Source organism: Azolla caroliniana, unplaced genomic scaffold (assembly GCF_043228905.1).
Source record: "Azolla caroliniana isolate FFs.n. ecotype wild unplaced genomic scaffold, voAzoCaro1.0.p SCAF_4, whole genome shotgun sequence".
Lineage (NCBI taxonomy): Eukaryota > Viridiplantae > Streptophyta > Polypodiopsida > Salviniales > Salviniaceae > Azolla > Azolla caroliniana.
This window is the reverse complement of record NW_028230439.1, coordinates 6401685-6462841: the sequence shown is the minus strand read 5'-3', so window position 1 is coordinate 6462841 and position 61157 is coordinate 6401685. Positions and strand designations below refer to the sequence as shown.

Below are 61157 nucleotides of genomic sequence, written 5' to 3'. Positions count from 1 at the left end.
AGGCCAATAGGCTGAGGTCGAAACCGAAATCGTGTAGATAGCCAACTCGGAAGACTATACTTGTAAATAGTCTAAATATGCCCTTATGGGCTACACTTGTAAATAACCCAAAAGGTGTACTAGTATAAGTACTTAGGGCAATCATAATGTTAGGATGATGAGTTATTGTTAAAAAGTTACTTAGAAGGTCGTTGCCTCTGTAACTGTGTAACAATAAGTGAGTGAGTGAGAGCATGTGTAACTCTGTAGCCGTCTATTGACGAAGTAAAATCTCGAGGTTGCTGCCTCGAAGATTCTAGTTGTACTCCTCCTTTTAGCATAGTGATTCTGTTTCTCGGGGTTTGTGAACCCCCGTAGTTTTTCCCATTTCAGGTTTCTATGTTAAAATCGTGTGTTTCTGTCTCTTGTGCTATTTTTGTTTTCGTACTCTGTCTGAGTGCATTCTACTTTACGTTCCCTGCACCCGAACATCCGAACGAGAAGCCGGTTGTGGTCGGTCACAATTCTTGACAAAGTGGTATCAGAGCAATGGAAGACTCATTCGACGACATGTTTAAGTTAACCGGCTCCAACTATTCAGTGTGGGAGTTGAAGATGAGAGACATGCTCATGTGCAAAGATCTATGGTTGTTGGTGTAGTTCGAAGATAAAAGGCCAGACAAGATTGATGCAACGGTTTGGGAAGCGTTGCAGTTAAAAGCTACCGCATACATAAGATGTTTTATAGACATGAGTCTATACAACAACTTCAGCGAAGAAACAGAAGCAAATGTCCTGTGGAAGAAGATCGGCATCATGTTTGAAAACAAGAACGTCGTGAACAAAGTCTCAGTCTTCAGAAAAATCATGAGACTTCAGTTTCAGGATGGCTCCAGCCTGGCGGAGCACATCAATACCTTCCAAGGACTAATGAACCAAACCACCTCCCTAGAAGTACCTCTTGCCGATGAGGTGTTTGCACTATTCTTGCTTGGATCCCTTTCGGACAGTTGGGAAACACTGGTTGTCACTTTGGGCAATGCAGGATCGAAAGGGAAACATCTATCCCTAGAGCAGGTGAAGTCGAGCTTGTTGAATGAAGAAGCTCGCCGGAAGAACGGAGAGTCCAATATAGACCAGAAGGCTCTCATCACACAAGGTGATATGGATAGAGGAAGGAGCCAAAATCGAAGTCCCTAGAACCAAGACAAGTCAGGGATAAGGTCGAAGTCGAGAGGAAGGCCCACATGCTTCTATTGCGGGAAGTCAGGGCACTTTCAAAAGAATTGCCGACATTTCCGAAAGGAAAAAGGGGGAGCTGATGGTGTGCAACCGAAAAAGATTTCGGAAAGCAAGAACACCTCGGCGATCACGACAAGTGAGGCGGAGTTGCTGCTCATTAGCGAGCAGAATGAAGTGAACCTTGTCGGCGATGAATCGACATGGGTGGTCGATTCAGGTGCGTCGTTTCACCTAACCCTTGACCGGAAATGCTTCTCATCGTACAGGGCCGATGATCTCGGATCCGTAAAGATGGGAAATGGGGGGAAATGAAGGAGCATGCCGAATTGTCGGTATTGGAGATGTGTGTTTGGTGACATCAACTGGTTGCAGACTCGTGTTGAGCGATGTTCAACATGTTCCGGAGGTTCGATTGAACCTGATATTAACCGGTCGGTTGGATGGCTGAAATAAGTGGGTATACAAGTTGAAACCGGGAGATGGCCGAAATCCACCCAGATACAAAGCACGAATTGTCATAAGAGGGCTTCAACAGAAGAAGGGCTTGGATTTCGATGAAATATTTTCCCCGATAGTGAAGATGACATCCATTCGAACCATGTTGAGCATTGCGGCCAGCTTGGATCTCGAAGTCAAACAATTGGATGTCAAGATGACGTTTCTGCGCGGAGATCTCGAAGAGGAGATATATATGCAGTAGCCGGAAGGATTCGTAATGAAAGGTAAAGAAAACCTGGTATGCCGATTGAGGAAAGCATGTGCGGGTTGAAGCAGGCTCCACGGCAATGGTACCGAAAATTTGAATCCTTCATGACCGAAAATGGGTACCACAAAACGCAGTTCGATCACTTCGTATTTGTGAAGAAGTTCGATGGATGAGATTTCCTCATCCTTTTGTTGTACGTGGACGAAATGCTAATTGTCGGACAGGACCATATGAAGATCCGAGCACTGAAGAAGGCCTTGAACGGGTCATTCTCGATGAAGGATATGGGTCCCGCAAAGCAAATCCTGGGTATGCATATTGTTCGAGACAAAACAAAGAAATTGTTATGGCTGTCATAGGAGAAATATGTGACAAAGGTGCTCCAGAGATTCAGCATGGAAGGCGCGAAACCCGTCAGCTCGACACTGCCAACGAACTGCAAGTTGAGCAAAGATCAATGTCTAAAATCAAAAACCGAAAGGGCCGAGATGTCAAAAGTCCCCTATGCCTCAGCAGTTGGAAGCCTGATGTACGCAATGGTGTGTACCAGGCCGGACATTGGATACGTCGTCGAAGTGGTTAGCCGATATATGAGCAATGCCGAGAAAGAGCATTGGGCTGCCGTGAAATGGATATTTCGGTACCTAAGACGCACCTCGAGCGCGTGTCTTCATTTCGGCTCAAGTAACCCCACATTGGAAGGTTACACGGATTCCGCCATGTCGGCTGATGCAAATACCATCCGATCCACATCCGGATACGTAATGACGTATGCAGGGGGAGTTGTCTCGTGGCAATCGAGGTTGCAGAAGGCCACGGTGGCATTGTCGACCACGGAAGCTGAGTACATAGCTACAACGGAAGTCGGCAAGGAAACCGTATGGATGAAGGAGTTTATCAATGAGCAAGGAATTCGACAGGAAGAATTTTGACTCTATTGCGATAATCAGAGTGCCATCCACCTTACAAAAAATGCCGCCTACCACTCGAGGACAAAGCACATCCAACGGAGGTATCATTGGCTCCGAGAGAGGGTAGAAGAAAGGGAGTTCGCTCTAGTGAAGGTTCACACGGCCGAAAATGGATCAGATATGTTGACTAAAGTGTTACTAGCCGAAAAGTTGAGCACGTTGTCGTGAAGAAAACCGTCCATAGGCGGAATCGGCGCACCAAGGCGTGGGAACCGGTTCTTCACGCGCGCACGCTCCGAGTTGTACATAGAAGCGAATTAGGAGGATAATCAGCGGGAACGGGCCCTAACACGAGTGGAGACAAAGACCGCGCGAACAGTCTTTTCGGTGGCGCGCGCGAGCGAAGGGACTGTACGAGTCGGCGGCGTAACTACGCGGATGCGTGAAGGACGAAGGGAATCCCTGTCCAAAAGGGACAGGGAATAGAGCTGACATGACGGCCTGCTCGTCGGCCTATATAAGGAGCAAGAAAGAGCTATTGCAGGGATCTCGCGCAGAGAGGACGAAGTGCTGTCGGACCGTTTCTGGACGCTTCTCTCTCGCTCTGTTTCCTTCCTTCTTGAGCTCCAGAGCTTTCTGTGCAGGGTTCCGAGGAGGCTTGCGCTGTTTCGAGGAACGCCCGAGTGCTTCCGGCAGCACCTCCGACCGGCTACCCCTTTGTGCGTCGAAGCGAACAGGCATCGGCATCTGTTCGCCGGCCTGTTCGGTTGTAACCAACCTGTGCCCCATCGAGGGTTGTAGTCGTGTTAGCCATAATATTCTTAATATATATATTTAGTCATTCGCATCTGTCTGTGTCGGTGTTCGTTCGCGTTCTCCGTGCTGAAGGGCCGTGTCCCTGTGTATCCCCGGTCCTGCGTAGCCGGTTCTCTCTCTTTCTCCTCCCTCGCTTGCTCTTTGGTTCGAGACCCCCGCGGTCCCGCCTCGTTTCCTCACGCACTTGCGTAAAAACTCGACATCTTGGTGAACCCGACGTGAAAGAGGCGGCAGAAGAGCAGAAGATGAGGGGGTCGGATCTTGCAGAGGCCATGGCTTCGGCCGTGGATCGGATTGTAAACGCGCGCGAGGGCACCGGTGCCCTCGACAGAGCTATTGAGGCGGTCGTCGGCACAATCGGCCGGTTCGATGGGAAGGATGCCACGAGGTATTTGGCGTCCTACGGTGCAGAGATGCTGATGCGGGACATTCCGGAAGAAAGGCGTCTTGCCAGATTTCCCCGAGTGGCGATGCCGAGCATCCATGCGGAGGTGCTCGAGGTGCGGACGGAGAGCCGTACCTGGGAGGAGTTCGAAGGTCGGCTCCTAGAGAAATACGGGCTGGACGACGCGCTCCGGCTTTCGAAGCGAAGGTTCATGGAATGGGTGGAGTCCCCGGGGAAGGGAAGAAACGCGTCGGCACTCCTCCGGGAGTTCGAGGAAAACTTTGCGCGCCTTTCGGCGCTCGACCGAACCATCCTGGACACGAGCCGGGTCTTGCTGTTCGTCAAGTCGGTCGACGAGCGGGATCGGGAGCAAGTGGGCCTCTTGCTGGAAACCGAAGACGGGCTCACTACCGACTGGGCGGCTGTCAGGAAGGTCTGTGGCCGTTTCGACAAACGGCGAGAATGGGCGGATAACGGGGCAACCGGGTCGGGCTCGGTCGCAGCGAGGAAGCTCGAACCAGCGCCACAGGTGCGAAAGGAAGAGACCCGAGAGTGGTTGGAAACTGGTTCGGCTTCGGCCGGCGTAGTCAGAGGCTCAACCGGAGGAGCGGCGCTGGAGGAATTGACGAAGGCGATAAAGGACCTCCAAATCGCGCAGGCCCGAAGGGAAGGAGGCGAACCGGCTCGTGACCGACGGCCGGCGGCAGGAAACAGGTGCATGTGGTGCGATGAAGTCGGCCACATTCGGAAGGACTGCGGCGATTTCGCGGAGGCGCTGAGGAACAGGGTGGTGTACCTGTGGGAAGGACGGGTGCATGACAGCGACACCCGAAGGGCCCTGAGCCGAAACGACGGGCGAGGTGGTATGAAAAGGGTGATGGAAGAGGCGGCGGCCCGACACGCGGAAACCGTCCACTACTCGGCGTCGGCCGGCATTCGGGTCGGGGGCGGCGAGGCCCGAAAGGAAAGCAAAGCCGGATTCTGGCCGACGATGCTAGAAGGCCTTGCCGGTGCAGGGCTTAAAAGGGAGGAATCGGACCGTGCGGAGAAACGGGTACGGGAGATGACCGGGTGGAGCGACCCGGTCGAGGAAAAGACGGGCTTCGTGGAAGCCGCTTGCCGGAACTACGAGGCTCTGGTAGAAGAGAAGCGGGTGGGGAAACCCGGGACGACCGGGCCCTCACAACGATACGAGACCCGGTCCGGGCCACGACGGGACGAAGCCGGCGGGGCCGGTACGCAAGATAAACCCCAGAAGGGCGGGTACCGTCTGGGGACGGAGATAGAAAGGACCACGGACTTACGAAAGGTCCTGGAGGAACGGATCCTCGACAGCAAGGTGGAGCTGTCGTTACGAGAGGTGCTGGGAATCGCCAAGATGGAGTTCCACGACTCCATCGTGGACTTGGTAAAACGGAAGAGGCTGTCAACGGGGACAGAACCGGAAAGACCGGTGGAAGTGCGGACAACGCACCTAGACGACATGGCGCTGGGAGACGAGTGGGCGGAAAGCCACTATTCGAGACCACACTGGGCCCGAGCGACCACGGAAACCCCGGTGAAGATCGGCGATGTCCAGGAACCGGTGATAGCTTTGGTGGACCACGGATCGGAGATCAATTTGATGTCCATGGACTTCTATAAGAAGGGCAAATGGCCGATCAACACCAAGCACGGGTGGAAAATAAGGGCAGCAACGCGCGCCACCGAGGAACTGCACGGGGCCTGTCCGAATGTGCGAGTCAAGATCGGCGACGTCGAGATTGACCAGCACTTCTTCGTGCAGGAGACGTCTTCGCATCCGGTCATACTGGGAGAGCCGTACATCACGGCGGCGCGAATGGAGACCAAGGTGCTGGACAATGGTTCGGCCTACGCGAGGGTCAAAAGCCAAGACGGGCGCCATTCGGTCCAGTTTCTGACGGTACGGCCGAACCACGAACGTAACCGCGACTCCCTCGGTTCCGAAAGCCGAGAGGATTTTTAGAGAGGACTGCCAAGGCGTGGGGCCGCGACAGTCCGGATGCTCCGGAAAAACCCCACATCTGTACGATAAAACCGTGTACAATAGGTAGGAAATTTTGCTTCTCCGGCAGCGGAGCATGTGCGATGGTCGGCATCGCCGGCCGAGAGAAAACAAAGACGGAGGGGAGACTTCGAGCGTGCGGAGTTCTCGGCCCTGACGAAGGAATCAACGGAGCCGTGGAGGCAGTCTCCTTCGACGACACCTTGGGAATGCTGGGGAAGGTAGTCGAAGAAGACCTTATCGAAGACCGGACAATACCGGTATGTTCCGAAGAAATGTACGAAGTCATCGCGGACTTCGGTCGAGGGCTCGAGTCGGAACGGACGGCCCAAGTTAGCACCAAGTACAAGACTGTGGACCGGAAGGTGAGGCCAGTTGCGGCGCCCTTACCGGAGGGCAGCGAATCCCGAATCAAAGGGGTTGCATCGGACCCCAGCTTACGAGATCCGGCCTGCATAGGACACACCTTCACCAACGAGACGCTCCGCGAGCTGAAGATCGGTGGGGGCGGGTTCCTACTACCGGCGGAGGAAGACCGGTTTCGGAGGATGCTCGGAAGGCACGGGAAAGCCTTCGCATTCTCACCGGAGGAAATCGGGTGCGTAGACCCGACGATCGTAGAGCCGATGGTGATATTCACGGTACCGCATGTACCGTGGAATCTCAAGCCAATTCCGGTTCCGAGAGCTCACATCCCGAAGTTGATGGAGCTGTTGAAGCAGAAAGTCGATATGGGCATTCTCGAGCCGTCGAGCGCCCCGTACTCGAACCGGTGGTTTACGGTACCGAAGAAAAACGGATCATTGCGCTTCATTCAGGACTTGCAACCGGTCAATAGGGTGACCATTCGGAACGCAGGGATCGGACCGACCATAGACGAGTTCGCGGAGGCCTTCGCCGGAAGGTCGATTTACTCGGTCGGTGATCTATACTCAGGGTACGACCAGTTCCAGCTAGCCGTGGAGAGCAAAGACATTACGACGATGCGAACTCCCCTCGGCCTAGTGCGGATGTGTACGCTGCCGCAAGGAGGGACCAACTCGGTGGCCCACATGGTGAATGCAATGAACAAGGTGCTGAGGGACTGCATCCCGGACATCACCATGCCGTTTCTAGACGACATCCCGATCAAGGGATGCCCGGTAGAAGAGAAGGACGAGACGATCGGGCCGGACGGATGCCGGCGATTCGTGGTGACGCACATCGACGACTGCGAGAAGGTGCTGCAAAGGCTAGAGGATGCGAGGCTCACCTTCTCGGGGGAGAAGTCAGCGTTCGGGCAGTCGGAAATCATGGTGGTCGGACATTTATGTGGACCGTACGGCCGGAGACCGTCTCCGGCAAAGGTAGAAGCCATCTCCGCGATGAAGCCTGATTGCAGCTCGGTCACGGAAGTACGAAGATTCTTGGGGGCATGCGCCTTCTACCACATATGGATCCCGCATTACGCGCACGTCGCGGAGCCGCTGTACGGATTATTGAAAAAAGGGCGAAGATTCGAATGGCTAGACAAGCACACGGAGTCGGTCCGGAAGCTGAAGGAGGCTCTTTCGGCAGCACCGGCGCTCCGAAAGGCCGTCTACAGGAAGGGCACCCCAGTGTACATAACGGTTGACACGAGTCCGACCGGAATCGGATGGGTCGTCAACCAAGAAGACGGGGACGGCGATCGGTTTCCGATCCGATTCGGCGCGAAGGTCCTCAGCGAACGGCAGCGAGGATACGCCCAGGTTAAACGCGAACTCTGGGGTATCATTTCGGCGGTGAAGGCCGACAAGGACTATCTGATCGGGACAGAGGTAATCATAGAGACGGATTGCATGCCGATTCTCGGCATGGTTTCCGGATGCGCGACGCCGGACCTGGCAATGCTCAGGTGGATAGCGTACATCAAGTCCCTGGACCCGGAAATACGACACATTTCCGGGAAAGACAACGCCATGGCCGACATGCTTTCAAGGGCGAGATTCGATGACGAGGGCGGCATGGTTTCGGAGGACGAAGAGGTCGGCGTGGACTTCTTCGAGACTGCGTATGTAACAACCGACGGGACAAGCACTCCGGCGCTTAACGACTTCGACGCGAGCAAGTACGACGGGGAGTGGCTGCAGATCGGTGGGTTTTTGAAGACAATGACGCCCGATGCGTCATGGACGAAGGACGAGGCCAACCGGATCCGGAAGAAAGCGTACCGGTTCTTTCTCCGGGACGGCTATCTATGGAAACACCCGAAGAAGAGGGACGGCGCTCCGCCCCGGGTGGTGGCGATGAAGGAAGAACAGGAGGAGCTGTTGACGGCCTACCACGACAGCCCTTGGGCCGGACACCGTGGAACTTGGGCCACGTTCGAGAAGATAAAGGAGAAGTACTGGTGGCCGGGACTGTACCAGGACGTGCACCGATTAGTGACAACTTGCGAGAGCTGTCAGATGCACTCCGTGGTCCGACACCGGGACGAGCTTCACCCTACGTACCCTCCGACCATCCACTTCAAATGGATGGTAGATCTGGTGACGATGCCAATGGGGGTAGGACAGATGCGGTACCTGGTCCTAGCACGGGAGGATCTGACGAACCAGGTGGAAGGCCGGGCCCTTCCGAACAAAACGACCGCGGCCGTATGTCGGTTCCTAATCGAGGACGTGATGTGCCGGTACGGGTGCGTCGGGAAGATTGTGGCTGACCGAGGGGAGTTGGACGCCGAAGAAGCCGCGGAGCTGTTCGACCGGCTGGGAGTCAAGCTCTCGCTCACCACTGCGTACAATCCGGAGGCGAATGGAAAGGTGGAGCGCGGACACGGACCGATCGTCAAGGCGCTGGTTCGAGCATGCAGAGGCCAAGTCGGAAACTGGCCGCGGCTGCTACCTTATGCTTTGTGGGCAGACCGGACCACGCACAGCTCGGTAACCGGGTACATGCCGACGGAGCTCATGTTCGGCCAGAAGCCGATCATGCCGATAGAACGGACGATCTCCTCGTGGGCAACGGTCGACTGGAGGGACGAAATGAGCCGAGAGGAGTTGTTGGCCGCACGTATACGACAGCTCGAGCGGAGACCGGAGGACGTGGCACTGGCTGCGGAGAAGCTCCGGGTGGCGAGGACAAAGAACAAAGCCCGGTTCGACCGAACGCACCGGCTCCGACCGAAGAAAATCGACGAAGGTGACTGGGTGCTCGTCTACGACAGCAGCCTCGACAACCAGCACCGAGCTACACGGAAGTTCGCACGAAGGTGGTTCGGGCCTTACGTGGTACGGAGCGCCAATGACAACGGGACATATCACCTGGCGGAACTCGACGGCACGAGAATGGCGATACCGGTTGCAGGGAAGCGGATCAAAGCGTTCAAGAAGCGGCACGACGACGAGCCCGACCCAGCTCTCCTAGTCAGCAGTGACGAAAGATCCGAAAACGAGGAAGAACCGACGGGCGAGAAATGAAGACGGGCCGGTTTTCTCCGTCCCAACTCTCTTGGTGCATACCGGAGGATGCACGGTTAGGTGGGGGCGGATGTCGTGAAGAAAACCGTCCATAGGCGGAATCGGCGCACCAAGGCGTGGGAACCGGTTCTTCACGCGCGCACGCTCCGAGTTGTACATAGAAGCGAATTAGGAGGATAATCGGCGGGAACGGGCCCTAACACGAGTGGAGACAAAGACCGCGCGAACAGTCTTTTCGGTGGCGCGCGCGAGCGAAGGGACTGTACGAGTCGGCGGCGTAACTACGCGGATGCGTGAAGGACGAAGGGAATCCCTGTCCAAAAGGGACAGGGAATAGAGCTGACATGACGGCCTGCTCGTCGGCCTATATAAGGAGCAGGAAAGAGCTATTGCAGGGATCTCGCGCAGAGAGGACGAAGTGCTATCGGACCATTTCTGGACGCTTCTCTCTCGCTCTGTTTCCTTCCTTCTTGAGCTCCAGAGCTTTCTGTGCAGGGTTCCGAGGAGGCTTGCGCTGTTTCGAGGAACGCCCGAGTGCTTCCGGCAGCACCTCCGACCGGCTACCCCTTTGTGCGTCGAAGCGAACAGGCATCGGCATCTGTTCGCCGGCCTGTTCGGTTGTAACCAACCTGTGCCCCATTGAGGGTTGTAGTCGTGTTAGCCATAATATTCTTAATATATATATTTAGTCATTCGCATCTGTCTGTGTCGGTGTTCGTTCGCGTTCTCCGTGCTGAAGGGCCGTGTCCCTGTGTATCCCCGGTCCTGCGTAGCCGGTTCTCTCTCTTTCTCCTCCCTCGCTTGCTCTTTGGTTCGAGACCCCCGCGGTCCCGCCTCGTTTCCTCACGCACTTGCGTAAAAACTCGACAACGTGTCGACGAAAGATCAGATTGGTGTAGTACCCCATGCCGAAGTGAAGGGGGAGTTTGTTACAGGTCCCTCTGGATGGGAAGAGAAGAGTCGAGTTGATGAGGAACTCGGCCGAGGTTGAAACCGAAATCGTGTAGACAACCAACTCGGAAGACTATACTTGTAAATAATCTAAATATGCCCTTATGGGCTACACTTGTAAATAACCCAAAAGGTGTATTAGTATAAGTACTTAGGGCAATCATAATGTTAGGATGGTGAGTTATTGTTAAAAAGTTACTTAGAAGGTCGTTGCCTCTATAATTGTGTAACAGTAAGTGAGTGAGAGTGAGAACGTGTGTAACTTTGTAGCCATCTGTTGACGAAGTAGAATCTCGAGGCCGTTGCCTCGGAGCTTCTAGTTGTACTCCTCCTTTTAGCATAGTGATTCTGTTTCTCGGGATTTGTGGACCCCCGTGGTTTTTCCCATTTCGGGTTTCCACGTTAAAATCGTGTGTTTCTGTCTCTTGTGCTATTTCTGTTTTCGTACTCTCAATCTGAGTGCGTTCTACTTTACATTCCCTGCACCCGAACATCCGAACGAGAAGCCGGTTGTGGCCGGTCACGATTCTTGACAATAAATATGTCAAACCAATAGACAAATGGTATCATTATGATCGTTTTACCCCACTGTCGTATATTCTCGATTGAAAGATAGTTCACTTCTTTGCAATTTGTTGATCGAGTGTTGTTATTCTTGTCATTTCTTTTCCTTGGTGTTAAGCAAGAATGCCAAATCTAACCAACACTATTTGGTCTATGTATTGATTAATTAGAACAAATGGTTGCCAGATTTGTAAAGGGAGAAGTTGTTGAAGACATTGTCATTTGGAATGTAATATCATGTTTTTTGTTGTATGTAGATGGTACTTTAGGAGATGCACAAAAGCTTATGAGGGCATTGAAAGAATTTTGCATGCATACTTAATTAACTATCAATAACTCTAAAAACAAATATTATACTTGCGAAGAGCCAAAAAAAGATAAACCATGCATTATGTATAATAATGAGCCACTTGAATGCATTGAAAGCTTTGAATAACTTGGCCTTAAATTTCCTTCAAATAATCGATGTGTTAGTACTACTTAGAGGTGGGAAAAAGAGCATATTATAGAATGACGTAAGAAGAGAAACGTCCCATTGTAGTGAGGCAAGATCCCTATTGCATATCTTTGCCAATTCCAACCCTCATAGCAAAAAAAACAACATATCCTTAAATATGTACACTCAAGGTTCTTTTTTCCATCAAGACTACCATTATCCTCAATGAGATGCACTATATGGGACTCTATTGCCCGCTCCTTTTTTAGGGATTGCAAATATCCATCCTTCCTAAGAAGGTTCGTCGAATATGAAAAATGAGCCTACAAATAGGTAAACCCCCCCTAAGTGCATCATTTGTGTTTTTGATACAATTTGGTTGGATCACACCAAGACCATCTAATGAATAAAGTCATTATGTTGTACATGTAATTCCTTGCTCTATAACTTTCAAAATACAAGATATTACAAATGTTAATTGACCTAGATGCAACACCTATCCTAAATTTGTCATCAACCAAACAAGTAAAGAGTTTAACCGAAGGAGACACCACATATTTGGATAATATATGACAACAAAGTTCCTATCATCACCTTTCGATATTGTGACAATATTATGAGCAATATAGTTATTAGTAGATGAGTGATGGGAATCAAACGAAGGTCATTTCAAGTCCTTACTTCATGTGCAAGAATAATGTGTAATATTTTAATGGTGAAAACTGATCCATGACATCAAAGCTCAAAATTTGTGCAACATTATAAGTAGTAAACAATGGCGCATGTTTATCGTGTTGAGTGTCTCTTTTTCATGCGATTTATCATCAAACACTTAAATGATTTGAATAGGAATATGGATTTCATTCAAGAACATTATAACGAACCCCTCCCAAGTCCCCCCCCCCCCCTTCTCTTGCTTGGTTCCTTAGACACTAATGTGACTTTGTTTATTTCATCATTGATATTATAACGAGACCCCCCCCCCCCCCCCCCGGCCCGGATATGTGTGAGTTTAGTTAATAGTACACATGTTCACTTAATTGTAAGCATATAATGTCCCTATAGTGCGTGTGTAAACTTTGTAAACATCAATTGCAATACAACTAAAATAATACTCTAGTATATAATACATATACATATAAATGTTTCACACATAAATAAAGCATGATTCTATAGATTTATGTCGTCGTATAATTTTATCCACCTCAGATATCACTCTAATATTTCTCATTCATCATACAACACGATCGATGTTGTGTAGCACAAATCTCGTGAAATATTCATAAAATTATGTTCAACTCACACACATTATGCCATGAATGATGGTCTAAAACATATTTATATTTGCTTGAATTGTACCAATTCCATACTAAAGTTATTTTTGGAAGAGTCAAATTTATTCATACGTTTTGTTATGAATACCTAACTTGTTACTCTTGAGATGGGTAGAAGGAACCTTTTGTATCACAACCACGACATCACTTGCGTGTACTGAGAGAGCATAGAGATGTCCACATCTTGCAGGTATAAAGAAGTAGACACTACTACAATATATCTTTAAATATATGGTTTGATGTTGCTCTTTATTGGTTGCAACTTGCACTATTGTACATTTTACTCGATGTTACATGAATGCTTTTAATCCACTTTACATAAAGCAACAAAATTGCATATCAACCCCATTGTGAAAGTTTGAACAATTGCAATTCGATTTTAAAGGTTGGGTTTTCCTAACTTTGATTGACAAAATATACATATGTGATGGGCATTGGGCATTAAAACTTGCTAAATGCCAAACTTTGTGAAGTGCATAAAAGGCGAGTTGAGTTTTGCTCAACTTAAGCTTACTATGATCTTACAATTTTCTAGTTGAATGCCATCGACCTTATCCAAATTTTGAATATGCAAGGATGTATAGCCATTATATGCTCACAAATTTGTTACATGGTTAAGATCCAACAACGAAGACAATATATTCATAATTATTGTTCATGAAATTCTCAAGGCATACTTCATAGAATATTGTAAATTAACAAATTACAAGTTACCTCTCCTCCCATTGTTAGATTGCTCTCTCACTTGTCCAACTCCCAAAATTCTACTTCCGACAAATCTCCCACATCCCTCCTTCCAAATCACCCAAACATTCCCTCCCTCTCTAAATATATTTGGAGAAAAAGTAAGAGAAAGACAAACATTGTGGGGATTGGAAAAGTAAAATGGAACGAGGACTCGGTGAGGTTTTAAAAGTTTGGAGGAAAATGAAAGAGTGAGCTCTCTTTTCAAGAATTATTTTGAGAATTTTGCAAACTAGTAGAGGTATTGCGGCAAATTTTCTCTTAAGAAAATAAAGTAAGAATCAAACTTAAAGCATTTCAAATGTTTTTATCTCCCTACTTTATGCTCGCTTTAGTCTAAATATAGACAAATTTTGCATGTTCAAACTTTACTTTGAACCATTATATGGACAATTCCATACGACACTTAGACCAAGAAGTTCTTCTCATGCTTTACATGGCTTTTAGACATATTTATATTATGTTCTTCTCTTGATTTAGGAAATGTCTAGACTTATGTAAATGCTTAGAAATTTGTTTTACGTATATCATGAATATTCCAACATTTTATAGAAGCTAAGTTAAGAGGCTCTTTGTTTTAACCTCTAATTTGAACAAATATGTGTATCTCCAAGGAGAACAACAAAGCGTGGGTTTTTAATAGGTTATCATTTGACAGGTTTTTGAGCCCCACATCATCACTAACCCTCTCCAATGTGACAATAGAATTTATTGGTTAAAAAGTGTGTAGACATGGTGCTATGTCAATCCTAGCACCAATGTGTCATTCATTCTAGAAAAGAAAAACAATAGATTCAATAAATGACTCCCCAAGACAACATACAAATGTCTCTTTGTCAATTGGATTAGCGAATATCTATGCAATAATAGTCATATGATCAATTAGTCGAAATGTTATTAATGGGGGTTAAATGTTCCTTTATGACAATTATATCTAATAGGGTTGGAGGGCCTAAGTCAAGCATGTGTAATTTATTGGATTAATCTCGAGATTAATATTTATCTATTGCTCCAATGCTCAATGACATGCAAACAAGTTAGTGTCCTCACAATACTTTGTATGAATTTATAATTATGTAAGAATAGGCCATTTGATAGTTTATCCTCATTGTCCAGTGTATTTGATGATGTTCATGTTTTATATTTATTGTAAAAAGGGTGAGGGGGAAAAGACATGGAAAATATCACAACTTCTGCACCTAATAGGGTGATTGATCAAAGTGCATATAAAAGAACAAAAGAACCTATGGTGTTCTTTCGAGAATAATGCGAGTTTCTCCACATTTCCCAAAAACATTATTGGAAATTTGGTTGCCAAAACACTAACTGACCCCCCCCCCCCCCCCCCCAATATTAACCTTAAAACATAACATTAGAAAATAAGCATCTGGTTCAACTTTCAAAACATGGACATTTGATGGGCCATGTCAATTAAATTAATCTCCTAATGAGTAGGTTTTTTATACACCTTGAATGTTTGCTTTAGGCTTAACATGATTGGTGCTGACCATTACATGAATGCTTTGGTGGAAGTGATATGTACATATTCGACACTTGATTTTCTTTTACGCCTTCAACATATTACATGGCGGGCCATCATTTAACAAAGCCATGGCATGAGCCGTAAATGCATCAACAATCTTACAACCGAAGCATGAACAAATTATTTTTTATTAAAAAAAAAACACATTACAAAAAGGTTGGAATCTAAATGGAAATCGGTCCAATACAGGCGAAAACCTCGTGAAAAACACTTTTATTAAATCAGAAGAGGAGGTCCCATCCAGAGTTGCACTCGAAGGCGTGATACGTTATTGGTGGGGCATAAATACACGAGGAAAGGAGGGCGAGAAGGATCCAAGCAGGGGGGGGGGGGGATAATATGCATGCCGATCCGCTCAGTGGGCCAAAAGAAAACCACCAATTCAAGCAAATGTTTATATATATATATATATATATTATATAGATAGATAGATAGATCGATATAGATAGATATAATGACCAAAATGGAGCAAGAGGGCGAACAAAGAGTGCACATATTTCGGGTAGGGCATGATAGCGGACATTGAGTGGCCCGATGACCACCACCGTGGTCCATGGTCTCGGGTCGGTTCTTCGTGGCCAGCCGGCTGGCCCAGCTATGTGTGTGTTTTTTTGTACTTTTTATTGAATGAGAAGGAAGAGAGAAGGCTTTTAAGAGGAGAGGAGAGGTCAAGGGTTCGATTCTCAGTGCCCACTGCATTTTCTTTTCTTGGCCCTCTCTCTCTCTCTCTCTCTCTCTCTCTCTCTCCTACTGCAGTCTGCTATTACTACTACTACTACTACTACCGTAAACGAAGGCTTATAATCTCTCTCTCTCTGCGCTTCCTTCTCCTTTCGCCATCGCCATCGCCATCGCCATCGCCATCGCCTTCCCTCCTGCACCAGGTATGTCTTGCCTCCCTCCTCCCCCCCCCTCTTAACACATTCTCTAATCAATTCTACTAACAATCGGTGCCTTCACTGATCTGATCTCTACTCCTCTTCTTCTTCCTCCTCCTCCTCCTCCTCTCTCTATTCTTTCCTTCCTTCCTTCCTTCCTTTCTCTATGTGCGCGCGATGAGGTGGTTGCGCTGTTAATCTATACTGGTCTCTCTTCTTTCTCCTTAGTTTCTATGTGTGTTTTTGTTTTTTTCGTTTTTCTTGTTCATCGCGTGGTTGGTCGGCCCTGGTTTTTGCGATCTTTGCTTTTTACCATATGTTTGCCTGCTCTGATCACCATCGCGTTCTCATCCTCGAGCTTCAGAGCTCACGCGATCACCTGAATGAGTATATCATCATCTTCGTGAATCCATCTAAATGGAAGTATTTCCGTTCTGGTTTTTGTGATCTTTGCTATCACTACATGTTTGTCGCCTCCGATTACCATCACTTTTCATTATCGAGCTTCATAGCCCAATCGATCATCATTCTTACGAGTTTCTCTGAAAGAAAAACAGCCGTTCTATTTTTGCGATCTTCTCATTATCGTATATGTTCTGCTCTGATTACCGTGCCTGTCTCATTCTTGAGCTTCAGAGCTCAAGCGATCATGTGACAGAGTAGATCGTCATCCTTGCGAGTTTCTCCGAAAAAGATTCAACAGCCGTGCTTTTTTTTTGTGATATTTCCTTTACCGTATTTTTTCTGATCGGATTACCATAACTATCTCATATCATCCTTGAGCTTCAGAGATCAAACGATCATCTGAAAGGGAGTACACTGCCATCCTTAAGCGTTTCTGAAAAAGGAATTCCGTCATTCTGTTTTTTTTATTATCTTTCCTCCACTGCGTTTTGTCTGCTCTCATTACCATTATTGTCTCATTCTTGGGCTTCAGAGCTCAAGCGATCGCCTGAAAAAAATATGTCAACATCTTTGCGAGTCTCTCCAAAAGGGAAAAAAACTATTTTTAGTAAAATAAAATATTATAGATCTACTTATAAATACCGCATCTTAGGGACATTTACACAATCATTTCTACAGAGGTAGTCACCTTCTGCTCATATGCAAGAATGGGCTGTTCATTTCTCATCCTTCAAATTTCTTGTCAAGATAATAGAAGAAAATTGTTGTAAGAGAACCTGCGAAACACTGACTTGGAATATTTATCAGGATATCTATCATGGATTCAGAGAATGAAGTAACAGCTGGAAGCGTAGATCGTGTGGCTAAAGAAGCTGATGAGGTATTGTTTCTGAGAACTTTGCGTGTCTTCAGTGATTAGCGTGCAGTGTGTCTTTATCAGCGTTTCGCCTAAACATATTCCTTAGAAGCATGCGTTTGTTAAAAAATTTCTTTTACCCATTGATTGGAAGCATGTTCCTTCCTCTGATTTTGTTTTGAACATATGGGGTTTATATTAACTTCACATATTTGGTCTACACAGATGCCAAATACGGAATTAAAGCACCCAGAAAAATTCCAGGCCGATCTTCCACCAATGAAAGAAAATGGTCATGTAAACATTGATAATGGCAATAAAGACTTTCCCTCAAGTGACGCACACAAGAAACTCAAAATCTTGGAGGAGGAAATACACATAACAAAGGATGCAATGGAAAATTGTAAAAAAGAATCCCTTGAAGAGATCACCCATCTCCGCCATGAATTGCAGAAGTCTAAATCTGAGCTAGAAGGTGCGTCTGTTGATCAAGAGAAACTCAAAGCTTTAGAAAGTGAAGCTTCTCAACTTGCTGTAGAGCTCGCTATTTTTAAAGATGAAGCAACAAATGCAAAGATTGAATTGCAGAAGACGAAGGAAGATTGTGAGAATTTGAAAGAGAAAGTGACAATGCTAGATCAACATCTTTCCAATGCAGATAATAAAATAAGAGAAGCTGAGGAAAGCCTTTCGGCACTGGTAAAAGCTCATCAAGAAGAGTTATCTAGAAGGGGTGATGAAGAACAAACTATTATGAAGTCTCTTAATGATGCAAAGATAGAGTTAGAATCTGTTCAAGGAAAGGTCAAGGCATTGGAAACCTCTTTGTCTGCTGCTTCCAATGAAGCTGAAGAATACCAGAAAGAATTGAAGAATCAGGTAACTATTGCTAACAAATATTTGGAAGAATGTAACAAATTCAAAGGTGATGCAGAGGCCGCAGAATCTAAACATTATGAGGTGCTTGAGAGAGTGAAAGCCTTGCAAGATGAACTTGACGAAATGAAAGATCAGGTTCTTGAGGGAGTTCGAGTAGCAAATATTTTGGAAGAGACAAAGGTTCATATGGCCAAAGTTCAGGAAGAATTTGACCAAGCAAAATTGAAACTCGTCCAACTTGAGAAGGAAAATTCTGATGAGAAAGACCGAACTAAAGAACTAGAGTTGAGAATAAACACCAAAGAAGAAGAGCTGAAAACACAACTCAGCAGTTTGGAAGATATGCTAAAAAAGTCTGAACTTACTTTGATGACCAGGGATGAGACTATTGCTGATCTCCATAAAGAACTAGATAACTTGAGATCAAAATCTGTGGAACTTCAACAAAAAGCTGAAGATAATGCAAAGCAGCTTGATATCAAGTATCAGGAGCAACTTGTGGCATCAGAAGAGAAGTATGAGAATGTTTACAAGTCTATGTCTGAATTGAATCAAAAAATTATTGAGTTGCAAGACTTTTTAGCTACTTCTAAATTAGATGGTGAAACAGCAAGGAAGAAGGTTAGTGAGCTAGAAAATGAGCTGGAAACTGTGTTGGAGAACAAAGTTAAACTTGAAAAAGGGGCTTCAGAGCTACAAGGGAAGCTAACAATTAGAGAAGAAGCACTAAGCAATCTGGAAGACTGTCTCAGAGAATCTGACGGGAGAGCTGATAAAGCTAATCAACGTGTTTTAGAACTAGAAAATGTATTGACGATCACTGAGGAAAAACTGAAGGTGCGTGAAGAATCTGTGGAGTTTTTGCAGTTGCAGTTAACTGAATTGAAAGCTAGTGAAAAAACACAAATAAAATGCCTTGAAGAAGCCAAGCAAAAGATAGAACTTGAACTTCATGAGAAGCTGAGCTGGGAAAAGAAGGCAGAAGAGCTCCAGGAGTCATTCGCCATAGTTCAACATGAGGCTGAAAATTTAAAGCAGAAAGTGAATGATTTAGAGGTTGAAATGAAGGGTCTTGAAAATGAGAAGTTTCAACTTGAAGAAAGACTACGAGACCAAGACGAAAAATATTCACAATATGAGAACAATGTGCAAGGTTCAAAGGCCAGGAATATGGAATTGGAGAATCTCATCATTGAACATAAAGCTATAGCTGATGATTCAGTAACTAAAATTGCAACATTGGAAGCTACATTGGTAGGCACAAGAAATGAAAATGCTGAACTACAAACAAAGCTCAATGAAGCTCAAGAGACCATTCTCACACTTGAGAATGTCTTAAAAGAGGTACAAACTTATGTAGCTGAGCTAGAGAAATCTGGAAAAGCCTCTGCTGCAAAAGCTATAGATCTAGAGACAGTTTGTGCAGGTGCAAGGAAAAAAGAGGAAGAACTCTTGGAAAGTCTAAAATGCACAGAAAATTTGTTGACTGAAAGTCAAACTAAGATAGATGTTGCAGTTAAAAGAATCAAAGAGCTTGAGCTATCTGCTGCGAATATGGAGAATGAGCTAAAGGTAACATTGGAAAGAGAACAGACTCTTGTTGAGGAAAAAATTCTCCTGGAAGAAAAGATAGCAAAGCTTGAATCAAACACAACTAATTTAGATGCACAGAGGCAAATTCAAGTAGAGGCTGCGACGAATAAAATCAATGAGCTGGAATCATCCATAGCAGCCTTTGAGAATAATTTGAAGTGTGCTGTGGATAAGGAGAATCGTGTTAGAGAGGAAAAAGACCTCTTAGAAATTAACATTGTAAAATTGGAAGCACAGGTAAGGAAACTTGAAGCAACTGTTGTGGAAGTTAATTCAATGGTTGCTACTCTTGAATCATCCATAGAGAAGTACAAATCCGATCTACAAGATTCACAAACCCACAATGTCGATATGGAGACCAAATTGAAGGAAGTTGAGGATAAATATTTAGTTATGGAAAAGAAAGCTCATGCTCTATCTGATGAGCGTGAGTGTTTGGCCGAGGAGATCTCTGCAAAGATCTCTGAATTAAAAGAGTCTGGCGTAAGCTTGAGGCAAAAGGAGGAAGATGAAAAACAACTTATCAAGGAGAAAACATTGCTTGAAGAGAAAATAATGAAATTAGAAGCACACATTTCAAGCCTCGAGGCAGATGTTACTGAGGCTAAATCAAGGATCACCGTGCTTGAACCTTCAGTTGAGAAATTAAAAATAGACCTACAAATGGCTGCCGACAACGAAGAAAAACTAAAGGAAGAGATTTTGTCTCAGCAATCGTTGAACCGCATGTTAGCAGAGCAACTATTCCAACTTCAGAGTGAAAAAGATAGTAATGTAGATCAGCTTGAGAAGTCACGGAAACAGTTTGTGGAGCTAAACGAAAAGCTTAGTGAACAGCACAACTTGCTGCAGTCGCAGGTTCTCTGCACTTGCATTAAAAACTCACTTGAAATTTTTCTTTAAACAAACCCTCCCTGAAATGAGGTGGAATTTATTCCTTGGTTGCTATCAGGAAATTCATTCTTGATGAAAGTTGGCTGATCTTCATTTCTTCCCTAAACTATGTCCCATGTCTTAACACCTTTTTCTGTTTGATCAGATCAGAACACTTACGCAAGAAAAAGATGGTTTAACAGAGGAGTTGGAAAAGAAAGAAAAGGAGTTACAAACTACACTTGAGGAGATGGATGCATCGGTTAAACAACTGCAACAAAGCTTATCGAAGGAGGCTTCCTTAGCTGCTGAAACTGCAGATCTCAAGCTCCAACTGGAGGGAGCTCTTTGCAAACAACAAAAGTATGTTGAAGAGTTGGAGCAAAAAGTAAAGGACTCTATAAGCACTGATGAGCACAAGGTAATGCCATCACAAAGGAAGTATGTATACATTGATGGTACCCTTAAATTATTATGAGATATTCAATTCGCCTTTGGATTTTTGTTTTGTTAGGCTCAAGTTGAGCAATTACTAGCCACCTCATTGCAATATGTGAACAAGCTTGAGAAAGCAGAGAAACAGCTGACAGATACAAAGCTAGAGATCTCTAAGGTCCAGAAAGCTTACAGTGAGCAGGAAATACAATACAAAGAACTGGTAAAAACATAGACGACTTTGACAACTCAAATAATATTCTTTAATTTCAGAATCTTACTGCTCTAAAGAAAACTGGTGTTACATTCAGTTAACATTAGACTGTCCAAATGATTAATATAACGTCAGTTACATTAAGTGCTAAATTTGTAACAAATTTACGCAGGAAGCAAAGAGTGAGAAGTCAGAAGTTGTGGATCATCAATCTTCGGGAACTATGAAGTCAAGAGAGATAGATGTAGACTTGCAGCACCAAAGCCCAGGCAAGGTTAGGCAGAGGAAGAAAAAAGGGGTCAGTTGGGAAGCAGAAATAAGTGATGTGGCTTCAAAGACAAAGGGTGATAATGGGAAGCCGACCCATGTTGCAACTCAAAACTCGAACCAGTTCCTTTTCCATGTTCTCTTAGCTATGGTATCACTTACAACTGGATTCTGGCTTGCAAGAAAAATCTACTTATAGTTCTCTCCAGTAAAGGTATAAGAAGTAAGATGAGTTAACATCTCCTTATTTTTGCACTTTTTAAAATCCATACAAGCTTCTCTTTTCGTATTTTTGCTATGGACAGCAGTAATATGTAGTCTTTCCATCATATTGGAGGCTCTTGGAGCACTAAATCATCATCCATTATCTATTTGTATATCTATGTCTTACTGGCTATGAAAGCAATAGTTTTTTTGTATTGTCTATATAATATCTGCACCATTGACGATCATTGGCTATATCTGTTTTTCATGGAAAAAAGGCAATGTAGTGTTGGAAACAGAGGATACAAGATAGTGATATGTAATACAGCCAACTAGTGGTTTATGTTGGATAGTATTTGACATGCTCGAGTATAGTATGCCATGGCAGAAAGATGTGAAGCCTTGACTGAGTCAAACATCAAGATAAATAGAGGTAAGAAAGCCCCATATGATTGTGTAATGGTGCCTAAAAAAACTGAAGTGTTTGATTATGGGATAATGTTTAATGCATTTCAGAATTTGATATATATGTATTTGGATAATACCTATTAATTGGAATATATGAATGACATCCAATACATTTCAGGATTGGATATTACCTAAGGATTGTGGATTATATTAGATTGTATCCGACACATTGAGCCTTGTCAACTGTATTGTACTAGTCCAACCTTGTTAACTATATTGTATTCATAGCTGTTCCTAGACTACTGAGTTTGAAATGTTACCGAGCATGGCTAATGTGTATATGCTTTGCTCTTTTATGTAAATTGTGTACATTGTTTAACACTAAAAAATCACGTCATTCTTCTATTTATGTCATTGACTTGCCTGCCCTACTACATATCAAGCAGTAATATTACAAATACATAAAAATAATTAACAAAATTCTAAATAGGAATCTTAAAATTTTCCTTTAATTGGTTAAGGTACACAAGTATTATGTGTGAACTTTAAAAAGCAAGTAGTCTGACAACTTCTCTGAGCAGTAAGTTTTAATCCAAAACATAAATATTATGTGAACTTTAAAAAGTGAGTAGCTTGACAAGGTCTCTGAGTAGTAAGTTTATTCCAAAGCATAAATTTGTTCTGTGATAATAAATAGTCAAATATTTCATCCCCCAAGCTTTTCCTTGCCTACAGGATTTTGCTCCACTATTGCAAAAGTATCTTCACACTAATTGGAAATAAAAGGATTTGTGCACAGGTTTTGTGGTCAAGACTATAACGACAATTTACAAAGCATACATACCACCAGAAATTTCTTGAGGATTAATGAATAATACAATTTTAGCTTTATCAAGATTCAGAAGGTTTTCGAAGGATAGATACATATATATATATATCAAATTGTCAATTATACCTAGATAATTTTCTTATATGAGGTTTTGAAATGTTCGATATTTAACAGTCGTATCCGATCTATATCTCCCAAGGATCCTCTACTAGTTACAAGTTAACAGTCCAAAACAAAACACATCAATAAAAAGCATTTTCGTTAAGACTTTTGTAGTTTAACCAGTGTACTCAACTAGTTATAACTAATAATTGCATGGAAAAGGCTTTCAGATCTAGTTCCAAACCAACACACATTACTTATTGTTCACTGAACTCTTTGTAGTAGCTTTTGAACCATCAACTTCTGTTGTGCTGCACTTAGATGTTCTGCATTCTGAATTGCATTCGAAACAAGAATAACTGTGGATACAGAGGCTGAATTCACCTGAAGTAAGAAAAAGGAGATATATATTATCAACATACAGGATCTACTTGTATAACTAACATCTATGCAAATCAAAAGCATCTAATTTTAACATACCCAAACTCTTCCATTCAGTCCAACAGCTATCTCAAATGATAAGCCTTTCCCAAGTGCTTCAAGCACTGGACATGTTGGCCTGCTCAAGAGTCTATTAATAGACAAGGCAAAAAGAAAGAAAAGAACGACATTATTAATGCCTATCTGAACAAGAAAAGAAATGACCTCTTGAGGATCGATTGAGAGATTACATCTGAACAAGTTGGAGCTTTCACAAACATTGATTGAATTCAAACAGTGTTAAAAACTTACGCTCGTGCAAGTCCTGTTGAGCATTGAAACACTAATCCATCCTTCAGCTGACCGAAACCTGATGCTTTACCAGTTGCTGAAAGAAGCAAAAGGGATCATAAAAGTGAGATGAAAACATACAACAAAAACACCAAGACATCCAGGGGGTAAAAGTAAATGTTATTTAGTTGTGTCAAGCCTCATGCATTTGTAAAAGAGAATCTTTAGACACAGAAGCGGACAAACATTGAATTTCATATACATGTTATTTGTGCACTAAGTTGATAAGAGAAAAGAACAGTATGAGAGAGACAAAATGGAAGGTAATGAGAAGTTATATTCATAGATTCGTGCATTAAGTTGATAAGAGAAAAGAACAGTATGAGAGAGACAAAATGGAAGATAATGAGAAATTATATTCACAGAAAGCTGAAGGGCTGGGTAAAATGATGGTTCGAGTGATAAGAAGTCATGGAGATGCTCTTTATGCCGTGGCTGTGTGTGGAGCTACTATATGATATCGATGTACAGGTAAGATGTGCATATCTATCTATTCTAAATTGAGCCATAATAATATGCATGAAGTGGATGACGGTAGTGGGTGTGAACAGATTATGGGGTTAAGTTGATCGTGATGAAGCAAGATGCTAGTAGTTATAGCTGCTTATCATAAAAGCTTTAGAAGCCAATTGATAATGACAACCATCCAGAAAACTAAACCTAATTATAACTTCCTTTTCACATGCAGTTCATGATCACATACCATCAACACATGAGACTTCAGGAGTAATGTCTCGGAGTGCTTTCAAAACACGCATGTACAATACTGAACCTGCATAGTCATAGAAACTGAAGCCAAATAAGAAGACAAAAAATGATGATATAACAAAATTCGTCAATGCCCCAACTTTGCACATACAAACCTGGAAAACATTGAAGCCAAAAAGTGGCCTATCCCTATTGCAATCAGTTGTAAAAAGCATGACATTTTAAAATACACCATTATATAACCAACACAATCTGGGCATAAAAGTTAAGTGCAATCAGAAGAGATGTAGAGATGAAAGAAGCTTTCAATCTAAAAATATGTTTCGTAGACACCTACAATCTAATGAGAAGCCGCAACAAGTATAGCTACTTCATATGCATAGCATTAAATGTGAATCTAGAATATCTAAATAATTTAGATTCCAGGACCCTGTATGTGAAGAAAGAGTTAGGATGCAAAGTGTAAAGAGGAGATATGTGAAGAAAGAATACAGATATAAACTGGAATTAGAATTTCTTTCTGCTGAATAAAAGTGAAATGGTATAAATATCCGCTGTCAGAATATCTAATATGATATTTTCAAGAAAGAATTGGAGTCAACTGAAGCAACACCATTGTCATCTAAGAAAAAATTGACTCAGCAAAATACACACGATGCTAGCATAACTTGCATGATTTTGTATCTTCAAACCATGAACAGGATCTGCCTTCATCATCGAGAAACAACCTGATTTTTCCACATTCAATTTTAAAAACCTCAAACAAACTTCAAAACCATAGCATAAAATTCTTGCATTTGTTGAAAATGTTAGATAAAAACCAACACACAACTTGAGAAATCTCGAGAGGCAAATTTACAGAAAAAATCAGCACCATGAATTTGAATTCTAGGATGTTGTTTGACAGTGCACAATAACTCAAAGAAAAAACCAGAAACAATACCTGCCTGAAGGTTTGGAACATTCCGTCTGGTTGCACCTTCAAAAGCAAATATAGAAAGAGATGCCAATGTTGGAGCTCCAATATCAACTATAAAACACTGGTGTAAAAAATCATAAAACATCAACTTCTCCATTAATTTGAGGTGCAAACATTTTATTTTTTAGATAAAGAATAGCCTTCCATAAAATTTTGTTGCTTTACCTCAGAGCGTCTATCCACCACAATGCCAATAACAATATCTTCTCCATATGGTATATACTGCACCGGGACGATTCCAAAGATTATTAAGCAAGGAAAAATACCCAAAGCCCATACATCACTTTCCTCGCAAGGCCTAGGCCCCTTGAAACAAAATGGTGACAATTATTAATGTGTTAATAATCTTAATTCATCAGCACCTTTGAACTGAAAATTTTGGCTGCTTTACACAATGGATACCAAGCTTAAATACAAGTTTAATAAAAGCAAAAAACTACATGAATAAAATCGTACACGCTTTTGAGACCCTTCAACCCATAACTTGTTTGGCTTTGTAAATTTTAACCTTCCTGCCTTTGTGACTAGTATATGATCTTGATCCTGACAAACAAAAATCAATCAACCTTGTAAACAAAAGCAGTGGAGAAAAAAAATAGCATTTCTTAAGTAAAATAAATCAGGCTAGCTAAGCAGCAATTAGTGAGATGATCATTCGCAATATAAACACTTGTTTTAATATACAACCTTACTTTAAAGTTTCCTTATTCTTTGTATTTTGTTATGAGATTCATATATTTAGATGTTTATGTCACCCGTAAGAGATGTACGGGGAGGGTTAAGGGTGAAAGACGATAGAGTGGTTGTTGTGTATGTGTAATATATTCGAGTACGAGTGTGAGTATAACAGTATGAACACATGCACATTTGTGTGCATGTGTACAAATATGAGAGAGAGTGGGTAAGTGGTGTAACTACCTTACTTGTCTCTTTGTACAATCTTGGTTGTAACGGTCACATTATGTACTATATAAACCCCACCCATGGGGCATGAAATGAAACAGTAATGAAGAGTTAACCCCTCAAGCTGTGTTCCTCTCATTTTTCCTCTCATTCTCTCTCTAAACAAGTTTAAGAGTCTGAGTATCACACTTTGATACAATGCTCTGCCTTTGATCATATTCGACCATGCTTTCCACATATCTTCACCCGAGCCCAATCCTTGCACGAATTTCTCTCACAAACACAACGTACACTCTCGATTGTAGCATTCATTAGTAAAGTTCTTGAATATCGAGAGTCGCTACTCACTTTCACACGTATCACGTGAAGACGATAATAGAATCTATCTATCTATCTATCTTCTCACGCTCAAATAAGTTTATATGTTGTTCTACACAAAAGTAGATTATGTTAAATCTTATATGCATTCGACGCAAGGTTCATATTTACCACAAAGACCTAGACAAGAAGGTAATTTAATTTTTTGGAAAAGAACGAAATTTTTGCAATATCCCTGAAGCCGAAATTTTCGTGTTTTCTGTTTTGTTCATATGATAAGAAGAGACTTGAAGAAACAAACAAAAACTTTGCGAAGGGAAGAAGAAGGATACGATTGATTTCATGCTTCCTGCTGTATGAATGTAAGTGTAGATTGCATGTGTATGTGTTACTGCATTAAAAGTAGATACTTTAAACAAACATTTTTGGCAAAAGAAAAAGAAGATGCACCGACCTGTCTGAGTCCAGCACCCAAGCGCAGAGTGGGAAAGCTTAGCTGCTTCAAGTCTAGCACCACATCACCTGGGGCCTGGCATTGTGTGAATTGTTCTCTTCTTTGTATCAGTCCGTTTACACACACACACACACACACATACATACATATATATATATATATATATATATATATATATATATATACATTGAGGAATTGGGGGTAGGAAAAAGAGAGACAGACAGGCAGAGAGAGAGAGAGAGAGAGAGAGAGAGAGAGAGAGAGAGAGAGAGAACAAACCACGATCTGGTTGACGAATGGCGAAGATGCAATCCCTAATGCAGACGAAGATGCGGATGATGGTGGTGGTGCCTGCTGCAATTCCATTGATTCCTCTAAACAAGAGAGAGAGAGAGAGAGAGAGAGAAGACCTAGCAAAGCTCCACTGGTATGGTTACTAGTATGTACAAAATGTAGTATGTGTAGTATGTAGTATGCACCGCACAATAAGTCTTATTAGTGTCCTCTGGTGGTACCACAACTCTTCTTGTTGGTGTCCCCGCGGCCCCTGCCTAGAAGCCATGGCGAGGGCACTCTCTACATTGGAACCCACATCAATACCCTTTGACCCCCCACTTCTTTTCGCGAGGCTTGGGTGGAAATAAAATTAGGCTTAGTGTATAGTCACTTTCGAGTATACTACATATTGTACACTACTAGAACTCTTTTAGTTTAAGTTCTATTTTTTTACTTAATTTTATTTTAGTTATGATGACTGGATAAATACTCTATTGTTGTAAACCAATTGTCTCATGGGCCAAATTTGGCCTTAGAAGACGTTAATACATCTTTCTTTCTTTCTTTCTTTCTCTCTCATGGGGGTGGGTTTAGGAGCAGTGGGACGTGCTTAATTGCCCACAGATATAGGCCTTCTTGAACCCTCTTCTTGACAAGGAAAAGAATCGCGCCTCGGATGGCAATTGTACACTTGTATGTAATGACGAGTACTATCTTCCCAACTTGAACAGTGCAAAAAAGGAGCAAAACTGCATGTCGCTAGTCCACATATCGTTCCCGCCTCAACTACATCTCCCACCTCTTTGACCCCCAAACCAAAACAAGCGATTGAATTGAGAACTTGATCCCTCCTCTCCTTTCCATGTTCTTCACTTTTCGTTTTCAACTTGAATCTTAGTCTTTTATTTCTCTATCCCTCACTATCACAAAGCCTTCACACTCATCTTAAGCTAGAAGATCAAATCCTAAGTTACTAAATTATGTATTCAAGCTTCATTTTATAGTAAGAGCAATTGGTTTTTACCTAGTTGTTGTTGGCATATCAATTCCTTGTGTTTTCATTTGTAATCAAGAAATTGTCTAATATTGGGAGCTTAGGTTTAGTCATTTTACTATCAAAATTACTTAGTTATTTCAAGTGTTAGAGCGAGTGTGAGAAGACAACTCGTTGGACGAATATTCACTCCATTAGTATGCTAGAGCACATTTGACACTTTGTTTACCGCTTAGTGGATGCAAACTAGTTTGAAGGCTATCGTGTATACAAGTGTATAAAATATTGAAATTGTATATACAACGCATTTGGGGCAATTTAGGATTATAGTGATAGTCAAGAAGACATGAGTAACTTTTTTGTAAGGAAACACGATCTTCTCTACTAGATGATGGTGCCCATACAAAGAAAAAGTGATTTGTGTCGTGAGACATCCAAAGTTGCAAAATAGAATGTAATGCATTTCTTGACCTATGGTAGCAATGACCAAAAATATAGTATCATGTGTTCCATAATATAATTTAACAAATCTAAAGCATAAATGAAATGGACAAGATTAGGATTTCCAATACATGAAATTATCCCTCGACATTCTAGTCATGGATTCAATTAGTTCGGCCTTCATATCATTCACTCCTAATGGATACCCCAAATGTCAAGAAATAGAACCTTTTCCAACCACAAATCCCTCTTGGTACAAAATATGAGGTGAGGTTTCCTCCACATAAAATGCAATTCACACACATTTGCAAATTAATCTCACATGCACATCCACTTCTCAAGATTCTCAAGTGAGACTTGTAGAAACATGAAAAAAACATCAGGCAGAACTTGCACTACATCTATCGTCCACATGGAATATGTAGACCCACAATATCACCATTAGTTGCAAGCTTTGGTAACATCACCAAGAAGGGAGGAATAACTATATGAAACAAGGGGCAAAGTCGGCATCCTTGATGAACAAATATTGTGAGGGCAATACTTGATATAACTCCACCATTAAGCATTACTCAAGACATGTCATATTGCCTTAATAAAATATAAGGTCGGACATACATGGTCCAACGCCATTGTACGCATTAGTCGTAAAACAAATGACCAATTGCCATATAATCTGAGATTTCTCTAAATCTAACTAATTATGGGCCTGGTTTCACCTCAAACTGAACTGAACCATTAAGTCATGGTTTAACGACTTATCGGTTCCAAAATAATAAAATGGTTTGGTTTGGCAAATTGGCTTGTATTATTAATAAACGATTCAATTTTAGTTCAGTTTGGTTTTAAAACTCGTGTCTTGAAAAGAATCGGGAGTTGTAAAGAATCGATGGTGATCCTTGTGCAGCGGAATAGGTTAGAGATTTGCGTTATGTGTGTGTGTGAGAGAGAGAGAGAGAGAGAGAGAGAGAGCAGAGAGAAACAAAAGATAGATTAGAGAGACAATAGAATACTCAAGAAGAAGTATATTTCAAAGGAGATTAATCAACCTAATTACAAAGTAGGAGGAGAGTACTTTATATAGTCACTCTCTCTCTTCATTAACTACCGAAGCTCATGGGTCATGGGGAATGTGAAAACTCATTAGTTATGTGTCATAGAATATTATTCTATGACACATAGTTAATGCGTAGATAAGAGTGGTGACTTTTGACCTTTGAGTGCACACTCTCAAGGGTGTGTTCACACACTAGACTAGGTTGAGCTTGATTCTCAACAGGCCCCCTCAAGCTCAACTTTGGTCGGCTACTTTGGTTGATGTCCACTTCGGCTTGTATCTGGTTCGGACGGTATCCAGTTTTCGCTTGTACTCCCCCTCAAGCTTGGTAAGTAAGGGACCATCAATCCAAGGTCTGACAGGAATTGCCGAAGCTTGTCGGCTCCTAGGGCTTTGGTGAAGATGTTGGATGTTTGAAGATTCGTAGTGATATGTTGAAGGTCGACATCGCCAACTTGAATGCGCTCTCGAATGAAGTGATAGTGCACTTCAATATGCTTCGTGCGTGCGTGGAACACCGGGTTCCGAGCCAGATAAATATTGCTCATGTTGTCGTAGTAAAGGGGAATTGGATCTTTGATGGGAACGCCCATATCCTTCAAGATCCTCTTAAGCCATACGGCTTCACATGCAGCCACCATTGCGCCCCTGTATTCGGCCTTTGTGCTCGAAAGAGCGACGGTTGGTTGCTTCTTGCTACTCCAGGAGATGGCTCCACTTCCGAGGGAGAAGACGAAACCAGAGGTTGATCATTGGTCGGCTTTGTAGTCTGCCCAGTCGGCATCTGTGTACCCCTTGAGTTGAATTGGCGTGGCCGACTTATAGAGAATGCCATAGTCCATCGTTCCGCGCACGTATCGTAGCACTCCTTTAGCACAATCAAAATGGATATCTCATGGCGTTTGCATGAATTGGCTAAGAAGGCCGACCGGATAGCTCAAGTCTAGTCAAGTGATCGTGAGGTAGATAAGACTACAGATCAGTTGTCGATACTGAGTCGGCTCACACTCAGTGGTGCCAGAATTGGCATCTAGTTTGAGGTTTCGGTTGAGAGGTGTTGCCACAGACTTGCAATCAGTCATCTTTAACTTGTACAACAAGTTGAGAATGTAGTGTCGTTGGGAGATCATAATCCCGGCTGGAGTCCGAATTACCTCGATGCCAAGGAAGTAGTGGAGCTCTTTCATGTCCGTCATCTCGAATTTGTTGGAAAGGAGGGATTTGACCTTGTTGCTGTCAACTAGATGCTCACCTCCAATGACTAGATCATCCACGCGTAGGATGATGACGATTGGACTTTCAGAATCGCTTCTTACATACAGAGAATTGTCAGATTTTGACATTCGGAAACCGATTCGATGAAGATATTGTGTTATCTTCGAGTGCCAAGCACATGGTGCTTGCTTAAGGCCGTAGAGAGGCTTCTTGAGTTGGCATACGTCTTTCGGATGAATGCTGGATTCGAAGTCGAGTGGTTGTACCATGTACTCCTCCTCTTCTAATTCGCCTCGAAGAAAAGCGTTCTTGACATCCATCTGGTGGAGGTGCCACCCTTTCACTGTTGCAAGCGCTATCACAGTTCACATGGTTGTCATCTTTGCCACCGGGGCAAAGGTCTCTTTATAGTCGACGTCCTGTGTTTATGCGTAGCCCTTTGCTACAAGTCGAACTTTGTAGCGGTTGACGGAACCATCGGCATTATACTTCACTTTGTATATCCATCTACAGCCGATTGTCTTCTCGTACGGTGAGTGAGGGATGAGATGCCATGTTTCATTCTTGTTCATCGCTTCGACCCAACGCGGATCTTTAGCTGCTTTGGCAAAGCTCTCCGGTTCTTGATATGCCGGCTGAAGAAGTCGTTGTACGGCCTGAAGCAAGCCCCTCGAGCTTGGAATGCGAAGATCACACGCCGGTTGCGTAAGATGGGGTTTGTGGCCTCCAAATCGGACTCTTCGTTGTTTATCTGGCAAGGCTCAGCCGGCCTGGTATGTATACTGTTGTATGTTGATGATCTACTCATCACCGAACCAGATGTTCTAGAAATCAACCGCGTCAAGTCCCTGTTGTCGGACGCATTTGAGATGAAGGACCTGGGGGACCTTCATTATTTTCTTGGGATCGAGGTGATTCGAACCCCTGACGGCATATTACTCTCACAATGACATTACATCTTGAATATGTTGTACAAGTTCGGCATGATAGAATGCCGACCTGTCTCCACACCCTTGGACCGGAACCAGAAGCTCCGTCCCAACTCCGGACCGGCTTGCAACGAGAAATGGTTCTGACAAATTGTCGGAAGCCTTATTTACTTGACTATCACACGCCTTGACATCAGCTATCTGGTCGGAATGATAAGTCAGTTCATGCAGAAGCCGACCGTGGAGCACCTTCAATGCGCGCAACGGATACTGCGATATGTAAGTGACACGAAGGACCAGGGACTGTTATACCGACGAGGTATAACCGAAGAGCTCGTCGGTTACACGGATGCCGACTGGGCCGACGATGCATCAGATTTCCGATCAACCTCTGGTTACATGTTTTCCCTAGGTAGTGTGGCTGTTGCGTGGAGCAACAAAAAGCAGCCAATAGTTGCTCTGTCGAGCACTGAGGCTGAGTATCGGGGCGCTACCATTGCCACCTGTGAAGCCATCTGGCTTCGGCGACTGTTGCAAGACTTACGGATCAAGGTACCGACCCCGATTCTGGTCTACTGCAACAACATAAGCAGCATGCAGCTCACCAAGAACCCTGTGTTCCATGCTCGCACAAAGCACATAGAAGTGCATTATCACTTTGTGCGTGAGCGGGTCCTGAGCGGTGAATTTGAACTACGGTATGTTCACACGGATCGGCAAGTAGCCGACATCTTCACCAAGCCGCTCGGATCAGACAAGTTGTAGCACTTCACCGAAATACTTGGTGTTCAGCATCTCGACGTGCCAAATTTAAGGGGGAGAACGGGCAAAGACACCGGAACGGGGAAAGGCAAAGAGACTGCCGATTGTGCCGGTGAGGGAAGATTAGAAGGCGACAGAGTCGAGAAGGGCAGAGCCGACAGAAGGAAGAAGGCCAAGACCCGAACATGGTCCGATGTGGTGAAGGGCTTGGAACCAGAAGACGAATTGGGAGCAACCGATTTGGACAAGAGCTGGAACGAATCGGAGACTGTCGATTCGGTTCAAAAGACAGATTCGGAAGAACCAGATCAATTCAAGGCTAAGCAGACACGGATGCAGCGGAAGTCGATGCCATCGCGGAGGAACCGACGGATCGGCAAGCGCCGGAGTCATAACAACGAAAGAGCTGAGAGGGGCCTATTGAGCAAACATACCGACCGAGAAGGTCGAGGCGCGCAGAACCAGAAGGGTCGCGACAAACAGAACCGGACCGGACGAGGAGCGCGAGCAAGGCGAAGCGACGCCAGGAGAATTCGGTTGGAAGAACCGACTGCCACAGAGACTGACACTAGGATCCAACCTCAAGTTGAGCTTGAGGGGGAGTGTTGAGCGGCAAGCTCAACTGGAGCCGGATCGGCTGAATAAGCCTAAGCCGGCAAGCGAGACGGATTGGTAAGCCGGCAAGCAATAGAGCTGGTGAGCTGGGGAGCCGGTTAGCCGGGTCCAATCGGTAACCAGAAGCCTAGTATTAGTTTAGACTACTAAGCAGTTATAGTCTCGTAGTAAGTGTCAGAAGCTCGTGTGAGCATTGAAGTATGTGGTATTTCTATCAGTCCCATGAGGACTTGTATAAATAGTGCTACTGAGCACAGTTGTAAAAAACAGAGTGATTATATCGTTTTGAATATAGCTCTTACGTTCTGTTGTCTTTGTCTCTCCCGTGTACTCCTTGTATTCCCTACTTTCTCTGTTTTCAAACGCTTCCGCAAGTAATCGTTCACAGTTTGCATAGCTTGGAGCCGTTGGAGGTTGATGTGGCGATTCTTTTGTGCCACAAGTCGATGTTCGTCTCGTTTTTGAGACCTTTAGCATACATTGTCAATTTCACCTCGCTCGAATCGAAGATGAACATTCGACCTTCTCTTCGCCCCTTAGCTACGACTCGACCATCTTTCTCGATGAAGCATCCTTCTTTGGTGAAGCAGACTTGCATGCCTTGCTCAACGATTTCTTCGTTATTGTGGGCACGTGCAAGACATTCTTGATGCAAGTTTGCTTGCCTTCTTTCTCGAATGGGACATTGCCAATGTGCTGAATGGGGCGTGTGGTGTCGTCTCCCGTCTCTATGAAGCTGGGTCGGTCCGGTGTACGCAAGTCACGAAACCACTCTTCGTGAGATGTCATGTGATGTGAGGCATCGGAGTCGACGAACCACACGTCTTCCGAGTTGGAGGTGCTTGCGGAGTCGTAGGCCGTCATAGAGTTCGGTCTATGACTCATTATGAATAGTCCGTCGTAATCATCGTATTCGGAGTTGACGGTGTAATTCGTGTGTTGTCGACTTGTGGAAGCCGACTCGCTTCTTCTTTTTCAGCATTCCTCCTCGCAGTGGCCGATTTTGCCGCAATAGTTGCAAGTTGCGGGCCTCGTTTGCCGACCTTGTTCGGTTTGGAAGCTCCCCCTTCTTCCAAAGGTTCCTCGATGACTTCCTCTTCTACCGCCATGACCTCTTCCTCGACCACCGTTCGAATTCGAGAAGAACATTTGTCCTTCCGGTGCCTTGCTTTTGGCTTGGACGTGGTTTTCGTCGACCAATAACATCGATTGGAGGTTGAAGAACGAAGGAGAGTTTTCTCTCGCCAAGATTGCCATCCGTAGTGGATCAAATCGTTGTGTGAGGCTGCCCAAGCATACTTGAACCATCTCGTCTTCGTCGACGTTTATGTTGATGGAGCCAAGCGAGTTGCAAATGCTCTTGATTTTGGCGGTGTAGTCCGACACGAACATGTCTTTTTGCCAAATGTTGTTCAACTCTAGTCGGAGTTGAAGCTTTTGGGCGGTCGTGTTGGCGGCGAACATTTTCTTTAAGTTCTCCTATGCCTCTTTGGGCGTCTTGGTGTCTCGAATGTGGCTAAGCATGTGGTCGTGGACACATGTTGCCAAGCAATACATTACCCGATTCGCTCCTTGCTCCCACGTTGGGTAGTTGGCGTTTGTGTTGTCGGGCTTGTTCTCGAGTGCGCCGTTGATGTAGCTCTAATACCCTTGGCCGACGAGGTATTGGGTCATCTTGTACTCCCAAGATGAATAATTGCTCCGGTCTAGCTTTTCGCTAGGGAGCGAGCTACCCATTTGTGTGTTCATGTTGTTTTGTGCCTTCCTTGTTTTGCTTTTCTTCCTTCGATCACGTACACGTTGTCGTGAAGATCCATCACTACGCGCGGATCGTGAGGCGGAACCGCCGGGGTTCTGGACCAGAAGGATTTATAGTCGATACAAGCTTTGGCGAGAAAGTACTTAAGATAGATTGGGAAAGAGAGAAGTTGAGATTACACGATTGAGAGAGATTGATTGAACTTTTAACTTTAGATTTAAGAAACAAGTTACACGATCAATTTGATAACGAATTTCTTCCTCTTAATTTTCATAAAAAAAAACCGTGTTTTTTCTCCTCCCCCTTCCCTCTTTTATAGATGCTCTCATGCATATGATGCATGTGAGGGTACAAGACATGCATAAATTGCATGTTTACCATTTGGCGCTTATGTATTACATGTGGTGCATGATAACCATGTCACTCATTTTAGTTCTCATGTATGAGAATTTACATGTAAAAGTACAATGATAGAAATATAATTTCAACTAAATAGCATGGCTTAATGGTAAGCCAATTGACTCCTAACTTGGAGGTGCAAGGTTTGAATCCTTACTTGCCCTCCTTGTATATGTAAATATGTATATATATTTATATATTTATTTATCTAGTCGCCGGACGCCGGTTCGCCGGATACTGTCGCCGGATGTCGTCGGTTACCGATGCCGTTGCCGGATACCAGTGCGTCGCCGGATTGCCGTCGGTAACCGGTGCCGTCGGATCACCGTCGCCGGATTGCCGCCGGATCACCGGCTCCATCGCCGGTCCGGTTTTGGTTGGCCAAAACCCTTTACGAGTAGCTAGCCCACCTCCACTCTTAGTTCAAGTTACCTTGAACTCTCTATGCTCCACATATAGACACAAAGATAATATCTTTTGCTCCACCTTATATATGATGAGAGCTGTATTTGTCGTGCCTATGTGGGATATCTCACAATTTTCTCCTTTCCTTTTACAAACTTTATACCCTCATATCTTGACATTTAGTTGTCCGTTTCTCGTGTAATAAAGTGCATTCGAAACCTCCATCATTTTGTACTTAGATATTAAATCTATTTAAAATGTTATCTTCACAATTATTGTACTACGTGATTCATACTCGATTTCGTACGTTTTATAGGATTTTCACACTATTGCCGAAAATCTTCACGACATCCACCCCCACCAAACCGCACGTCCTCCAGTACGTGCCAAGAAGAGAAGAAGTGAGATTTCGGCTATGATGATCAATTAGATTCCTCCATGTCTTCATTTTCATCCGGCCTATTATATTCATCGTCGAGGTAGTCGAGGTCAGGATCCTTGTCTTGTCTTTTCTTGAAAATTTTTACTCTTTTTCCCGCAATGGGTACGGCCAACCTTGATCTGTCTAGTTCCGCAAGGTGGTATGTGGCATTATCGTTGGCACTTGTCACCACATACGGCCCGAACCATCTTCTTGTGAACTTCCTTGTTGTACTGTGTTGATTGTCAAGGGTGCTGTCGTAAACCAAAACCCAATCCCCTTCTTCAATCTTCTTGGGACGAAGTCAATGCGTGTTGTCGAACCGAACTTTGTTCTTTACTCGGGCTGCCTTCATCATCTTTCGCGCTTTTTCTAAATCTTCAGGTCTTCTTTCAAGTTGCCTTATCTGCGCTGCTAATAACTCTTCTTGGCTCATCTCGTTCTCCCACGGTATCGCTACCCATGAGGCGATCGTCCTTTCGATGGGCATAATTGGCTTTTGTCCATACATAAGCTCTGTCGGCATATACCCTGTCACCGAGCTATGTGTCGTTCTATCGGCCCACAAGGCATAGGGTAATAGTCGTGGCCAATTCCCGACTCGACCGTTGCATGCCCGTACGATGGCTTTAACGATAGGTCCATGCCCTCGCTCGATCTTCCCATTTGCTTCCGGATTGTAGGCAGTCGTGAGGGAGAGCTTCACGCCTAGTCTTTCGAAGAGCTCCGTCGCTTCGTGCGCGTCCAACTCCCCTCGGTCGGCCACTATCTTCCCTACACATCCATATCGGCAAACAACATCTTCAAGTAAAAATTTACAAACGGCTGAAGTCGTCTTATTTGTCAAGGCTCGTCCTTCCACTTGATTTGTCAAGTCTTCCCTTGCGAGCGCTAAGTACTTCATTTGTCCCACTCCCATTGGCATCGAGACCAGATCCACCATCCATTTGAAGTGAATGGTGAATGGGTATGTCGGCTTTAACTCATCACGATGACGTATATTTGAATATATTTGGCAAGTTTCACATGTGGACACGAAATGGAGTACATCTTTGTACATGCTTGGCCACCAGTACTTCTCCTTCAATTTTTCGAACGTCGCCCATGTTCCTCTATGACCTGCCCAAGCACTCTTGTGGAATTCGGTCATCAGCGTCTCTTGCTCTTCTTTCTTTACCACCACTCGACGTGGTATTCCTGTCCTTCTTTTTGGATGTCACCAAAGGAATCCTCCCTTCAAGAAGTATCAGTAAGCTTTCTTTCGGATTCGTAGGGCCTCCTCCTTTGTCAACGAAGCATCTGTCGTCAATGTTCTTAGGAATCTACCGATGAGTAACCATTCTCCTTCGTACTCGTTCTCGTTGAAGGCGTGGAGGGTTTGCGTGTCCTGGTCTTCCGCCGACAATCGAGCCATCTTGAAGAAGTTGAGGGCGACATCTTCATCTTCCGAAACCATGTTACTTCCATTTGAAAATCTTGCCCTCGACAGCATGTCAGCCATGGCGTTCTTCTTCCCTGCGATGTGACGGATCTCTGGGTTTAAAGACTTGATGTAGGCGATCCACCTTAGCATAGCAAGATCTGGGGTCGCACATCCCGAGACCATTCTGAGAATTGGGAGACAATCTGTCTCTATTATCACTTCTGACCCGATCAGGTAATCTTTGTCCGTCTTCACTGCCGACACAATACCCCAAAGTTCCCGCTTGACTTGGGCATATCTTTGTTGCCGTTCGCTGAGAACCTTGGCTCCGAACCGGACGGCATATCGCGCATTATCTTCACCTTCTTGATTCCGGCATAGTTTAGCTGAGAACCTTGGCTCCGAACCGGACGGCATATCGCGCATTATCTTCACCTTCTTGATGACCCACCCGATTCCGGTTGGGCTCGTATCTACGGTCACGTAAATTGGTTTCCCTTCGGCATAGTTGGCCTTCCTTAGTGCCGGAGCTTCAAGAAGCAGTTTCTTTAATCTTCGCATCGCCTCTGTGTGCTCGTCTCGCCATTCGAACTTTATTCTTTTCTTTAGTAGTCCATATAACGGTTCGGCGACATGAGCGTAGTGAGGAATCCATATATGATAAAACGCGCACGCTCCAAGGAACCTTCGAACCTCCGTTTGGTTTTCACATTCTTCTTTCATGTCTTGGATTGCGTTCACTTTGGATGGCGAGGGCTTCCGGCCGTATGCTCCTCACAAGTGACCTACCACCAAGATCTCCGGTTGCCCGAATGCGGATTTTTCTCCCGAAAATGTCAAATTCGCATCTTCGAGCCTTTGAAGCACCTTCTTGCAATCTTTCATATGATCGGCAACGAACTTTCTACAAACTTCCTTATCTTTCGATTCATCTTTCTCCTCATCCGAACATCCTTTTATCGGAATATCATCCAAGAATGGCATCGTGATGTCCGGAATGCAATCCTTCAAGACTTTATTCATGGCATTCACCATATGAGTCACCGAGTTCGTTGCGCCTTGGGGTAAGGTACACATCCACACAAGCCTGATCGGAGTCCTCATGGTTATAATGTCCCGACTGTCGATCGCCAATTGGAATTGGTCATATCCGGAGTAGAGATCGCCAATGGAGTAGATGGACCGGCCCGCAAACGCTTCGGCAAATTCGTCCACGCTCGGACCGATTCCGGCATTTCGAATTGTCACCTTGTTGACGGGTTGAAGATCTTGGATGAATCGCAATGATCCATTCTTCTTCGGCACCGTGAACCACCTATTGGAATAAGGAGCATTCGACGGTTCTAGAATTCCCATACTCACCTTCTCCTTTAAGAGCTCGATCAGCTTCGGAAGGTGTGCTCTCGGAACCGGTATCGGTTTCAAGTTCCAAGGCACATGAGGCACCGTGAAGATCACCATCGGCTCTATAACCTTTGGGTCGGCGCATCCGATTTCTCATGGGAAGAATGCGAAAGCCTTCCCATGTCTCTCAAGCATATCGCGAAACATTTGGTCCTCTTCAGGGAGAAGGAAATTCTCCTTTCCAACTCGTAGCTTCCCCTTCGTCTCTTTGGTGAAGACATGACCTATCTTCTTCGGATCTCTTAAGCTTGGATCGTTAGCGACTTCCTTCATCTTTTGCCAGCTATCTTCCGGTAGCGGAACCGCAACTGGCTTGATCTTCTTATCCACCGTTTTATATTTCATGTTGATGTCAGCTTCCTTCATCGAGATGCCACGACGGTATTCATCGATGATAGCGTACATGTTGACGGAGTTAACTGAAATCACGCATTGGTTGTGAAGATAGCTCAAGTCCACGACGTCCTCGATTTCACCGATGGTGTCGTTAAATGAAGCTTCTTCCATAATATGAGTCACGAACTCCCCTTCTTCTATTATGTTCTCTTCTTTCAGCATCTTCTCGAATTCTTGTATCCGGTGCTTGTGCTTCTTGTCGGGTAGTACTAGTTTACATGCGCCACTAGGTGTGACACATGTTGCTTCTCCTTGCAATCCACACACTCTTCTTTCTTGTGGGGTCTTGTGATTGCTCGGACTATTTGTGCCCCATGCTTCAATAGTCCGCTCTAAAAATCCGAGGATTCGCCTCCGAGACTATCTCGATTCCTTTCATGATTGGCTCGCACCGTTAGGAATTGGACCGATCTTTGGTTGTCAAGACTCTTTATTCGTGCGAAGGCTGCTCCATTATCGAACACTCTGGTCTCCATCCGAGATGATGTGATATAAGGTTGCCCTAGGATGACAGGATGCGACGCCGATTCTTGTACGAAGAAGTGTTGATCCATCTCCACATCCCCGATCGTGACTTTGACATTGGGACAAGCTCCGTACAAGTCCTCCGTAGACTTTGTTGCCACGCGAATCTTCCATCCGTGGTTTGTATTGATTGGCCATCTTCCCTTTTTGTAGAAGTCGGTTGACATGAGGTTGATCTCCGAGCCATGGTCGATCAAGGCTACGACGGTCTCTTTCTTCTCCCCGATCTTCACCGGCGTCTCCGTTGTCGCTCGTGCCCAATGAGGTCGAGTGTAGTGGCTGTCCACCATATCTTCATCGATTTCGTCTCTTGCCATCGTTATGGCATTCGTTTTTGCTTTTTGCGGCTTCTCTTCTTCCTCGTCCGATTGTTGTCTCTTTCTCTTTACAAGGTCCACGATCGTGTCGTGGAACTCCTTCTTCGTAATGCCAAGCAATTCCCTCAAGGACAAAGTTACGTGGCTATCAAGAACTCGTTCTTCGAGAATCTTCTTTAGGTCCGTCGTCTGCTCTATGTCCGACCTTAGCTTATAGGTAGGTATAGTCCTTGTCCTCCGAGTGGGGTCTTCGACACCAACCTTCACGGGCCGAACCGTTTCTTCAACTCGTATGCTTGGCTCCCCTTTTCGACTTGATTCTCGTTCCTCCATTTGTAAAGGTCGACTCGTCTTCGTATCATCCTTCTTTTTCGCGTTCCTTGTTTCATGTCTTTTAGATGGGCCTTGCTCTTCTATTCTCTTTCTCTTTTCTTCGACGAACACCTCGTGGTTGTCGCACATCACCTCTGCGAGTATGGTGTTGTCGTCCACCGGATCCGACCACCTGGTTATGCTTTGCACACTTCGGTCCGCAAGCTCTACCTCGTTCGATGTGATTTTTCCCTTCTTCTCATATTCGAGAACGGAAGTCTAAAACTTTGCTCCCGCTCTAGCAGCTTCAGTCTTGTCTTTCCTGACTCTTATTCCGGCCAACGCAGCATAGTGCATCGCATCCACATGAGTCGCATCGGCATCCTCCATAGATTTCTTCATTCCTCCACTTTCGAAATTCACCCGTAGGGGTCTTCTAGTCTCGCTTGAGCAGATCATGTTGTCCTCTATGTATACGATATTTTGTCGAATCGCCTCTCAAAGGCTCGCACAATCCCTTCTCATGTGGTCCATGCTATCGCACCACACGCATCTAAAGGGTTCTTTTCCTTTAGGGCCCCGACGATTCATGTTGGCTAGCGTGACCTTCTCGAACTTCTTCACTAGCTCTTCAATGATGTCATCATCAATCTTCTTTTCTTCCACGTTACTTTGTCTCAGCGGCTCAGCTACTTTCGGCGGTCTTGCTTTCTCCGTGGTAGTCAGTCCCGTCATGTCGGTGTCATCAACCCATTGGCGACGCTTGTCGAGCCTATTGCATGCCCGCTTCACCGCGATCCAGTCCGCTACGAGCCCATTTGCTTGGGTATCATCTTCGAGAAGAGTCCCCAACTCCCGTCCATCCTTTATGTCCACGGCCTTCAAGAAGTACAAAGTCTTGTCCTCTTCAAGCAACACTTGGTCCGTATTGGGGAGACGACTAAACATCTGGTCGAATTCGTCGTACACCCTCGAGATGCTCATCTTCTTATTCTTCTTCTTTATCCACTTCATCAGGGCATGTCGAGTCATCCTCGTTGAGTCTTCAGTCACGAACTCCGCTAGTATCGTTTTCTCGAACTCGGATCATGTTGTCTTACCTTCTTGAAGCTCGATGACGCGTCTTTGGATGTTGTTGGCGACAACTCTCTTGAAGCTTGCGATTTGACGTGCCTCGGACACGTCCCTCTGATTCATCTCCCTTCTATATGCATCAAGGAACTTCGTAACGTTCCTTCCATCGAATTGGCCCTCGAGCTCTACGACACGATCGATAGCCTTCTCCACGCTCGCGTCGTTGTCCCGAGATCTCATCATTTGCTCGACGATTAGCATCATCCTTTCGAGCTCTCCTGCTTGGTTGCTTGAGGACGCCATCTCCAAGTATTAATTTCGACTTGATCCTTCCTACCGCCTCTTTCACATCGAGTTCACCACTTAATTATGTCGTGAAGATCCGTCACTACGCGCGGATCGTGAGGCGGAACCGCCGGGGTTCTGGACCAGAAGGATTTATAGTCGATACAAGCTTTGGCGAGAAAGTACTTAAGATAGATTGGGAAAGAGAGAAGTTGAGATTACACGATTGAGAGAGATTGATTGAACTTTTAACTTTAGATTTAAGAAACAAGTTACACGATCAATTTGATAACGAATTTCTTCCTCTTAATTTTCATAAAAAAAAACCGTGTTTTTTCTCCTCCCCCTTCCCTCTTTTATAGATGCTCTCATGCATATGATGCATGTGAGGGTACAAGACATGCATAAATTGCATGTTTGCCATTTGGCGCTTATGTATTACATGTGGTGCATGATAACCATGTCACTCATTTTAGTTCTCATGTATGAGAATTTACATGTAAAAGTACAATGATAGAAATATAATTTCAACTAAATAGCATGGCTTAATGGTAAGCCAATTGACTCCTAACTTGGAGGTGCAAGGTTTGAATCCTTACTTGCCTTCCTTGTATATGTAAATATGTATATATATTTATATATTTATTTATCTAGTCGTCGGATGTCGTCGGTTACCGGTGCCGGATTGCCGTCGGATGCCGCCGGATCACCGGCTCCATCGCCGGTCCGGTTTTGGTTGGCCAAAACCCTTTACGAGTAGCTAGCCCACCTCCACTCTTAGTTCAAGTTACCTTGAACTCTCTATGCTCCACACATAGACACAAAGATAATATCTTTTGCTCCACCTTATATATGATGAGAGCTGTATTTGTCGTGCCTATGTGGGATATCTCACAATTTTCTCCTTTCCTTTTACAAACTTTATACCCTCATATCTTGACATTTAGTTGTCCGTTTCTCGTGTAATAAAGTGCATTCGAAACCTCCATCATTTTGTACTTAGATATTAAATCTATTTAAAATGTTATCTTCACAATTATTGTACTACATGATTCATACTCGATTTCGTACGTTTTATAGGATTTTCACACTATTGCCGAAAATCTTCACGACAACGTGCTACGTAGCGGCACTACGGTAGCCGATAGCTGGATTTTGTCGTTGGCATCTCGAACACACAATCACGGAGTCGGGTGGGCTTAGTGGATTTTCTAAACCACACGCTCTGGTACCATGTTAAGGAATAATTATTACCTAATTATGTGATTAAGTTAAGCGATTACGTAGCGGAAGATTAAGTGATATGTGCGTGTATGTGTGCGAGAGGAAGAGAGAGAGAGAGAGAGAGAGAGAGAGAGAGAGAGAGAGACTTATGAACAACACAAGATGGGGGATGAGTAAGTATATTAAATTAGCTTCAACATCATCATCTATCATCAAATACAAAAATACCTTCAATGAGGTATATATAGGTTTCATATGCAAGGGTGCACATGTGCTAGGAGAATATAGGTACAACTTGTAAGTCCTATATTAAATGAGCATGGAGTGGTGGATCTACAATGTATCCCACTCGAGTACAAAATCCTATTTAAGGCTTTATGGTCAACACACTAACTAGATTCTATCTAGGTAACTACTAAGTTACATGTGTTGACTAACTAACTAAACTAAGTTGAGCTTGATCTCTCAACACATGCCAATTCGGCAAGCAACATCGACACCCATTCTCGAACGAGAGGAACGTAAGCAAAGGCCTATTGGATGTAGTCCATTCGGATGTGTGGGGACCGGCGTAGACGACTACGTTCGGAGGATGTCGGTACTATGTTACCTTCATCGATGACTTCTCTAGATACACATGGATCTTTCCCATGAGGATGAAGAACGAAGTGTTTACACACTTCCAAAAATTCAAAAGCGAAGTCGAAAAGACAACTGGGCGTCATGTACGATGTCTTCGGTCAGACGGAGGAAAAGAATACTTCTCGGATGCGTTCACGCCATAGCTTCGACAAGAAGGAATTTGGCGAGAATTCACTTGCCGACACACACCGCAACATAATGGTGTAGTTGAATGCAAGAATTGGCACATCCTCGAAGTAGCAAGGGCCATGCTAAATGAGAAGCATATGCCCAAGTCATTGGGCAGAAGCTGCAAATACCGCCATCTACCTCATGAACCGGTGCACAACATCCTGAGTGCATGAGGTCACCCCGCACGAGAAATACTATGGGAAGAAGCCGGATCTATCCCATGTAAGGATATTCAGATCCATTGCATACGTGCACATTCCTAATGAGAAGCGACAAAAGCTTGACCCAAAATAAGAGAAGTGCATCCTCGTGGGGTACTCACTGGAGCAAAAGGGGTACAAGTGCTTCAACCACTCTACTCGGAAGACTCGTGTAAGTCGGGATGTCGTTCTTGACGAATCGACATCATGGTACAAACCCAAGCCGACTCCTCCCGAACCATCTATGAACAACCTCGACAACACAGAAGATGATGATCAACTAAGGTCAATACTCGAAGAGAGTCCGATCTCAATCAGATTGAGCGGACCACAAGAGCCTCCGAGCAACCAAAGCTCATCTCGACCGAGTCTAGAGATGGACAAAGGGAAGGCCAAAATGCCGGAATATGAAGACGATCACTTCGATGGCAACGAATCGACTCATTCACTTGATAGTGAGTTCGATGGCTTTGATGTGCCTCTTATGAGGTCACTCGGAGTTGAGAAAGCACTCACATCGGAAAATGAGAAACTCTGTCACTCCACCCGAGAGAAGAATCCGGTTAGCCGATTTGGCTACAACGACTATATGGCATACCACTATGCCTTTATGATGAAGGTGGCAGCAATTCGAGAACCAGAGAGCTTTGCCGAAGCTGCTAAAGATCCGCGATGGGTCGAAACGATGAACGAGGAGATGCAAGCTCCTAGAAAGAATGAGAAAGAATGATGAAGGTGGCAACAGTAAAACGCGCCGATTTAGACAAATCCGGATCCGGCAAGGCCGACAAGGATGGCCGGCAAAGCTCGCACTACGCGAAGGGATCGGGAGGATCCAAGAATGGTAACGGGCCAGCCTTGGTGATGAAGCACGAGGCGAACTCGATGAAGAAGACCACTTCCAAATCGGAGGAAGTCTGGTATGTTGACTCCGGTGCGTCGAACCACATGACGAGCCACAAAGAGTAGTTCTCCTTTTTGGAAAAACCGGATCAACCAGGAGTAGTCGAAACCGGAGACGAAACTCCTCACCCAATCGTGCATGTCAGAGAAGTCCCTTTGAGCCACGTCGGACAGAAGGGAAAGCTGATGAACGTATTACACGTTCTGACGATCACAAAGAACCTGGTTGCGGTCGGACAGATCGTCGACCAAGGGATGCAGGTGCGGTTTACGCACCTTGGGTGCTTCATCGAGGAAGAGGGCTAGATTATTGCACAAGGGCATAGAGACGGGAGGATGTTTATCCTCGACACCAATCACGTCGGCACTGCTTTGTTTGCAAAAGGACAGAAGGTCAAATCGGACATCGACCTGTGGCACAAGCGGATAGGCCACGTCAATTACTAGAGGCTTCAAGACCTGCAAACGAAACAATTTGTTTTCGGTTTGCCGTAGTTTAGCAGCCGGAAGGCCCAAGTATGTGAAGCATGCCAACTCGGGAAGCAACACCGGCTTCCATTCCCCACCGAATGTAACTGGAGCCATAACAAGCTCAACCTTATCCATTCGGATGTGTGGGGACCGACACAGAATGTTAGTCTTGGCGGGAGTCGATATTTCGTCTCCTTCATCAATGACTATAAGCGGCACACATGGATCTACCTCATTGAGCGGAAGAGTGAAGTCTTCGAGTGTTTCCGGAGTCTCCAAAGGATGGTGGAACGGGAATCGGAAAGGAAGATCAAATGCCTACGGTCGGATGGCGGAAAAGAGTATTTTTCCGGCCAATTCAACAAATATCTTCAACAAACGGGTATTCAGTGAGAGTTTAGTTGCAGATACACACCACAACAGAACGTTGTTGCCGAGAGGAAGAACCAGTCGCTTATCGATGCGGCAAGGGCGATGCTGGAGGAGAAGAGCATGCCCAAATTCTACTGGGCGGAGGCAATCCGAATGGCTGTCTACATCCAGAACTGGATCGGTGACAAGGTGTCAACTCACGAGTTGTATTTTGGGCGGAAGCCGAATTTGAGACACCTTAAGATCTTCGGTAGCATTGCATTTGTGCATGTACCGGATGAGAAGCGGAGGAAGCTGGATGCAAAATCGGAAAAATGCATCCTAGTCGGCTATACTCAAGAGCAAAAGGGTTATAAGTGTTATAACCCCCGGACAAAGTAGGTCCAAGTTAGTCGAGATGTCGAGTTTGATGAATCGGCATCGTGGTACTCCTTACCGACTCTGACATCCGAATATAACCCGATGCCGGTGGATGAGGCTAGTGATCCTGAACCGGCCCAAGTAAAGGATGATGAAGCGTGGACTCAGGATGAGAGTCCGGAATCGTTCCGGTTGAGTGGGCCGAACGAGAGACAGAGTCAATCTGATCAGTCCAATGAGGAACTGGCGAGTAGTGGAGACTCTGCCGTGCACTCCCCGCGCAAGGAACTGAGGCGACGGTTCACGTTGTCGTGAAGAAAACCGTCCACGAGCGGAATTTGTGCACCGGGGCGTAGGAACCGGCTCTTCATGCCCATATGCCTTATATTGTACATAAGGGAGAATTAGGTACATAGAAGATCCTAGGTAGGTAGATTTAGTGGGTAGGAAGTAAAGGGGAAACGGCTCCTTTCTTGCCTATAAAAGGAGGGAGACGAGGAGGAGGAAGGGATCGCGAAGTAAGAGAGGACGAAGTGCTGTCGGATTGTGGGCCGAAGGCTTCTCTCTCTTCCAAACTCCATAGCTTCTTTCTGCGCAGGTTTCGGGAGGCTCGCGTTGCTCTAAGGAATGCCCGAGTGCTTCCGGCAGCACCTCCAACCTACTCCTTTCTTTCTGTGCGTTTACGAACATGCATCGGCATCTGTTCGCTGGCCTGTTCGGTTGTAACCGACTTCGTGTTCTTGTTGTTTGTCTTTGTTAATACATACATACATTCGTGTCTATCTGTGTCGCTGTCCCACTCGCGTCTTTGTGTCGAAGGGCCGTGTCCCTGCGAATCTACGCTCGCACGTAGTGGGTTCCCTTCTCCTTTCTCTCTTGCTCTTCGGTACAAGACCCCCGAGGTCCCGCCTCATTCCATGCATCGTCGAGGAATACCTCGACATCTTGGTGAACCCGACGTGAAGGAGGCGGCAGAAGAGCAGAAGATGAAAGGGTTGGATCTTGCGGAGGCCATGGCTTCGGCCGTGGATCGGATATTGAGCGCACGCGAGGGCTCCGAAGCCCTCAACAGAGCCATTGAGGCGGTCGTCGGTACGATCGGCCGGTTCAGCGGAAAGGATGCCACGAAGTATTTGGCGTCCTACGAGGCAGAAATGCTGATGCGGGACATTCCGGAAGAGAGGCGTCTTCCCGGGTTTCCTCGAGTGGCGATGCTGAGCATCCATGCGGAGGTGCTCGAGGTGCGGGCGGAGAGCCGTACCTGGGAGGAGTTCGAAGGCCGACTCCTGGAAAAATACGGGCTGGACGACGCGCTCCGGCTTTCGAAACGAGACTTCATGGAATGGGTGGAGTCCCCCGGCAAGGGAAGAAACGCGTCGGCACTCCTCCGGGAATTCGAAGAACGCTTTGTGCGCCTTTCGGCGCTTGACCGAACCGTTCTGGATACGAGCCGGGTCCTACTGTTCGTCAAGTTGGTGGATGAGCAGGACCGGGATCAAGTCGGCTCCTTGCTGGAAACCGAAGACGGGCTGACGACCGACTGGGCTGCGGTTAAGAGAGTCTGTGGCCGTTTCGACAAACGGCGAGAATGGGCTGACAATGGGGCGGCTGGTGCGGGCTCTGTCACAGCAAGGAGGCTTGAACCGGCACCGCAAGGGCGAAGGGAAGAAACCCGGGAATGGCTAGAAACCGGTCCGGCTTCGACCGGCATGGTCAGTGGCTCGTCCGGAGGAGCAGCGCTGGAGGAGTTGACGCGGGCGATAAAGGATCTCCAGATTGCCCAGACTCGAAGGGAAGGCGACGAACCGGCTCGTGACCGACGGCCGGTAGCAGGGAACAAGTGCATGTGGTGCGACGAGGTCGGCCACATCCGGAAGGACTGCGGCGATTTCGCAGAAGCGTTGAGGAACCGGGTGGTATACCTGTGGGAAGGCCGGGTGCACGCCGGCGACACTAGAAGGGCCCTGAACCGAAACGACGGGCGAGGAGGAATGAAGAGACTGATGGAAGAGGCAACGGCCCGACACATGGAGGCCATCCACTACTCGGCGTCGGCCGACATTCGGGTCGGGGGCAGCGAGGCCCGAAAGGAGGGCAAAGACGGATTCTGGTCGGCAATGCTGGAAGGTCTTGCTGGCGCACGGCTAAGGAAAGAGGAAATGGACTGCGCTGAGAGACGGGTCCGGGAAATAACCGGGTGGAGCGATCCGGTCGAGGAGAAGACGGGCTTCGTAGAAGCCGCCTGCCGGAACTACGAGGTTCTGGTAGAAGACAAACGAGTGGGGAAAGCCGGAATGGCCGGGCCCTCACAACGGTACGAGACCCGATTCGGGCATCGACGGAACGATGCCGGTGGGTCCAGCTCACAAGATAACCCCAGGAAGGGCGGATACCGATTGGGGACGGAAATAGAAAGGACTACGAACCTACGAAAGGTCCTAGAAGAACGGATCCTCCACAGCAAAGTGGAGCTGTCATTGCGAGAGGTGCTAGGGATCGCCAAGAAGGAGTTCCACAACTCCATTGTGGACTTGGTGAAACGGAAGAGGCTGTCGATGGAGACAGAACCGGAGAGACCGGTGGAGGTGCGGACGACGCACATCGATGACTCGGCGCTGGCAGATGAGTGGGCGGAGAGCCACTATTCGAGGCCACACTGGGCCCGAGCGACCACGGAGACCCCGGTAAAGATCGGAGATGTTCAGGAACCGGTGGTGGCGTTGGTGGACCACGGTTCGGAAATAAACCTAATGTCCATGGATTTCTATAAGAAGGGAAAGTGGCCGATCAACACCAGGCACGGGTGGAAGATACGGGCGGCGACGCGCGCCACCGAGGAACTGCACGGGGCCTGCCCGAATGTGCGAGTCAAGATCGGCGACGTCGAGATTGACCAGCACTTCTTTGTACAGGAGACGTCCTCGCACCCGGTCATATTAGGGGAACCATACATCACGGCGGCGCGAATGGAGACCAAGGTGCTGGACAACGGTTCGGCCTATGCGAGGGTCAAAAGCCAGGACGGGCGCCATTCGGTCTAATTTCTGACGGTGCGGCCGAATCACGAGCGAAACCGTGAATCCCTCGGTGGTGAGAACTGGGAGGATTTTTAGAGAGGGCTGCCAAGGCGTGGGGCCGAGACAGTCCGGACACTCGGGAAAGACCCCACAGCTGTACGATAGAACCGAAACTGAAGAATCCTTGTACGATAGGTAGAAAATTTTGCTTCTCCAACGACGGAGGGTGTATGATAGTCGGCATCGTTGGCCGAGAGAAGGCAAGGGCGGAAGAGCGACTTCGAGTGTGCGGAGTTCTCGGCCCGGACGAGGAAATCAGCGGAGCCGTGGAGGCGGTCTCCTTCGACGACACCTTGGGGATGCTGAGGAAGGTAGCCGGAGAAGACCTTAACGAAGACCGGACGATACTGGTATGTTCCGAAGAGATGTACGAAGTCATCGCGAACTTCAGCCAGGGACTTGGTTCGGATCGGATGGCCCGAGTTAGCACGAAGTACAAGGCTGTGGACCGGAAGGTAAGGCCAGTCGCGGCACCCTTACCGGAGGGCAGCGAGTCCCGAATCAGAGGGGTTGCGTCGGACCCCAGTTTACGAGATCCGGCTTGCATAGGACACACCTTCACCGACGGGACGCTCCGGGAGCTCAAGATCGGTGGGGGCGGGTTCCTACTGCCGGAGGAGGAAGACCGGTTTCGGAGAATGCTCGGAAGGCATGGGAAAGCCTTCGCATTCTCGCCGGAAGAGATCGGGTGCGTAAACCCGACAATCGTGGAGCCGATGGTGATATTCACGGTACCGCATGTGCCGTGGAATCTCAAGCTGATTCCGGTACCAAGAGCTCACATCCCGGAGTTGATGGAGCTACTGAGGCAGAAAGTCGATATGGGTATTCTCGAACCGTCGAGCGCGCCATACTCGAACCGATGGTTTACCGTACCAAAGAAAAACGGAACATTGCGCTTCATTCAGGACCTGCAACTGGTCAACAGAGTGACCATTCGGAACGCAGGAATCGGACCGACCATAGACGAGTTCGCGGAGGCCTTCGCCGGAAGGTCGATTTACTCGGTCGATGATCTGTACTCGGGGTACGACCAGTTCCAGCTAGCCGTGGAGAGCAGAGACATTACGACGATGCGAACTCCCCTCGGCCTAGTGCGAATGTGTACCCTGCCACAAGGAGGGACTAACTCGGTGGCCCACATGGTGAATGCAATGAACAAGGTACTGAGGGATTGCATCCCGGACATCACCATGCCGTTTCTAGACGACATCCTGATCAAGGGGTGCCCGGTGGAAGAGAAGGACGAGACACTCGGGCCGGACGGATGCCGGCGATTCGTGGCAGCACACATCGACGACTGCGAGAAGGTGCTACAAAGGCTAGAGGATGCGAGGCTCACCTTCTCCGGGGAGAAATCGGCCTTCGGGCAATCAGAAATCCTGGTGGTCGGACACCTGTGTGGACCGTATGGCCGGAAGCCGTCTCCGGCAAAGGTAGAAGCCATCTCCGCGATGAAGGCCGACTGTAGCTCGGTTAGGGAAGTTCGGAGGTTCCTGGGGGCATGCGCGTTCTACCACATATGGATCCCGCATTACGCCCACGTTGCGGAACCGCTATACGGGTTGCTGAAGAAGGGGCGAAAAGTCGAGTGGCGAGACGAGCACACGAGTCGGTCCGGAAGCTGAAGGAAGCTCTTGTGGCAGCACCGGCGCTCCGGAAGGCTGTCTACGAGAAGGGTACCCCGGTATACATAACGGTGGATACGAGCCCGACCGGGATCGGATGGGTCGTCAACCAAGAAGACAAGGACGGCATTCGGTTCCCGATCCGAAGGTCCTCAGTGAGCGTCAGCGAGGGTACACCCAGGTTAAGCGCGAACTCTGGGGTATCGTTTCGGCAGTAAAGGCCGACAAAGACTACCTGATCGGGAAAGGAGTGGTTATCGAGACGGATTGCCTGCCAATTCTCGGCATGGTTTCCGGATGCGCGACACCGGACCTGGCGATGCTCAGGTGGATAGCGTACATCAAGTCCCTGGACCCGGAAATACGACACATTTCCGGAAAGGACAACGCCATGGCCGACATGCTTTCGAGGGCGAGGTTTGATGACGAGGGCGGCATGGTTTCGGAGGACGAAGAAGTCGGCGTGGACTTCTTCGAGGCGGCGTACGTGACGACTGATGGGATGAGCACTCCGGCACTTAACGACTTTGACGAGAGCAAGTACGACGGCGAGTGGCTCCAAATCGGTGGATTTTTGAGGACAATGACGCCGGATGCGTCATGGACGAAGGACGAGGCCAACCGGATCCGGAAGAAAGCTTACCCATTCTTTCTCCGGGACGGATACTTATGGAAGCACCCGAAGAAGAGGAACGGCGTCCCGCTCCGGGTAGTGGCGATGAAGGAAGAACAGGAGGAGCTGCTGACGGCTTACCATGACAGCCCTTGGGCTGGTCACCGTGGAACGTGGGCCACATTCGAGAAGATAAAGGGGAAGTACTGGTGGCCGGGACTGTACCGGGACGTGCATCGGTTCGTGACAACTTGCGAGAGCTGTCAGATGCACTCCATAGTCCGACATCGGGACGGGCTTCACCCTACGTACCCTCCGACCATCCACTTCAAATGGATGGTAGACCTGGTGACGACGCCGAAGGGAGTAGGACAGATGCGGTATCTGGTCCTGGCTTGGGAAGATCTGACGAACCAGGTGGAAGGCCGGGCCCTTCAGAACAAAACGACCGCGGCCGTATGTCGGTTCCTGATCGAGGACGTGATATGCCGGTACGGGTGCGTCGGGAAGATCGTGGCTGATCGCGGGGAGTTGGACGCCGAAGAGGCCGAGGAGCTGTTCGACCGGCTAGGAGTCAAGCTCTCGCTTACCACTGCGTACAATCTGGAGGCGAATGGGAAGGTGGAGTGCGGACACGGACCGATCGTCAAGGCGTTAGTTCGGGCATGCGGGGGGCAAGTCGGGAACTGGCCGCGGCTGCTGCCTTACGCGTTGTGGGCTGACCGAACTACGCACAGTTCGGTAACCGGATTCATGCCGGCAGAGCTCATGTTTGGGCAGAAGCCGGTCATGCCGATGGAACGTACGATATCCTCGTGGGCAACCATGGACTGGAGAGACGAGATGAGCCGGGAGGAACTGTTGACAGCGCGTATACGACAGCTCGAGCGAAAACCGGAGGACGTGGAGCAGGCTGCGGGAAAGCTTCGGGAAGCAAGGATGAGGAACAAAGCCCGGTTCGACCAAACGCACCGGCCCCGATCGAAGAAGATCGAGGAAGGCGACTGGGTGCTAGTCTACGACAGCAACCTCGACAACCAGCACCGAGCAACACGGAAGTTCGCAAGAAGGTGGTTCGGGCCTTACGTGGTACAAAACGCCAACGACAACGGGACGTACCATCTGGCGGAACTCGACGACACGAAAATGGCGATACCGGTAGCTGGGAAGCGGATCAAAGCGTTCAAGAAGCGTCACGACGACGAGCCGGATCCGGTTAACCTGGACCGGAACGACGAACGATCCGAAACCGAGGAAGAACCGACGGACGGGGAATGAAGGCTGGACCGGTTTTCTCTGTCCCAACTCAATTTGGCGCATGCCGGAGGATGCGCGGTTAGGTGGGGGCGGATGTTGTGAAGAAAACCGTCCACGAGCGGAATCGGTAGACCGGGGCGTAGGAACCGGCTCTTCATGCCCATACGCCTTATATTGTACATAAGGGAGAATTAGGTACATAGAAGATCCTAGGTAGGTAGATTTAGTGGGTAGGAAGTAAAGGGGAAACGGCTCCTTTCTTGCCTATAAAAGGAGGGAGACGAGGAGGAGGAAGGGATCGCGAAGTAAGAGAGGACGAAGTGCTGTCGGATTGTGGGCCGAAGGCTTCTCTCTCTTCCAAACTCCATAGCTTCTTTCTGCGCAGGTTTCGGGAGGCTCGCGCTGCTCTGAGGAATGCCCGAGTGCTTCCGGCAGCACCTCCAACCTACTCCTTTCTTTCTGTGCGTTTACGAACATGCATCGGCATCTGTTCGCCGGCCTGTTCGGTTGTAACCGACTTCGTGTTCTTGTTGTTTGTCTTTGTTAATACATACATACATTCGTGTCTATCTGTGTCGCTGTCCCACTCGCGTCTTTGTGTCGAAGGGCCGTGTCCCTGCGAATCTACGCTCGCAGGTAGTGGGTTCCCTTCTACTTTCTCTCTTGCTCTTCGGTACAAGACCCCCGAGGTCCCGCCTCATTCCACGCATCGTCGAGGAATACCTCGACAACGCGCAAAGAGAAGGGGAAGAAGAAGATGCCGAAATTCGAAACCGGCAACGATGAGTCGGATCAGTGTGCATCCAACTCCGGCAAGGAGAAAGGAGGATCTTCGGCAACGAAGACCAAACCGGCCAAGAAGGGTCTCAAACTGGGTAACATTGAGTTACATCGGTTCACCTGCCAGAAGGATCCCGTCAAGCGGTACGGGTACAATGAGTACATGGCGCATCACTATGCGTACATGACTAAGGTGGCGGAAGTGCGTGAGCCGGAGAGCTACGCAGAAGCAGCCAAGGACGCAAATTGGCGTGACGCTATGGAAGAAAAAATGTGGGCACTTGATGTCAACAAGACATGGGACCTGGTTGACCCTCCTCGTCACTGTAAACCGATCGGATGCAAGTGGTTATACAAGGTAAAGTACAATGACGGCGGTTTTCTTAATCGGTATAAAGCCCGGTTAGTGGCGAAGGGATACGCGCAGACCCATGGAATCGACTACGACGAGACCTTCACTCCAGTAGCGAAGATGACGACAGTTCGTGTGGTGCTGGCGGTTGCTGCAACAAGGAGGTGGCATCTTCACCAGATGGATGTGGAGAATGTGTTTCTTCAGGGTGATCTTGAAGAAGAAGTCTTTATGACTCAGCCGCCTGGCTTTGAATCGGAGATGAACAAGTCGGCGGTATGCCGGCTGAAGAAGTCGTTGTATGGCCTGAAGCAAGCCCCTCGAGCTTGGAATGTGAAGATCACTCACCGGTTGTGTAAGATGGGGTTTGTGGCCTCCAAATCAGACTCTTCATTGTTCATCCGGCAAGGCTCAGCCGGTCCGGTATGTATACTGCTGTATGTTGATGATCTAGTTATCATCGGACCAGGAGTTCGAGAAATCAACCACATCAAGTCCCAGTTGTGGGACGCATTTGAGATGAAGGATCTGGGGGACCTTCATTATTTTCTAGGGATCGAGGTGATCCGAACCCCGGATGGTATATTGCTCTCACAACGACATTACGTCTTGAATATGTTGTACAAGTTCGGCATGACAGAATGCCGACATGTCTCCACACCCTTGGACCAGAATCAGAAGCTTCGTCCCAACTCCGGACCGGCCTGCAACGAGCAACGGTTCTGACAGATTGTCGGAAGCCTTATTTACTTGACTATCACAAGACCTGACATCAGTTATCTGGTTGGAATGATAAGTCAGTTCATGCAGAAGCTGACCGTGGAGCACCTTCAGTGCGTGGAAAGGATATTGCGGTATGTTAGCGGCACGAAGGACCGGGGCCTGTTATACCTGTGTGGTATACCCGAAGAGCTCGTCGGTTACACGGATGCCGATTGGGCCGGCGATGCACCAGATCGCCGATCAACCTCCGGTTACATGTTTTCTTTAGGTAGCGCGACTGTTCCATGGAGCAACAAAAATTAGCCAACAGTTGCTATGTCGAGCACTGAGGCTGAGTATCGGGGCGCTACCATTGCCACTTGTGAAGCCATCTGGCTTCGGCAACTGTTGCAAGACTTACGGATCAAGGTACCGACCCCGATTCTGGTCTACTGCAACAACATAAGCAGCATGCAGCTTACCAAGAACCCTGTGTTCCATGCTCGCACGAAGCACATAGAAGTGCATTATCACTTTGTGCGTGAGCGGGTCCTGAGCGGTGAATTTGAACTACGGTATGTTCACACGGATCGGCAAGTAGCCGACATCTTCACCAAGCCGCTTGGATCGGACAAGTTGTAGCACTTTACCGAAATACTTGGTGTTCAACATCTCGACGTGCCAAATTTAAGGGGGAGAACGGGCAAAGACACCAGAACGGGGAAAGGCAAAGAGACTGCCGATTGCGCCGGTGAGGGAAGATTAGAAGGCGGCAGAGTCGAGAAGGACAGAGCCGACCGAAGGAAGAAGGCCAAGACCCGAACATGGTCCGATGTGGTGAAGGGCTTGGAACCAGAAGATGAATCGGGAGCAACCGATTTGGACAAGAGCTGGAACGAATCGGAGACAGTCGATTCGGTTCAAAAGACAAATTCGGAAGAACGAGATCAATTCAAGGCTAAGCAGACACGGATGCAGCGGAAGTCGATGCCATCGCGGAGGAACCGACGGATCGGCAAGCGCCAGAGTCATAACAACGAAAGAGCTGAGAGGGGCCTATTGAGCAAACATACCAACCGAGAAGGTCGAGGCGCGCAGAACTAGAAGGGTCGCGCCAAACAGAACCGGACCGGACGAGGAGCGCGAGCAAGGCGGAGCGACGCCAGGAGAATTTGGTTGGAAGAACCGACTGCCACAGAGACTGACACCAAGATCCAACCTCAAGTTGAGCTTGAGGGGGAGTGTTGAGCGGCAAGCTCAACTGGAGCCGGATCGGTTGAATAAGCTTGAGCCGGCAAGCGAGACGGATCGGTAAGTCGGCAAGCAATAGAGCCGGTGAGTTGGGGAGCCGGTTAGCCGGGTCCAATCGGTAACCAGAATCCTAGTATTAGTTTAGACTACTAGGCAATTATAGTCTCGTAGTAAGTGTAAGAAGCTCGTGTGAGCATTGAAGTACGCAGTACTTCTATCAGTCCCATGAGGACTTGTATAAATAGTGCTACTGAGCACAATTGTAAGTACAGAGTGTTTTATATATTTTTGAGTATAGCTTTGAGGTTCTGCTCTCTCAGTCTCTCTCGGGTACTCTGTGTATTCCCTAATTTCTCTGTTTTTTCTAATGCTTCCGCAAGTAATCGTTTACACATATAATATCCCGTGGTGAGAATTTACTGTAGTATTCTATACACGTGGATGTGTGAGGGTGGGTGTTACGGGCATGACCATATAATATCCCGTGGTGAGAATTTACCGTAGTATTCTATACACGTGAATAAGTATTCTAAAACCACGGTAACAACTCCTGAATTGGCTTACCAATTCGTTGACGAGTTATTTTGTTTTTATGGGTTACCGATGGATATCGTGAGTGTTTGAGATCCAAAGTTTACTAGTGACTCTTGGACGCAAGTCTTCAAGAAGTTAGAAACTACATTGAGCATGAGTTCCACAGATCATCCTCAATCCGATGGACAAACAACACGAGTAAATCAAATTATTGAGGACATGCTTCGAGCATACGTTGGTGCAAAACCAACAAAATGGGAACGTTATCTCCCAATTTTGGAGTTTGCTTATAACAACTCCAAGCATACGTCGACGAGATATAATCCTTTTATGTTGATGTATGGTTTTCAGCCACGAGCCCCGATTGATGTTAATATACATCATGATGAGTTGCGAAGTACACAAAACTTTCTTCGGGATATGCAAGATATGTTGCATATTGCACGAGATAATATAAAAACAACTCAAGAAAGAGTGCGTTTTTATGCCGATTATCATAGGCAACCTCATGTATTCAACCCTGGATAGAAGGTATTTTTACGTGTACCTCACAATTCTAAGACATTTTCTAGGGGTAAGTGTGCTAAGTTAGCCCCACGGTTTTGTGGACCTTTTATAGTCCTCAAACGCATTGGGTCATCAGCCTATCGTCTCGCTCTTCCCGATGGTGTTGGAATTCATCCAGTTTTTCATGTGAGTCGTCTAAAAGAATTTCTAGGTTCTGGGGACAATACAGTTACAACTGAAACTCTGGTTACTTTTGAAGAATTATCTTCTAAACCACATGTACTAGAAAGAATTCTCGATGTTAAAACAAAAAAATTACGTACTAAAAATATCCGAGAATTTAAAATAAAATGGATTGATAAATCAATAAAAGATGCCACATGGGAATGGGAAAATTCTCTCAGAACTAACTTCCCTAACTTTCCATTGCAAGAGTGCAATGTTTTAAAGAGGGGGAGTATGTTACGGGCATGACCATATAATATCCCGTGGTGAGAATTTACCGTAGTATTCTATACACATGGATAAGTGTGAGGGTTAAACGAGAGTGTAAAGAAGGGGAGGATTACTTTTAAATCCTCGAGATTGAGACAACCCATTAGGCCAAGTGTGAACTTGCCTGGGGGCCTTGGGTATCGCTATAAATAAGAGGCCTAGCTACCCTCATTTCATCATCTTTTGACTTCGTTGAGACTTTGTTCTTGTGGTGGGTCAACTCTTGTAGCGAGCACACCAGCACCAGGTACGACTCGACGCCACGATGGTGGTATGGGACGCCGATCGAGGCTCGAGTCCATCTTGATCCCTTCGCTTGGGGGTGGTCGGGTGGATCGACACCCTTCTTTCTCTCTCTCCTTTCTATCTAGATCTATCTTTTATCCTTATTTTATGCTTACATTAGTTCATGTCTCTAACAGTGGGAGAGGGTCCTAATATGTCTTGGTATTCCGCCTGTATCTCGGCATAAGTTGGGCACTTGCATGTGAAGTGATACTCATCCTCTATCTCTATGTGGCATAACCTACATAGCCTTTCCTCTCTAGGAACTCTATTAGCCCGACCATTCTCAATCTCAAGTTGGTGAGATGATATCCTAAGTTGTCCAATGGCCACCCTTAGTGCATTTGATAAGAATGTATCTAGATATCTTGGTCTTGTAATAAAACCTAACTTAGAGAAGTGCAAGAAGTGTTCCTTATAGTACAACATTTTAGATGGGAGTGGCTCTCGTGGGGTGATCCATTTATATTGAGTGTAAATTTGCCATATTTCTTGGCGTATCACTTTATTATGGTCTTCACAAGAGATTAGAGTTTGATCAGTCCCATGGTTGTACTTAAGGGGAGGTAGGTTATTAATGTCTATGCCGTTTGCATGTAACCAACTCATCATAGTGCTATACCAAGAGCTAGTGTCTCCAAATGCATGTAGGGATCGGGACACCTCAAAGGCTCGGCGGGATATCCTATCTTGTGGTTGTCTATGTATCCGATGAATAAAAACTACCACTTCAAAAAGTGCTTCTACTAACATTAGGGGCAGACTGAACTCTGCTCTAATAATGTCATGTGGTACTATCGATTTGCTTCGGAGTTGACGTGATAACATCATCGCCAAAGGTCTCTCTAATTGCGTCCACATGATAGATGGTAGACCTGGAGCCTATACTACTGATGCATACATGAGCGAAGGGGTCACTAATGAGTTGAAGAGCCATCCGTTAGTCCGTGGCTCTTGAAAGTATGCCTGGTGGCATTGTCTCTCTAAGAGTGAGAGGGATGCATACCCTCTCATTAGCCTATCTTTGGTTGCTTGGGTAATCGAGAATTAACCTGAGCGAGCACTACAAGTGACTCCCAAGTATACATATGATCCAACTACCTCAACTAGTTTATGAGAGAGGATTAGGTGACATTTAATCCTAACTCGGGACAATGTATGAAAGATAAGGGCTTTAGTTTTAGCTAGATTCACTACTAGTCCTCGTTGTGTACAAAAGTCATCTAGGGCATTAAGATGCTTTTGTAGGTTGTGTTCCGACTCTGAGAGCAAGACAATGTCGTCTGTGTAGAGTAAGAAACTAATTTGCGCATCCCTAATAACTACTCCCTTGCCTCCCTTACGAGCAATCAAATAAGTGATCTCATCAATGTAGATCCCAAAAAGAGTCGGTGATAGGGGGCAACCTTGTTTTACACCAATGGTGCTAGTGAAACAATCACATAGGCCACTTGGGCATCTTACGCACCCAAAGACTTGCTCAAATAGGGCATAAATGGCCCAGATAATGTCATTTGGTATCTCCAAGCTCTTAAGTCTATCAAACAACCTCTTCCTAGGAACTGTGTCAAAGGTTTTGCTTCAGTCCACAAAACAACAATATAGTTTCTTCTTACGAGCCTTTGTCTACTCCATTAAGCACCTATAATCGCTTGAAGACTTAATGTTTCCATATAATCGCTGAGCTCCGCTTCCATTACTGCACCGTATAGTTTAGCGAGCGTATGACCTATCATAATGGTCCTATATGTATTTGGGTCCATTGGGTCCCCTCCTTTATGTGTAGGGGCCATTGTGTTCATGGTCCATTGTGGTGGAAAACCCTCGGCGAGGGCGCGGTTGAAGATTAGAGTGAGAAAGGGGGTTAGGCACTCTCGAGCATATATGATGTGCTCAACTTGCAATCTTGTGTGGTCCATGGATTTTCTATGTTGTAATTTTTTTATGACCTTTGTGACCCTAGAGGTCGTGAAAAGTGTCCCCATGGTTCGGGACATGGTAGAGTCACTCGATATATGTGTGCCAAATATTGGGATCCTCGATGGGTGTTTGTGGTCACGGTTCCCGTAGTCTCTTCCATGCAAGGGCACAATCCCTACTCATGAGCATATGGTAGAGTTCCCAATATTGAGATGCTTCCCAAGCTCGTCTTTTACGATGTGTCATCTTGCACATCTCTTTGCGAGCTTGTACTGAGGAAATAGTACCACTAAGTCGCGACACTTTAAGTTGTCTATACAACTCTCTACAATCCTCATCATACCACTTGTTCTGTGACATAGACACTATTCTACTATGATTGGAGTGTTTCGTGTATGGGAAGCTACTAATTGCTTCTGAGTGAAGGATGTGTGTGAGTTTTGTAGTGAGGTTCTCTAAAGGCAAGGAAGAATCAAAAGGAGAGATGGGCTTGAACTTGTCGGGAGTAGATGTCAGCGAGCTCATGTGTGAAATGTATTATGGTGTGATGGTTTGGTTGACTATAGTTGGTGGCGTGGGAGGTGTCACATTTTAGCTCAAAGTATAGGAAGCTATGGTTTGCACCAATGGGGCATGGGGCCACCCAGAAGGAGTTAACCATGTGGGTAGCTTCAAGGAGTCCTATTAGGTAATCAACTGTGCTTTCCCCTCCTTCATGTGGGAAACATGTGAGCTCTTCCGAGCCCGATCACTTGGCTAAGCCATTATATATGATCATCTGGTGTCGGCCTCCAAGTTCAAGCAGATGATGACCAAAGCTTGTGGCGTCCGCACCTTGATCCTTTGATGTATGTGTTATGTCTAAGGCTAAAGGGTTGATATTCACCATTTCTAGGTTTCTATCCATATGAAATATTGTGCATTCTCGGGATTGAGTTCTCGCATTGAAATCTCCTACAAGAAAGACTTCCCCTTGAGAAAAATATCGGATTATGTCATCTGATAAAGGTTCATATGGAGAAGGCCCATGTGGTGTTCCTTCATCAACTATACTCGCCTCTCCAGCCATATTATATCGGGATTCTTTCGGGGGGAAGTACCAAACGACCATAATATCGCCTGATCCTTGCTAGTGAGGACTTTCACCCACATAAAATGGGCTTCTAGGTCTTTCTTTAGTATTTCTATCCTATTATGTATCTCTCTCCGAAATGGTATCGCAACCCCTCCAGACCCTCTAGTAGTGTGTTG

The 61157-nt window shown here is 46.2% G+C and overlaps 2 protein-coding genes across 2 annotated transcripts; one reads left to right on the top strand and one right to left on the bottom strand.

Moving 5' to 3' along the window:
* The first annotated feature begins 15926 nt into the window (after positions 1–15926).
* LOC147864970 (uncharacterized) lies at positions 15927–21893 on the top strand. Its single transcript, XM_087317648.1, has 6 exons — positions 15927–15961; positions 17168–17240; positions 17442–20546; positions 20728–20982; positions 21076–21219; positions 21383–21893. The coding sequence occupies exons 2-6, from the start codon at positions 17178–17180 to the stop codon at positions 21674–21676; spliced, it is 3861 nt and encodes a 1286-aa protein (XP_087173774.1). The 5' UTR covers positions 15927–15961; positions 17168–17177; the 3' UTR covers positions 21677–21893.
* Positions 21894–23030: 1137 nt separating this feature from the next.
* Positions 23031–27581, bottom strand: LOC147864969 (uncharacterized). Its single transcript, XM_087317646.1, has 9 exons — positions 27433–27581; positions 27154–27228; positions 25935–26021; positions 25644–25700; positions 25443–25539; positions 24495–24563; positions 23753–23828; positions 23501–23591; positions 23031–23404 (listed from the first exon to the last, which is right to left on the bottom strand). The coding sequence occupies exons 1-9, from the start codon at positions 27517–27519 to the stop codon at positions 23285–23287; spliced, it is 759 nt and encodes a 252-aa protein (XP_087173772.1). The 5' UTR covers positions 27520–27581; the 3' UTR covers positions 23031–23284.
* Between the last annotated feature and the right edge of the window lie 33576 nt (positions 27582–61157).

Coding starts and splice junctions, on each gene's coding strand:
- LOC147864969 (XM_087317646.1), bottom strand. CDS start 27,519: ATGGAATTGCAGCAGGCACCACCACCATCATCCGCATCTTCGTCTGCA. Junction 26,022..27,153: donor TGGGTGCTGGACTCAGACAG/GTCGGTGCATCT, acceptor TTTGTTTGTCAG/GATCAAGATCATATACTAGT. Junction 23,405..23,500: donor GACTGAATGGAAGAGTTTGG/GTATGTTAAAAT, acceptor TTCTTACTTCAG/GTGAATTCAGCCTCTGTATC.
- LOC147864970 (XM_087317648.1), top strand. CDS start 17,178: ATGGATTCAGAGAATGAAGTAACAGCTGGAAGCGTAGATCGTGTGGCT. Junction 20,547..20,727: donor ACAACTTGCTGCAGTCGCAG/GTTCTCTGCACT, acceptor CTGTTTGATCAG/ATCAGAACACTTACGCAAGA. Junction 21,220..21,382: donor AAATACAATACAAAGAACTG/GTAAAAACATAG, acceptor AAATTTACGCAG/GAAGCAAAGAGTGAGAAGTC.